Raw genomic sequence first — 72,089 nt, forward strand, 5'->3', positions numbered from 1 at the left:
GTTAATAATTACAGATATGGATGTGACTATAAGCGAGATCGATGGAATGGAAAGGGCAAAACCATGATGTTCAATCTTATGACCAGGGTCCAAGGCATAATTCAAATCTAAGCTTTAAAAATAAATCATTACAAGGGTAAAGCTCGTATGAATAACATTCCTAGAATTCCGAAATGATACCATCGTGACCTACTCGACGTCACGAACATCCCCAAATTTTTAAAATAATTTTTGAACAGCTCACACACCCCTACGTGTCGGCAATGGCACGGCCAGACACGCCCCCACGGACAGGCCAGTGCTTTCAGCTCGCCTGACGCCGTCAGGAATATTTGACGGAATATTCCGTTAAATGCTAACAAAAGTTAACAGCGTTACTTGACGCCATCAGGAATATTCCATCAACTTTGACGGAATATTCCATCTCTTTCTCCGGTTTTCTGGAAAATTTTCAAACTCACTATTCTCTTTCATTTCTTAACCATTTTTGACATACTTTTTATGGATTTGAAGCTAATGAAGTGTAGAATTGCGTTATACTTGTTTGAAGTCTAAAAAGTGGACGAAAGTCGCTGGAAAACGCCTTGAAAGTTCCGGCCAAAAGTGAGCTCCTCGAAACTCGGTTGTTTCGACGTCCAAGCTTCTTCAAAAATATCCTAGAGTCCTCGGGGAGTTGTGGGAAGGTTTCCTTTACCTCCAAAACTCCTTAACTTAGCCTGAAATCCGATGAACTCAGATCAATGAGTTCGGACCTCACGAGTTCAACGTTGAAAACTCGTCCATTCTGAATTTCAAGAACATGGTTATGATAGTGAGACTGAGATGAGTACAATGGAGTGGTTTTTGGGTTCAATCTGTGAGCTTTGAAGCTCGTTTGAGGGGTTTGCAGAGAAAGAGAGTATACGGGAGAAGAGAGAGAGAGAGAGAGAGACAGAGAGAGAAGGAAGAGAATTATTTTCTTTTGCCTTTTCTGATTGGTTGCTGCAAAGAGGGAGTGGATGGAATTGGTGGAGTGCACGGGATGGCGTAAATAGAAGGCTAGGGATATAGTTTAGATTTCGTACAGAAAAGGGTATTGAAAATCTATCTGAAATAGTGTTTTCACATTGATAAAAATTTACGTATACTCGTAACAACGTGTACAATTAAAATGCGATAGCGAGAAATAAAATAAAAGCAATATGAATACGTCCACGTCACTTGCCAATAAGGGCACAATAGTCAATACACATACTCGGAGAGAAATTACATAGGAAAATTAGAGACGGGTCGTCACATAGAGAATAACAGGGTTGGGCATGTCAATGAAGCACTTGCCGAATGCCTTCTTGTTGTACCGTAGCTCACACCAACAGTAAGCTCATCTCTCTTAGTCTCTTGATGTTAATGGAGGAAATCACCAGAAGCCTGCATCCACGACGGAGTTTTCACAGCGGTCTCCTCTCTAACTTCACCCTCGTCTCCAGCCTCTAAGGTAAGATTACATTTTTGTTCATGTCAGCAGTCGTTTCCCATCAATTTTTTTTAATGTAATTTGGAAGATCTCATATGGGTTATTTCAAAATCTTATCGCTTAGCTGTTTCTCTCCGTTGATTTTTAAATAATGTAATTTTGATGGGTTTCATTTGATATGGTTCATGTAATTTAGAAATCTTTCTGAATGGGTTTGTGGTGTGATTTGAGCTTTAGTAAGTAGGGGATGCATTGTGGTGGTGGCATTCATATTCCAGTTTATAATTTATTTAAAGTTTCGTTTAGAGAGCAATTTTCAGTAAATATGAAGTTGAATCTTAGTGGCGGAGCTAGGATTTCGTATTTGGAGGGGCCTCGATTGAAATATAAAACTTTTGCTTTGAACTCATAACCTATACAAAACCATCATATTGATTAATATATTGTTTAACCTGACAGATGGTAATTGTGTTAAATTTGAGATGTAATAATCTCATCATTTACATATGAAACTGAGCAATTGTTCACTCCATTTGTTCTCGTTTGACTCTGTAAATTGATTCTTCGCAATATCATTTTTAGAATAAATTCTTCAGAGTATTATATATGAAAACATTCTCTCTTAGAGATTAAATAGAAAGAACATAATATTGAATTAGAGATTCACAAAGTATGAATATGGTCAGTAAGTACCTAATTGAGATGTGAGAATTAAAGAAAGGATACTATATTTTAGCTGGAAGTGAATAGTTTGGGACTACAAAATATTAAAAAGGGGAGGCGACAAATCTGAAATGAAAAATGAGGAACTGAATAGTTTGGATACATGAAAAAATCTATTTCTACATAAATATCATTAAAAATTAATATCAGAAGAAGAAATATATATAAACATTACACATTTCGCGTTTTTAGACGCAAGTATACTAATTAAGTTTATATCCTCTATTTTTTCGACCAATTTTTTTCAATTACCTATAATTTATTTTATTTTTTTTTAACAATTTTATTAAATTTGAATTGTAAATAAAATTTGGGGGCCCCTCCGAAGTGGGGGCCCTAAGTAGATGCCTACTTCGGCTACCCTAAGAGCCGGCTTGGCAAAAAGTTCATGGAAAATCTCACTCCGTAGTGAAATGGGGCTCCAGAGTTCTCTGACTTCAACCTTTTGATTCAGATAGTCAATTGGGTTCAATAGTTAGATACTATCGTTAATTTTGCTGGGATGTCATTATGTAGTATCCCACATCGGCGGGGTGAGGGTTGGTCCCTGACCTTATATGTACATGCCCCTCTCTTCCTAGCATGACACGTTTTGGGTAGTGAGGTTCTCTTGCCCAGGAACAAATCTGTGAAGGCGTGGTCCAAAATGGACAGTATTGTACTATGGCGGAGTCGGGATGTGACGCATTAAGTGAGCACCTAGATAGTGAGATAATTGGTCAAAAGAGTGAGAATCTGGACAATAATTGTGTAGAACTGTTTCGGAGTGCAATAATTAAATATGCACTGAAGTTAGGCTTGGCAATTCCTGACACGACCCGATAACCCGACACGACACGACACGAAATTAACAAGTGTTCGGGTCGATACGATAACAAATCGGGTGTTATCGAGTAACCCGATAAGCACCTGTTAAGATAATGGATTGGTTCGGGTATACATGTAGGTAACACGATACACGATAAGCAGAATATTAATTTTATAATTTTATAACCCTAAAAAAAAACTATAATAATTATATATATTAATTTAACAATTTTATACCCCTAAAAAGTTTAAAACTATAATAATTATATATATATATATATATTAAATTAACTATAATAATTATATATACTATAATAATTATAACCCCAAAATATTAACTAAAATAATTATAATTGACACACGCCGATCCTAGAATCAAGGCGTGCTGGCCGTCACGTGAGCGTGACGTAACCAAAAGTGCAATGCGGAAGCAAAAGATATGAGAAATACGAAGGAATAAAAACCAACTACTAGCAATAATATCCAACTAGCATGCTAGAGTGAGTTTAAGAGTAAAACACACAAATTCAGAGCATAAATACTAGGTGTAGTCAAGTAGGACCATAACTAAGTTACAACACCCGCAGGTGAGTCCTACATTTATGTAGTCTGTCAGTACGCTATGGGAATCCTCGTAGGCCACCAACGCTGCTATCTAGAACCTGGAGGGGCGCAAAACAAAATTGAGTGGGTCAGTAAAACCAAAGTTTTCCAAAACATTTCATTTAAAACATTTATAACCCCTCACTGTAAAACCTGTATACTTTCCCAGAAAATAACATAATAGCATAATATTTGTTCAACTCTCTCAAAACATCAATCTTTATCAAAATCTAGCAAGTATGCCATGGTATAATGCCAAAAACAGAATATGGATGCATCAATATAACAGGTGACATAATGAATCAACCGGAGACCCTGCAGTTGGTCCTGTACGGTTAATTCTATAGCTCAATATCCAACTCAGCCGGAGTCACCACGGTGACCTGTACGGCACTACTCTGCACATAAATCGGAACTACCTAAGGTAGTCTGTACGACAAGAAAGGTGTAAGAATACGCTCTAGTGCTTCTCTCATCAATCATATGCGCGCATAATCTAAGGTCACCTACCAGTCGGAACCACCTCTAGTGATCTGTACGACTAGCATGTCGGAACCCTCTCATGGTCTGTATGATATGCACCTACTTGGATCCAAGGTGAGCTTGCAGTGCGGTGAATACTATAAGCACTAACACCAGGGGTGCAGGTTATGAGCTCCCAACATAATTCACATTATCAACAATTCACATGATTAACATAAAACTCACCTGATACTCACATGTGCGTCCACAACACCAATTCACATATATATGCATCAATTATTAATTCATATAATTCATAATATGCATGCATGGCATTTGAAAAACATACTTTCATTTAAATTCAATTTCTAGGAAAATCAATAGTATATAGGTAAATACAGAAAATAACTGCCCACTCACTGATAAGTCGAAGGGTCGTAGCCCCCGTGACGTCCCTGGATGCGCTCGTCCTCGGGATAGGTATCACCTATATGCGAAACAACTAAAACAACGTTATTTAAAGCACATAACCGACAATTCGTAATAACTTCTCATACGGTGCTCAATTTGGGTATATGAATATACCACAGTGACCTACTCAACGTCACGAACGTTGGCACATTTCTCAACCATTTTTCACGCATTTTATATCAAAATGAAGCCCTAAGCATGTAGATTCACGTTACACTACTTTAAGGCTCTAAAAACTACGAAATCTCATCGGAAAAATTCCAAGAAAATCGGGCAACTTCGAACTCAACGATCCCGACGTCCAAAACCTTCAAACTAAGTACTCCGAGCTTCCTTAGGACCTCACTAAGCTCACTATAAGCTTAGAATTCCCTGAAAATCAACACATCACGAATGCATGAACAGTACTCAAATCGGACCTTGGGTTTTCAACGTGATTTCTAAGGTTTCCCGTTCTAAAACTAGTACCATTCAACTTAGGAGGTTGAAAGGATGAAGAATCTTACCTTTTTGGCGTCGATCCGTGAAGGTTCGAGGGTTTGGTGCTTTGTCCGTACAATTTCGAGAGGGAGAGAGAGAGACTGAAACAGAGAGGAGAGAGAGAGAGCACGAGGGAATGGAGAGGGTTGTCCCGTGTATGTGTTGTGTGGTCCACCCAGTCAGCTGCCATCTCAGGTGACATAAACTTAGTCTGATTTATCCACCAACCTGCTGGGTCTCGTCCTAAAAACCAAGTAATGGTCTCCACCCATCTATTAGCAGGAAGGTTCCCTTGACTCTACATCACCTGGAAAGTCTTCTCAATATGGTCTAATCACTTTTCTGCCCCTTTATGACCCTCATTACCCATGAAACGGTCCAATTTCAGATTATACATAGTCTCCAGGGGTGTTCTCTGAGGAGGAGGAGGACGGATTGCATTCTGAAAGGCATGGGCCATCGCTTCCCCTAATTGAGCTATATCAGGGAAATTAGACTCAGAAGCACGGCGTGATTCCCTACGAGGCGGCATAGTTCTGACAGAAGACATCAAAAGATCATTAGAACATTAACAATTTATACAGGACTGCAACCTAGGCTCTGATACCAAACTGACACACCCCAATCCTAGAATCAATGCGTGCTGGCCGTCACGTGAGCGTGACGTAACCAAAAGTGCGATGCGGAAGCAAAAGATATGAGAAATATAAAGGAATAAAAACCAACTACTAGCAATAATATCAAACTAGCATGCTAAAGTGAGTTTAAGAGTAAAACACACAAATTCAGAGCATAAATACTAGGTGCAGTCAAGTAGGACCATAACTAAGTTACAACACCCGCAGGTGAGTCCTACATTTATGTAGTCTGTCAGTACGCCGTGAGAATCCTCGTAGGCCACCAACGCTGTTATCTAGAACCTGGAGGGGCGCAAAACAAAATTGAGTGGGTTAGTAAAACCAAAATTTTCCAAAACATTTCATTTAAAACATTTCTAACCCCTCACTGTAAAACCTGTATACTTTCCCAAAAAATAACATAATAGCATAATATTTGTTCCCAACAAGTATACCATGGTATAATGCCAAAAACAGAATATGGATGCATCAATATAACAGGTGACATAATGAATCAATTGGAGAACCTGCAGTTGGTCATGTACAGTTAATTCTATAGCTCAATATCCAACTTAGCCGGAGTCACCACGGTGACCTGTACGGCATTACTCCGCACATAAATCGGAACTACCTAAGGTAGTCTGTATGACAAGAAAGGTGTAAGAATACGCTCTAGTGCTTCTCTCATCAATCATCTGCGCGCATAATCTAAGGTCACCTACCAGTCGGAACCACCTCTAGTGATCTGTACGACTAGCATGTCGGAACCCTCTTATGGTCTGTACGACATTCACCTACTTGGATCCAAAGTGAGCGTGCGGTGCGGTGAATACTATAAGCACTAACACCAGGGGTGCAGGTTATGAGCTCTCAACATAATTCACATTATCAACAATTCACATGATTAACATAAAACTTACCTGATCTCATCTGTGCGTCCACGGCACCAATTCACATATATATGCATCAATTATTAATTCATATAATTCATAATATGCATGCATGGCATTTGAAAAACATACTTTCATTTAAATTCAATTTATGGGAAAATCAATAGTATATAGGTAAATACAGAAAATAACTGTCCACTCACTGGTAAGTCGAAGGGTCGTAGCTCCCGTGATGTCCCTGGATGCGCTCGTCCTCGGGATAGGTATCACCTATATGCAAAACAACTAAAACAACGTTATTTAAAGCACATAACCGACAATTCGTAATAACTTCTCATACGGTGCTCAATTTGGGTATATGAATATACCACAATAACCTACTCGACATCACGAACGTCGGCATATTTTTAAAATAATTTTTGGGCTTGTCACGCGACCCCCACGCGTTGGGACAGGCACGGGTCCACGCGCCCCCACGCGCATCTCCTACCTTGGGCTCGCTGGACTGGTTTTTCCGGTGGCCGGAAAACTGGAGATTTTTCAATCTCTTTGTTCTCCGTCATTTCTCAACCATTTTTCACGTATTTTATATCAAAATGAAGCCCTAAGCATGTAGATTCACGTTACACTACTTTAAGGCTCTAAAAACTACGAAACCTCACCCGATAAATTCTAAGAAAACCCGCCAACTTCGAACTCAACGATCCCGACGTCCAAAACCTTCAAACTAAGTACTCCGAGCTTCCTTAGGACCTCACTAAGCTCACTATAAGCTTAGAATTCCCTGAAAATCAACACATCACGAATGCATGAACAATACTCAAATTGGACCTCGGGTTTTCAACGTGATTTCTGAGGTTTCCCGTTCTAAAACTAGTACCATTCAACTCAGGAGGTCGAAAGGATGAAAAATCTTACCTTTTTGGCGTCGATCCGTGAAGGTTCGAGGGTTTGGTGATTTGTCCGTACAATTTCGAGAGGGAGAGAGAGAGACTGAAATGGAGAGGAGAGAGAGAGAGCACGAGGGAAGGGAGAGGGTTGTCCCGTGTATGTGTTGTGTGGTCCACCCAAAAACAAGTCACAACTTCATTCCCTAACCACACAAATTTACAACCCAAATTTTAATCCAACTTAAATAATTTTCCAAAAGTTTATGGAATATGTGTATTTAGTCCAAATAATATGTCACACACACACATACCTTAGCACCTGTCAAGGGTAATTCCGTCATTTCACGTCCTCGATAAATACAATCCCGGGACGAGCTGTGACAATAATAATTATATATACTATAATAATTATACCCCCAAAATATTAACTATAATAATTGTATATATATATATATATTAAGTTTTACATTAAATTGTATACCCCTAAAAACTATAATAATTATACGTATAAAATAAATAGATTTAAATCTACATAATATATATATACACACACCATTGAACTTGATGGGATACACGAAACTAATTTCAACGATCCAACCATTAAACTTGTTTGTATATGCTTCGAGATCGCATCAGCAAAAAATCGCAAAAAACAAACATTCAGAGATCAAGTAACGGGACAAAACTTTTCGACGGTTATAAAACAAAAAATCACAATTTAACGGTTATTTTGACTCCGATTTTGATGATTTTTTACAGCAACACTCGTTGACCCTATATGAATACAATGAATGAATTCGATTTTCAATTTAAAATATTTACACTAATGGATACCACAAAATCTTATGTTATACTTAATGAAAGTATAAATAAACTCTAAGTGTTAGTGAATTTATCGTTTTGATGAGATACGAATTCTATGAAACTAATTGCAACGATCCAATCGTCAAACTTGTTTGTATATGCTTCGAGACCGCATACGCCAAAAATCACAAACAAAAAAACTTTTAGAGATCAAGTAATGAGACAAAACATTTCGACGGTTATAAAACAAAAAATCACGATTTAACGGTTATTTTAACTCTGATTTTGATGATTTTTTACAACTACACTCCTTGACCCTATACGAATACAATGAATGAATTTGATCGTCAATTTAAAATATTTACAAAAGTGGATACCACAAAATCTTATGTTATACTTAATGAAAGTATAAATAAACTTAAGTGTTAGTGAATCTATCGTTTTGATGAGATACGAATTCTATGAAACTAATTTTAACAATCGAACCGTCAAACTTGTTTGTATATGCTTCGAGATTGCATATGCCAAAAATCACAAAAACCAAACATTCAGAGATCAAGTAATGAGACAAAACTTTTTGATGGTTATAAAACAAAAAATCACGATTTAACGGTTATTTTAACTCCGATTTTGATGAGTTTTTACAACTACACTCCTTAACCCTATACGAATACCAATGAATGAATTTGATCGTCAATTTAAAATATTTACACAAATGGATACCACAAAATCTTATATTATACTTAATGAAAGTACAAATAAACTCTAAGTATTAGTGAATCTATCGTTTTGATGGAATATGAATTCTATGAAACTAATTTTAACGATCCAACCGTCAAACTTGTTTGTATATGCTTTGAGATCGCATACGCCAAAAATCACAAAAAACAAACATTCAGAGATCAAGAAATGAGACAAAACTTTTCGACGGTTATAAAACAAAAAATCACGATTTAACGGTTATTTTAACTCCGATTTTGATGATTTTTTACAACTACACTCCTTGACCTTATACGAATACAATAAATGAATTTGTTCATCAATTTAAAATATTTAAACAAGTGGATTCCACAAAATTTTATGTTATACTTGATGAAAGTATAAATAAACTCTAAGTGTTAGTGAATCTATCGTTTTGATGGGATACGAATTCTATGAAACTAATTTTAACGATCCAACCGTCAAACTTGTTTGTATATGCTTCGAGATCGCATATGCCAAAAATCACAAAAAACAAACATTCAAAGATCAAGTAATGAGACAAAAGTTTTTGACGGTTATAAAACAAAAAATCACGATTTAACAGTTGTTTTAACTCCGATTTTGATGTTTTTTTACAACTACACTCCTTGAACCTATACGAATATAATGAATGAATTTGATCGTCAATTTAAAATATTTACACAAGTGGATACCACAAAATCTTATGTGATACTTAATGAAAGTATAAATAAACTCTAAGTGTTAGTGAATCTATCGTTTCTATGAAACTAATTTTAACGATCCAACCGTCAAACTTGTTTGTATATGCTTCGAGATCGCATATCCCAAAAATCACAAAAAACAAACATTCAGAGATCAAGTATTGAGACAAAAAATTTCGACGGTTATAAAACAAAAAATCACGATTTAACGGTTATTTTAACTCCGATTTTGATGATTTTTTACAAATACACTCCTTGACCCTATACGAATACAATGAATGAATTTGATCGTCAATTTAAAATATTTACACAAGTGGATACCACAAAATCTTATGTTATACTTAATGAAAGTATAAATAAACTCTAAACCCTAAGTGTTAGTGAATCTATCGTTTTGATGGGATATGAATTCTATGAAACTAATTTTAACGAGCCAACCGTCAAACTTGTTTGTATATGCTTCGAGATCGCATATGCCAAAAATCACAAAAAACAAACATTCAGAGATCAAGTAATGAGACAAAACTTTTCGACGGTTATGAAACAAAAAATCACGATTTAACCGTTATTTAAACTCTGATTTTGATGATTTTTTTACAACTACACTCCTTGACCCTATACAAATACAATGAATGAATTTGATCATCAATTTAAAATATTTACACAAGTAGATACCACAAAATCTTATGTTATACTTAATGAAAGTATAAATAAACTCTAAGTGTTAGTGAATATATCGTTTTGATGGGATACGAATTCTATGAAACTAATTTTAACGGTCCAACCGTCAAACTTGTTTTTTATTAGGCGCTTATTTTCGAGTGTAGATGTAGTACTTAAATGACAAATATGTTTTAATGTTTTAAAGTAATTTTTATGTGGTAATGTGTGGTATGTGCAAATTTAAGAAAAAAAAATATTTTTCTTAACGGGTCATAACAGGTCATAACAGGTCATAACGGGTCGGGTCACTTTACTCATTGGGTAAAGTGACCCGACCTGTTAAGGACCCGTTAAGATAATAGGTGTGACACGACACGACCCGTTAAGATAACAGGGTTACACGAAAACGACACGAACACAACAGACACGACCTGTTTGCCAGGCCTAACTGAAGTACACAGATCTTCGTTTTATGGCAGCAAAACTAACTTGGAGTTATGTTGGAGATTGCTTGTTTAAGCTTTATTTATGAGTTTCCTACCATTCTAGTAGCTTCCATAGTTGTTTGAATAGGTCGCCTTTTGGTATGATGGTTGTTTATACAATACCGTATTTAGATCTCGTATAAATACTCGGGGGATTCAAATGTAATTATGTAACAAATGAATGGGCAAATATGTAATAAGTGCGGAACCCTTATTCTATAAAAGGACTCCTCACTCTCCTCATTAGAGGAGGTCAAGTTTTAGGCCATGGGAAGAGAGCACTGAAAATAGGCTAGAGAGCACACTGCCTCTAGCCTTCTTGTGTATTCACCATTCAGAGTGAAACAATATCAACATCAGTGTGGACATAGCCCAACCATTGGGGTGAACCACGATACATCTTGTGTTCTTTACTTTCTTGCAGATTCACGGTTGGATTTACGTTGTTCCAAGACCCCTCCGGTTTTGTGCATCAACATTTGGCACCGTATGTGGGAATCGACATGAAAAGTTATGTCGGTTCTCTCTCAATTTTTCACCTCCGTCGTGAATCTGGAAAAACCCATGAACCCAAAGCTTTCCCTGAAAACCCACGGAGCCACCTCCCCTCTCAGTCAGTAGCACACGGAAACTAAAAAAAAAAAGAAGAAAGAACGAGAAAAATAGAAAGTGCAGTAGAGTTGGGTAGTGAGAAAGTCCATATTCTATGTCTTCTTTTTTCTGGGAAAACAGACGAGCATCATCTCCGCTTCTCCCTGCGGCTATCTCCTCAACCGCGTTGCTCAGTACGCGACCGCCGCCGCCGCCGAGCCTCAGACAGTTTCAGCGTCTTCGAAGAGTAAAATTTAAAGGAAAAAGGTAGAACAAAGGCCTCTCTGTAAAACGAAAACAAAAATGGTGCTCTCGCGGCCTCAACACCTAGTGATCTCCCGCACACCATCTCTCCTGAGAGCTCGCCTTTTCTTCTCGTCCACTAGATCACTCGCTCGAACTTTCAGTTTGCAAAATTCTACTGCGCTTGGTGTAATATGTTGTTAAGATCGAGCTCTCTCTCTCTCTCAATCACTCTACATCTGTCTGTTTTCTCCAACCTCAACAATTTGCAGCACCTCGACATCTCTAGCTACAGAATTTTTGGAAGTCTAAAGCCCATCTCTGTTTTGCACGGATTGAAGTATTTGGATGTTTCGGACAACAAAATCAATGGTTCTTTCCCTTCGGATCGAGAAATGGGCTATTTCCAAACCGGTTCAGTTAGTCCTGTTCAAGATCGAGAAATCAGGACCGTTCTCTTTCAAGACCGAGTCGGGGATGTCGTGGGTCGTTGATGTTAAAGACCTGACGTCGACTCTGATGGTGATGTTCGATAAGCCGTTGCTGAACTTGACGATTAAGGACTTGATTGCTGCAACATCGCACTTCGGCAAGGACTCCCAGCTCGCCGAGGGGAAGTGTGGGCCCGTCTACACCGCCGTGCTGCTCGGCGACATCCACATGGCTATAAAGGTGCTGGAGAATGCCAGGGACGTCTGATAGGATTAAAAGCACACCATAAAGTAGCACACAAATGTCCTATTGATTTTCCTTATTAATAATAAGATTTGTCAGTTGTAGCATATGAAAATAAGGGTCTTTCCCGCAGAAGATTGTTTTATCTAACTACTTAAAATGTCACAAAAACTGGTTGCTGTCCCTACCGACCAGCCACCGAAAAATAATTATTAGACCGACTTACACTTATCTAAATTCTACGAAATTTTATATGCAGATACTAGACACAAAGAGCTACACTCACACAAATTTTTGGGATTTTTGGAGTTGATTTTCTATTTAAATTAAATCGAACAAAAACAGGACAGAAACAAATTTGAAATAGTTCATAAATTAAGAAAAACGAGTTAGGGGAATTGCTATCCACCACCAAATAATCATGCAAACATGTTATGTTTCATTCAAATTCCTTTTATTTCCGGATGAAGATGCTCAAGTTGGCTCAATGTTAGAACTCAACCTATTACTCTTTCTTACGTAGTATGTTAAGAGAATGGCATTTTCAACTTAACTTAGTCCCTAGCATGCAATCTAGAATGGCGTGTTCATAGATTTAACAGGTAGAAATCATTAAGAACGAAAAGAGTTTGAGTCATCACAAGGCATCGTAAGTACTGGCGTTGTCTTACTTATCCTAGAAATTGGTTCACATGTTAATTGCAATTAACAAGTACTACTCTAGAATATATGTAGGTCCTCATTCGACAAGGGCAGGCACACACATATTCATAGCATTAGAATCCTAGATATGCTTACTACGTATGCATCCATAGAAAACAAATAAAGAATTTATCAATGAGACAAGTAGTGAACCAATTTTCATCAATTCATAAAAGTAATTCAACGAAATGTCATAACAAAATTGCAATCATATTCGGGGCTTCAAAACAGCCCCTAACTACTAAAAATTTAGTTACACACAATCCTTAAGTTAAAACAAAAGATAGACATGAGTTTGAGAAGATAGAACCGAAAGAAATCGACCGAGGCCTCCTCCCCTTTTCTTCCTTCCCCAATGCTGGTTTTAAACCAATTCTTGCTGCATCATTTTCTTCTTCTTAACTCACCCACTAATAGCATTTTAATGATGACAATAAGTGAGAGGAAATGGTAAAACATTGTAACTCTTTGGGTAGCCCTTATGCCAATTACTCCCTCTTAATCCTCATCTTTAATTCCATTCCCTTTTATATTTGAATAAGTGTCAGCTGACTTGTTCTTGGCTGCATCAGTTTTGGCTGCTAGCTTTATTGGATTTATTGCCTTCAATGCAGTTACAAACTGCTCAGCGTCTTGGAAACCTTTCAGTGTTAAAATGGCCATAACTTCTTCTAGAAAAATGATATTAACAATCTGCGAAATGTTCCAGAAAATAGACATCCGTAGCTTTCCAAGAATATAAGGCTCATTCTCTAATTCATTTTGAGCTGTTCGCAACTTGCTTCCAAAGTCAGCTGATCTGCACAGGCAGTTTTGACGAATTTGTTACTAAAAATCCTACTTGTGCTATTTTTCTTTTATTTGCTTGACAAATCCCACAAAACACAAAAATAAAGTAAATAGCTCAAAAATATAAGGAACTAACTAAGAAAAGACAAGTGAATTTGATGTAAAATATATATAAATATGAGCTTATCAACGTCGATTACGACGACGCGGTGCAAGTGTTTGAAAATCTTTCGAGATTGAAACATCCCAACCTGCTGCCTCTCTCCGGTTACTGCATTGCAGGAGTAGAGAAAAAGAAAAAGAAAAAAAAAGATGTGAGAATAATGGAGAAAAGCCGAGACAGGAAGTAGAAAGAAAGCATGGCTGCCCACCCACTCCATTGTCTAAAAAGAGGGCGCGTTGTCGACCACCCATTCCATTGTCTAAAAAGAGGGCGCACTGTCGACCACCCACATGCAAACGCAGGGAATAAAGGGAAGCTTTCCTCCGTGAGAGCACATGAGGGACACTGCAAAAGCAACTGCCAGCTGCACATGCTATCCCACTATCCAACCATCTGCCATCCCCACCTTCTGCAGAAGCTTTTTTTAATGATGTAATTTACTTTTCTTATCTTTCGGAGACATCTATATAACCTCACCGGAGGGCAATCATAAATAAAGAAAGAAGGCAGCACGACAAAAAAAAAAACAAAAACAAAAAAAGGGCAAGCCTAATGTAATGGGTTGGAATGTTATGTGGAGGGCGAATGCCCATATGCCCAAAAGAGCCAGGCCTTATGGCTTCAAACGCCAACCTCCATCCCTCCACTTAAGGTTCACCCTCTATTATCACCAACCAAGTGATCAAAAGTACGTCCAGTACTCCAAAATTATTCGGCTGCTTGCCGTTATTATCACCAACTAGGTGATCAAAAGTACGTCCAGTACTCTAAAATCATTCGGCAGCCTGCCGTTATTATCACCAACCAGGTGATCAAAAGTACATCCAGTACTCCAAAATTATTCGGTAGCCTGCCGCTATTATCACCAACTAGGTGATCAAAAGTACGTCCAGTACTCCAAAAAATCATACATGAGCATTACTCATGTCAATCATACATAAACATTCATGAGCATCCTTCTTCACAACATCATGAGCATCACTCATGTCAATCAGCTTCGAAAGCTTCATTTACAGAGCTCTAGCTTCGAAAGCTTCTTTACAGAGCTCTAGCTTCAAAAGCTTCATTTACAAAAGCTCCAGCTTCGAAAGCTTCATTTACAAAGCTCCACTTTCAAAGATTCACCTACAAAGCCTTAGTGCATGGTATACAAAGCTCGCCTCCGAACAACCGCCACTTCGGCCCATATATGGATTAAATTTGAAGTCTCCAGCCAACATACTCCATTGATTGAAGACTTGAGGGACTACACTATGTACCATATATTTGGCTTCCGCAACTGGGCCTCATGAAAAATACTTGGGGGACTTAGCCCATCAATTATGTATTGAGGAGCGAACCCTTATTCTATAAAAGGGACTCCCTTACTTTCATTAGAGAGCGCCCATTATTCATGTATTGAGGAGCGAACCCTTATTTTGTAAAAGGAGCTCCCTCACCTTCATTAGAGAGAGACTCTTAGTTTATCACTTATATATTGAGAAGCGAACCCTTATTCTATAAAAGGGACTCCCTTACCATTATTAGAAAGCATCGCCACCTGCTGAGCAACCGCCTCGCCGCGAGCATCACTCTTAACCCATCACTTATGTATTGAGGAGTGAGCCCTTATTCTATAAAAGGGACTCCCTCACCATCATTATAGAGCATCGCCGCTTGCTGAGCAACCGCCTCGTCGCGAACATCAACTCTAGCTCATCATTTATGTATTGAAGAGCAAGCCCTTATTCTAAAAAGAGACTCCCTCATCTTTAATGCCACAAGCTGAGCCAACCAAGGCAACATAAGCCACAAGCCGAGTAGCTTTGCAACATGTGCTACTTCTAGTTAATCATCAATTCACATTGAGCACCGTCTCATATCAAGTATTCAGTTCTAGACGACATCTAGTTACTTCGGCCCACACATGGACTGAATTTCAAGTCTCCGACCAAAAGACTCTCTTGACTGAAGACTTGGGGGACTACTGTTTATACCATACTTAAAGCCTCCGTATTTAGATCTCGTATAAATACTCGAGGGACTCAAATGTAATTATGTAACAAATGAAGGGGCAAATATGTCATAAGTGAGGATCTCTTATTCTATAAAAGGGCTCCGCACTCTCCTTATTAGAGGAGGTCAAGTTTTAGGCCATGGGAAGAGAGCATTGAAAATAGGCTAGAGAGCACACTGCCTCTAGCCTTCTTGTATATTCACCATTCAGAGTGAAACAATATCAACATCAGTGTGGACGTAGCCCAAACATTGGGGTGAACCACGATACATCTTATGTTCTTTACTTTCTTGCAGATTTACGGTCGGATTTACGTTGGTTCAAAACCCCTCCGGTTTTCTGCATCAACGAGGAATTTGAAAAATCTTATAAGCAAAAACCTTGATTTGAGTTGGGTAATTAGGGTATTTAGAATGGGAATGAAACTCTGTAATTAAATGTGGATTATGAGAAGACAGAAGAAGATGAGGCAATGAGTGAGGTTCGACGGATTGGGGAAAGAGGTGTTGGGTTAAGGATTGAAGGGGTGGGCCTACTTTTTTTATTTTTGTTATTTGTTTGAATTTTTATTTTTTGTTTTTTTATGATTTTTTCTTTAATAATTATCAGTAAGGTGGACACGGTTTGGTTTGGTGTGGTTTTGAGTGAAACCGAAACTAAAACACAACTTTTTACGGTACGGTTCGGCGCGGTTTTGAAGTCAAAACCAAAATGAAACCAAACTGTTTGGTTTGGTTTGATGCGGTTTCAAACGGTTTTGGTTTTGTTTTTTAGAAAAAAAAATCTACAATTTAAAATTTATACTTATCTACACATACACCCACATGAGAATTCTTTTCTTTACTCTAGCTAGCTAATTGCACATGATAAATTGTTGCACATGTGATAAACTCTGTGAGCAGGAAAAAGTACCCAAATGAAGTGGTGCAGTTTATTACTTGATTAGAGATTCGGTCTTTGTATTTCTCCTTTTGTGACTACTTTTATTTGATGCTCATTGTTCCTTTTGAGTTTTCATTTGCATTTCTGATTAGTATATTATATAGGCTGTCATTCTGAACTTGAAAATTGGAGTTCTAAGGGATATAACTGTGACAAAGCTTTCATCTTTTCTTGTAAAGAAACATTGAGATGCCAAGCTTGATGAGGGATATAACTTGGAAAAAAATAATCATTATTATGACATGTACATTCTAAATGTATGGACTCTAACAAACAACTAATTAAAACATGACATATAACTTGAGGTGCGGTTTCGGTTTCGGTGCGGTTTTCAAAAGCCAAAACCAAAACCAAACCGTTTCCTACAATGCAGTTTAGTTTCAAAACCGCAAAATCAAATCGTTCGGTGCGGTCCGATTTCGTTCGTGTTTCCGTTTCGGTTTTCGGTTTCCAATGCCCACCCCTAATTATCAGCATAAATGTGGGTCTCAATCTTGCCAAATCAATATTTAACGGTCAAACAAACGGATTGACTAGCAGATGTATGAAATAAATAATAAGTAAATGTATAAGATTGAAATGTTTTAAACATGTTGTATGAGGTTGCAATGCTTAGGGGGTAAACAGTAATTTACCCAAATAAAAACTTGAGGCTCCAGTGCGTTTTCGACTCCAGCGTCTCCTCTCCTGCTTCCTGTGCTCCTGCCTCCACTTCTCCCTCAGTCGGTCAGTCCCTCTCCATCTTTGAGCTTCCTTGGACGGCTGGAATTTTCCATCTCCATCTGCAAGACTCTAATTTTTTCTTCTTCTTTCCTTTTCTTTTACTCTTGTTCGTATCATAATTCAATTTATATGATTGTTTGCAAATTCTAATTTAGGGATTTAGGAGTTGGGGTTTTTTTGAATCGATAGGTGTGCTTTATTTGTAATTTGTAAAGAATCTGATTTTTAATTCCATGATAACTGATGGGATTGTTATCTAATTGATGTATCATGTTTGAATTCTATCGGCAGCTCAGTAAGCTTTTTCCCGAATTCTAATTGATTATCAGACTAAGCTTGCAGATTTGGGGTTTTCAGGTCAGTAAGCTCTCTATTCAAAAGTATTGTGATAGTCAATTACTAGTAGTAATCGAAATCAAAATCCCAAGCCAAGAAAAGAGCAACTCAACAGTCTTCTCCGTGTGTACTCAGTTCATGTTTATTTGTTTTCTTGTTTTTGTCTATAAGTTTGTATGCGTTTTGAGGGGTATAGCTCATTGTGTTGACTAGTTGTATGTTCTTTTGCTGGTCATTGAAATTTACTCATACTGTCGAATTTTGTTCTTGTATAATTGGGCAAGTATGTTGGCTTAAAAGTTAGCCCTATGAAGTTTTAAATCCTGGTTCTGTGTTCATGTTATATGTAGTTATAAGTGGAGATGGGGTTGCTAGTATGGAATGTCTTGATGAGACATAAAATTCTTTGTGTGGATTTAAATTTGCTGATAAGGATATGATATACTTGCATTTTTCGCAAGTAGTAAAGATGGTTAGCTCTTTTAAGAAAATATCTTATTAAACTGATGCGCAAAACAATTCTGATTTACATCATAGCTATCCTTCTTCTTTTCAGGCGGTCGGTCCTCAAGCTTTAGATCCTAACTCATCTGAATCAAGTTTTAAATGCAATTTGAGGATATTGTGTTACTTTTGGAAATAGAGTAGTCATCTGTTTGTTAAAGGAACCACCGTTGAGATTTGATGAATGGTGCTTCAGCATCTAGTAGCTTAAGAGCAGCTTTCTCATACTGTGTGCAGCAAGTCCGTAGTTATGATTATCATAACTATCTTTGCCTCCTCGAACTCCCGCCTCACATGCGGAAGGTTGCATTTGCAGTCCGTGCCTTAAATGTTGAAACAGCTCGTGCTATGGATGTTGCTTCTGATCCCAGGGTTGGTCTTATGCGCCTTGTCTGGTGGCAAGAAGCCATAGATAAGATCTATGCTAACAAGTTAATTGAGCACCCAACAGCTCAAGCCCTGTTGTCAGTGGTACACGAGTACAAAATTAGCAAGGGATGGCTAAAACGGTCTGTAGAAGCTCGGATCAATGATGCAAGAAAGGAGGTTGGTGACACCCCAGAGAAAATTGAAGACTTGGAGAAATATGCTGAAGATACAGTATCGACTATTCTTTACGTGACACTTCAAGCTGGTGGTGTCAACTCCACTGCAGCTGATCATGCAGCATCGCATATTGGTAAAGCAAATGGGCTTCTTTTGCTGATTAAGTCACTGCCATACCATGGTAGCCGCAACAGACATTTTTCTTACATACCAATCAAAGTGGCAGCCAAGCATGGATTGTTGGTTAAGCATGGAGGTCAATCGGAGATTCATTTGGACTCTCGTGAGGGCTTATGTGAAGCTGTTTTTGAGATGGCATCAGTAGCTAATGTCCATTTGCAGAAGGCTCGTGACTTAGCTGGTACAGTACCTGTAGAGGCTCGCCCGGTGCTGCTGCCGGCGGTGCCTGCCCAGGTTCTTTTGGACTCACTGAGACAAGTGAATTTTGATGTGTTTGATCCAAAGTTGGCAAGAGGGATTCATGGCATTCCTCCTTTGTGGTATCAGTTGAAATTAAAGTGGCATTCGTGGAGGGGAAAATACTGAAAGAAATTGCATTTCGCGTACGAGAGTTCTGCTACGGATTATATTCCTTCTCAAGAAGAAACTAGTATACTCATGAGTCCTTGCTAACCAACCTTTCAAGGTACTTTTGACTCTACGTTGTGCTAGTAAATGGGAACGCACTGTGATATTTTTTTTCTTAAATTGTTGATTTTGTTTTTTATTCTTCGAAATCCTATCATTTTTACTCGGTTAAAATTGCTGGTTGATTTTTTATTTTTTTATTTAATTTTATACAAGCTATGGTTGGGGAGGTGGGAATTTCAACAAAAGGACCAAATATCAACGTTGTAGGTGAAAACGAAGAAACAAACAATCTCAAATTAAGAATACAAGAGATTAACGTGGTTCGGCGTAAGGTATGTGTTCACGGGTGAAAGATGGTGAGAAATTTCACTAGACAAACGAATCACCACCCAAATTCTATAAATTACAAACCCTAAATCAAACGAGTAGAGAACCCAAAACAAATTGAGAAGAGTCTCCTGTATTGCTCTTTAATTCACAAACTCACAAATTGATTCTTACCAAAATACTAAACAAAAGGGCCATGAATTTGCCAGAGTCTCAAGACTTTAAATGGTGACCTCCACCAAAAATCCAGTTAGAGAAAACTCTCTAAATCAATGGTCAATGGTGACGGCACACAAAATAAACCAATCCTAAGGTTCTACTAATGGTGCATAGGACTTAGATTACAATGAGAATCTTAATCCTAATTAGAAGTAAATCAAAATCCCAATAAAATAGGTAATTAACAAAATCCCTCTACCAAAGAAGGGATCCAACCAAGAAGTCAAATTCAAACTCAAATAGGGTACCAAAACGAAATAGGTAACACAAACCTTTATACATCATCATAGTTTTGAGCCGTAAATTACAACAGTGAAAACCACAGTTAGGACTTCATGTGCAGGGGTAACTTCTCTTACAATCCACTTTCAAATTGTTTGTTCACTTTTACTCTTAGCAAAACTCATAAACTTAGAAGTTTAAATTTCTATCTTTGTACTTTTCCTTTTGTCCTCATAGTTTGAATATTTTTCGTAGTTTTTCTTTGGGTAAATCTTAGTTTACTACTATCAAGTTTTATGGTTTTTAACATTTGGTACATAAAATTTTTTTCGTCCCAGAGTTATACCTAAAATGTTAATTTTGGGACAGTCTCATATATCTGTTAGTCAAACTATTAACTCTGCTGTTAACTGATGATGTGGCATGCACGTAGACAATGATTGGGCGCCACGTGTCAATATAAGGCCCACATAAATATTAAAAAAGTAAAAAAGTAAAAAAGTAAAAATAAAAAAAATAAAATCTGGGCTCCCGATCCCTCCCTTAGACCATCTCCAACCCTTGGGCTAAAAGCCAAATTTTTTAGCCCGGAAAATTTGGCTTTTAGCCTAGAAACATATTTTCTGCTCCAACCCTTATGCCCTAAAATTTTAGCCCGGAATTATTAAAGAATGAACTTAGGCTAATTTTTTTCTTAAATCAATTTAAAAAAAAAATATGTAGATTATTGTAAATTAATTTTATGAACATTTTAATCTAAAAAAATTTAAATTCCGATAAACATTTGGCATTTAGCCCGGGGGAAAAGCTGGGGGGTATTTGGCCCAGAAATAACATTTGGCATTTAGCCTAAAATTTTAACATGGGTTGGAGAGTGTGGGGGGGTAATTTAGCTTTTAGCCCAGGTTTGGAGATGGTCTTATTCTCCCTCCCTTCTCTTCCCTGCACCCATCGTCCCTGCAAACCCACCCATTCCCTCCCATTCTTAGCTCGAGAGACCACACAACAAACAAGCCCACCTCTCCAATTCTTAGCTCGGCTTTCCCTCTCTAGGATTTGAGAGAGACAGAGAGAGAGATTATGAAGCTCTCGGTTTTGCACCAGAGCTGCCTCACCCGACGGAGCAACACCTTTAGGGGATCGCGCGCCGTTGGTCTCCACATCAAACGGCAAGTTGTCGGCGACGATGTTTTGGCTACTACTCCACGGCCTTATCAGCCTCTTCCTCGGCTTCTGCTTCTCTCGCCTCGTCTTCTTCTTCCTCTTCTCCACCTCATTTTCGAAACTCTATCCGGCGCCGTTTCGAACGGTCGCTGATCTCACCGTCAGTAACCTAGAGCTCCCCGCGAACCCGATCGTGAATTAGGTTTAATTGCGTGCAAGCTTCCTTTAGGGATTATTGTGTAAAATTTCATTGAAAAATGTCCACTGTGAGAAATTAGAAGGAATTATGGTTAGATCTGGTTGTTGGTCTAATACGAATATTGATTTGGGCTAATTGTTTGATTTGAACAGGAAGTCAGCTTAAAACAAACGAAAAAGCCATGTTAATCTAGGTAATTACTTCAACTAATTGGTTATGATTGCGTCAGGTTAATTCATAAAATCATTTATTAAGTCTTTCGATTTTACTTATGATGAGTTTGGAATAGATACTTTCTTTCTTATTTGTTTGATTGGAATGTGATTGGAAGTGGGCAGATGGGTGGAAGAGGAGTGGGTAGATGGGTGGGTGTGCGGGGAGGGTGAGTGTAGAGGAGAGAAGGGAGGGATAAGGAGTGGAATGGGTGGGTTTGCAGGGAGGATGTGATATGATCTGTAAGTAGTGATTAGCTTAATCACTATTAAGGGTTTAATTCTTGGGATTATTAGGCTTATTCCTGTTTTAATGTAGTTTGTTATAATTGTCCAGCTGGCATGATAAGTTGTAACTTGTATAAGAGCACTAGCTCTCAGTATTGTGAAGAGATCAGAATTTACAACAAAGAAATTAAATACAAAAATATTTGGAGCTCTGCTCCTTCATCTCTCATTCCCTCTACTTCCATAGCTTTCTTGTGCTACTTGCAGGTTGATTAAGGGAATTGAGAATTGGATCGTATCAATGGTATCATCCTGCTCGACTCCTGGTTTCCCTCCTGTGCACGACCACCCGACCCGTCTTTCTACCATGGATGCACGCCTCTCAGCTGCACTCGACTTTCTTGTAGCTTCGATGCGTGCTGACCTCCGTGCAATTCGGGATTCTGACTTCGCTTTCTGCAAGGCTGTGGAGTCTGCCGTCGCACCAATCCGCTGTCACCTTGCTCTGTTACGCCATGACTTGGCTCTAGGTGCTGGGGAAGGTTCCGGTCCAGCCTCGATGTCTTTCGATGATGTTGAAATTCCTGATCTCGGTCACCAGAAATTCCACGACTTGGGATACAAGACAGAGAAGGCAGCCCACATCGAATTCCCTCGAAAATCCAAGTCCATTCCATTCCTTCGTTACTTTTATCATCTCCGTTGTTGCAAGCAATGGCAAATTCGCTCGTCCAACCGTCACACTTAAATGATTTTGTATCAGCCACAGTTCCATGGTGGAATGTTGAGAAAACCAGGCCCATTGTGATGGTGACCACAACGCCGCTGCTATTTTCGATTTCAGCAATCTTTAGCACTAAATCAGCCCACGCTCACAGTCACAAACCCGTTTTGAGCACCACGGAAGCTACAATAGTGGCGCATGTTCTGGGTTTCCCTTTCAAGAACGTAGGAGCTACTAAATCTGTAGGTCTCTCTCATACAAACACCATGAAACGTCGCCATGAGGTATTGCGATCTTTGATTTACAATTTGTCACACGGGAAGGTCAAATGGCATTGGATTTTGAATAGTCTACTTGCATGTTATACTGATGGAAATGTGGGCATGAATGATGTTTATTTGAATAAGATTCATAGGTGGGTCGGCCTGTATGAGGTTGGCAAGTTTGTGATGGTTTTTAATGCAGAGAAAGTGCTTGATGAAATAGCTAAGAGACAAAGCGAGGACGCTGCAGGAAACCTCTTCGATCGAATGACCCCTCTTTTTCATAACATGGTTATATGCTCTCAATTCTGCATAAATATAGGTGAATTTTGGAATGGATGGGATCCGGGAGGGGGATTAGCTAAAATTCTAGGCGTGATGCTCTGTTCCAAGAACCACGAGAACCATGGTGACAAGTACCCTCAGTTTTTTAAAACACAGCTACACTTCATTAATCATCCAATGCATTTTACTTGTTTACTACAAGTGATGCAATATGAGAAATCTACTGCTACATGTGAAAGTGTTTTTAATATTTCGGGTGATCGCAACTCCTTTATTGATGCCGGCAATGCGGGGAAACTGGATAAGGTGCTTAATGTGGTAGATTCAATGCTGGATGATGATGGGGTTGAATTCTTTACCAATCCAAATAAGAAGACTATGTTGTTTCTTAATTTAACTGATCTGAAGGTCTTAGTCACTGACAACATCCAAGAGTACGTCAAGTCTGGAAAACATGTGTTGCTGGAATTCTATGCTCCTTGGTGTGGACATTGCAAGAAGTTTCCAATTTTGCATGAAGTTGTTGTCTCAGATGAAAAGGATTCTGATGTCGTTATTGCAAAATTACGAGCCACGGTAAATGGTGTGCCAAGTGACTTCGATGTCAAATATTTCTAGCAGCCTCAACACCTGCAGGACCAGATGCTTGCTCACTTGTGTCTGAAGTTTCGAAAAGATTGGGAAGAATTGCAGCAACTAGAACCCCTTGATTCCCTTCCTAAAACCATCTGCTCGAGTATTTCACATTATCTGTTTTACTCGCTTATAAATGTGGTCTACTTAATTCATGGGGTTTCGAATGACTTGCTTTTTCCGTTGGTCTCTGAGATGAAAGCTATAGGAATTACTTCTTTTGCAAAAGCACCAATGGAATTTCTTAGTCCTGTTGAACTTCAACTAAGAATGGCGTGTATTCTTTTTTATTCATGGGTTGCACTTTTTATGATGGATTAGGCTATCCATGATAGAATCAACGGCATAATCACCTCCATGAATGCACAGATCCCTTACTTCAAGAAAATCTTTTCCATGATTACCAACCATCTAACAAGTTTTTTGAATTTAAAGATTGAGGCCAATCTCCCTTTGAAGAAGGATGGAACAACAACTGCTTCAATCTTAATTCTCTTGTTGGATGGAATGCATTTCAAGAAGTACTTGGAATTCCTTCAGAATTTGGAAGAAATTATAGAGGCATTGGATGGACTAAAGGTTGCGGGAGTTGACCTTGGAGTTGAGATCCCACTTGAACAGATTCCAACTGTCCCAGAGGAAATAACCGATGTATACAGGCAGCTTAACAAGCTAGTTACTGTAGCTTATCAGTTTCTCGAATTAGTGATAGAATACCCAACTCCAACCCTTGGTAAGGTTGCAGATGTTTCTGAAGCTGTTCGACAATATGTATTCAATATTGTCAGAAGTATTTCCCTTGTTGAATCCTTATTTGATGCCTTCAGCCAACAATGGTTTAGTGTGAAGCTTATATATGCATTCTGTTGCTTGTTAATTCTTATCCTTGGAATTGTTGGGATGCACTATGTGGTCAATTTGGTGGGAGGCTCAAAAGAACCTATAAAATCGAGGGCTGCCATTGAGTCCATTGCTTTAGTGTTGGCATATTTCACTAACAAAAGAATTATTACTTTATTGCTTTACTATGGTGGAAGAATTGGTTACGGAAAAGAAAAACGTGAAAGGCTGCTGGGCAAATGGGAAGTTGTGGATGTCAATTATTGTTGCAGGTGTGCTTTATATTTGGTGGACTCCGAAAAGATATATGGCAAACATCACTATAATACTAAGAACTTTCATATGGAAGGCTCGAGCACGGTGTCTTCTAGGAAGCCTGTGATCTTTGCTGACGAGACCTGTGCCACCCAGACTGCTGCACTGGGAAATGCTAATTTTGCACCTGTCTTTGTTCAAGGATTTTTGACTTCTGTGCGCAATCGGTATCAACTGCTTATATGGGCTGTAGTGCATACTGCTGATGAGGGTTTGGAGTCCATAACTGACACAGAGACTGAATTACAGCTGAAGGAGTTAGCTGAGTGTGCCTTTTATGGTACAAATTCTAATCAGCCAGTTCAAATCATGAAAGTGATGGTTCTGCGATTGACTTGCTTGTCAATTTTGTTGGACTCTGGAGACACACGATTTTGTCAAATTCGAAGTGCAGCAACAGTCACTACCCCATTGGACCATTGCAGAAATAAAACAAGTTGTTCTTTCTTTAACCTTAACTCCGCCTATGTAATTTTACATTGCCGGTCCCAAGCCCGGATAAAGGAGGAGGGGGAGGGCGTCAGGTAGTCGACAGCCGGCACTCCATGATCACGTCGAATCCTTATGAAAATGAATCCAGAACAAAATCGCGCTAAAGCTAGGGCGTCACCCGTAAGTGGCGCGCTGTGTGGCCCGAGCACAGTGATAAGTGAGCAAGGGTCGCTGTATCTCCATCGGCACCCGGATGCAGTGTTAAATGAGCAAGGGGGCCGTAGAAACTTCTTTTCGAACGACTCCACTCAAAGTTGTTTGGGAGCATATGCTCCTATCAACTTTACACGGGACACACAAAAGAAGTACTTTGATCCTATTAGACGGGGGAGGGTGAAGAAGCTAGGACAGAAGGGTAGAGTTCAAGAGAGCAAAATGCGTTTAGGAACGTGGAATATAGGAACCTTAACGGGAAAATCTATGGAAGTAGTGGAAGTTATGGTGAGGAGAAGGATAAATATTATGTGCCTACAAGAAACTAAGTGGGTTGGTAGTAAGGCAAAGGATCTAGAAAACTCAGGGTTTAAACTTTGGTATTCGGGCACAAATAGAACGAGAAACGGTGTTGGCATCATCGTGGACAAGACCTTGACACAAGATGTTGTAGATGTCAAGAGGGTAGGAGATAGAATCATGGCAATCAAGATTGTAATAGGACAAGAACTTATCAATGTGATTAGTGCGTACGCACCTCAAGTAGGGTTGGATACGAGTTCGAAGGAGAAATTTTGGGAAGACCTTGGAGACTTGGTGCAAGGAATTGCTCAGACGGAGAAGTTATTTATAGGAGGAGATCTAAATGGACACGTGGGCAAGGAGACAGGCAACTATGGAGGTTTTCATGGTGGCCATGGTTTTGGGGAGAGAAACGAGGATGGGGAAGCTATCTTGGATTTTGCAATGGCATATGATCTCTTCTTAGCCAACACCTTCTTTAAGAAGAGAGAAGAACATGTGATCACCTACAAGAGTGGGTCGTCAAAAACACAAATAGATTTTCTTCTAATGAGGAAAGGGGATCGTATAACTTGTAAGGATTGCAAAGTTATACCAGGAGAGAGCGTGGCTAATCAACATCGCTTGTTGGTGATGGATGTACATATCAAAAGAGGGAGACAAAAGAACAAGACTTGGAAGTGCCCAAGGACTAGATGGTGGAATCTAAAAGAAGAAAAACAAGCCATATTCAAAGAGAAGGTAATCACCCAATGTGTGTGGGATAGAGAGGGGGAAGCTAGCCAAATGTGGGATTCCATGGCTAGTTGTATCCGAAAAGTAGCAAAAGAGGTAATAGGAGAGTCCAAGGGCTTTGCCCCACACCAAAAGGAATCTTGGTGGTGGAATGAGGAGGTACAAACAAAGGTGAAGGCTAAGAAGGAATGTTGTAAAGCCTTATACAAGGAGAGGACCGATGAAAATGGTGAAAGGTATAGAAAAGCGAAGCAAGAGGCGAAGAAAGCGGTCAGAGAAGCTAAGTTAGCGGCTTACGACGATATGTATAAACGACTAGATACCAAAGAAGGAGAGTTGGATATCTATAAACTAGCTAGAGCAAGGGAAAAGAAGACAAGGGACCTAAACCAAGTGAGGTGCATCAAGGATGAGGATGGAAAGGTTCTTGCTACAGAGAACGCGGTTAAAGACAGATGGAGAGGTTATTTTCATAATCTTTTCAATGAAGGACATGAAAGGAGTGCTTCTTTAGGGGAGTTGAGTAACTCAGAAGAGTGTAGAAACTACTCTTTTTATCGTCGAATCCGGAAGGAAGAAGTGGTTGTAGCTTTGAAAAAGATGAAGCATAGAAAAGCAATAGGCCCAGACGATATACCAATCGAAGTGTGGAAAGTTTTGGGAGAGACAGGTATAACATGGCTCACTGACCTTTTCAATAGGATTTTGAAAACGAAGAAGATGCCAAATGAGTGGCGAACGAGCACTTTGGTGCCTATCTACAAGAATAAGGGCGACGTACAAAATTGCATGAACTATAGGGGTATTAAGTTAATGAGTCATACGATGAAGCTCTGGGAGAGAGTCATTGAGTATAGATTGAGGCAAGAGACACGGGTTTCGGACAACCAATTCGGGTTCATGCCAGGGCGCTCAACCATGGAGGCAATCTATCTCTTACGAAGATTGATGGAAAGATATAGAGATGGGAAAAAGGATTTACACATGGTCTTTATAGATTTGGAAAAAGCGTATGATAGGGTCCCAAGAGACATTCTTTGGAGGATCTTAGAGAAGAAAGGAGTACGAGTAGCATATATCCAAGCTATAAAGGATATGTATGAAGGAGCAAAGACTGCCGTAAGAACTCATGAAGGACAAACCGAAAGCTTTCCCATAACTGTAGGATTACATCAAGGCTCATCCTTAAGTCCTTACCTTTTTGCGTTGGTAATGGATGAGTTAACAGGACATATTCAAGATGATATTCCTTGGTGTATGCTTTTCGCAGACGATATAGTGTTGATAGATGAAACTCAGGAAGGGGTAAATGCAAAGCTTAACCTTTGGAGAGAAGTGTTGGAATCTAAAGGTCTTCGCCTAAGCCGATCAAAGACAGAATATATGGAGTGCAAGTTCAGTGCAGATGGAGGCCAAAACGAGTTAGGGGTGAGGATCGGAGATCAAGAAATACCAAAGAGCGACCGTTTTCGTTACCTAGGATCTATCTTGCAAAAGAACGGAGAATTAGATGGAGATCTCAACCATAGAATACAAGCTGGATGGATGAAGTGGAAGAGTGCATCTGGCGTGTTGTGTGACCGCCGTATGCCACTGAAGCTCAAGGGAAAATTTTATAGGACGGCAATAAGGCCGGCGATGCTGTATGGCACAGAATGTTGGGCGGTGAAGCATCAACACGTACACAAAATGGGTGTAGCGGAGATGAGGATGCTTCGTTGGATGTGTGGGCACACGAGAAAGGATAAGATTAGGAATGAGGATATCCGGGGTAAAGTAGGAGTAGCCGAAATTGAAGGAAAGATGAGAGAAAATCGGTTACGGTGGTTTGGACATGTGCAAAGAAGGCATACTGATGCTCCGATTAGAAGATGCGACTATGGGACAGAGGTTCAGGGCCGAAGGGGTAGAGGAAGACCTAGGAAAACTTTGGAAGAGACTTTAAGAAAAGACTTAGAGTACTTGGATCTAACGAAGGACATGACACAGGACCGAGCACAATGGCGTTCTAAGATTCATATAGCCGATCCCACTCAGTGACTTGGATTTTCCAAGTCTCCAACCGAGAAGTTTTCCTCACTCGAAAAATTAAGGGAACACTACCCCAACCTACATGCTCCACTCAGAAAGCTTCAACATACAAGCTTCAACAAAAGAAAATTCAAAGAACTTAGCGAAGAAGGCTTTGGTGTATTTAACACAATACGTTGAAATGAAGGAAAACTTATTTATTGATATCCCCGATAAGCTACAAATATGTACATATACATGAGTCAAAATAAACAAACAAGATGGAGCCTTCACAAAGGTTGCTTAGGAGAAGTCTCAGCAGTCGGTAGAGCCCCAGAAAGAGAAGGCATCGGAGGGGGATCATTCGGAGCCTCAGTACTGGACAGAACCCTAGAAGGAGGAGGCATCAGAGGTTGATCATTTGGAGCTTCATTACGCGGTACAGCCCCAGAAGACGAAGGCAATAAATGCCTTTGGAACAAACCCACAAATCTCTGATGATCAAGTAAAACCTGACCATCAGTTTCCTTCATCTGGTCAAGCTTCCTCTTCATGTTTGTAGCATAGTCATGTGCGAGCCGGTGCAACTGTTTATTCTCATGCTTGAGCCCTCTAATCTCCTGTTTGAGACTCATCACTTCGGCCGCCAATGATTCAACTTGGCGGGTTCGAGCAAATAGGCGTTGGGCCATATTAGACACAGAACCTGCACACTGAACACTGAGAGCCAGTGAATCCTTAACAGCTAACTCATCAGACCGTTTGGAAAGTAGTCTGTTATCTTTGGGAGTGAGAAGGTTCCTGGCCACCACCGCAGCGGTCATATCATTCTTCATCACGGAATCCCCAACGGTAAGAGGACCAGTAGGGGAGACGAAGGATGGGCGCCATATGTTGTCTGGAGAAGGCGGGGCTGCCTCTTCAACAAGGTTCAAGTCAAAACGACGGTCGGAGGGGCCAGACATTTTCAAAGGTATTGAAGAGAGAAGAGGTCGGACAAATCAAGATCTTAGAAGTGCAAGAATGGAGCTTCTACTGGTGGAGATTCAAGTGTGCTTTGGAACTTAATGCCAGCCCCTATAAAAAGCTGCACTCGACGGAGCTTCAGACATCGAAGAGGCGCCTGCTCAGAAATCGAAGAGGCGTTTGTTTTCTCAAAAGCTGGGCTGCTTAGAGACCACGAGGGTTGATCTCATAAATCGAAGAGGTGTTTGCTTTCTCAAAAGTTGGGCTGCTCAAAGACCACGAAAGCCGATCTCAGAAATCGAAGAGGCGCTCGCTTCCTCAAAAGCTGGGCTCCTCAGAGACCACGAGGGCCGATCTCAGAAATCGAAGAGGCACCTACTTTTCCAGCCTTGTTAGCATCTGTCACACGCACACTCAGCTTTGCGGAAATTATGGGCATTCTGTCGAAGACTTCTGGGGAAGTAGAAAACACATGAATCTTACTGTCCAATCACCCACTTCCCACACGCAGCAATAGCTCATGGGTACCACAGATAACTTTGCCAAAGTCCTCTGCCAAAGTTGAGCACATGAAGCTTGCAGCTCCCACTACATCGCTCTGACCAAGAAGGGTAAAAGAATAGCAAAGAAACAGCACTAACAAAGTTTAGACCCATAAATTTTGAAGGTCTAGCTACCATATTATTACCCACAAGGGTAAAGGAACAATACCACTGTTGGATAATTGGAAAGTCCCTGTGTGTCAACCTCTGTGCCTCGTGGCAAGGTAGACTAGCAAACATGCCCAACCTTTACTCACATTCGAGAAAACACTCCCAATAAGATTGCTTGCTCCAAAATCGAAGAGGCACCGTCCTCCGAATCTCGAGAGCCAGACTCCCAACATGACTACTTTCTCAAAAATCGAAGAGAGGGTAAAGGAACAGTACCATTGCTGGATAATTGGAAAGTCCCTGTGTGTCAACCTCTGTGCTTCGTGGCAAGGTAGACTAGCAAACATGCCCAACCTTTACTCACATTCGAGAAAACACTCCCAACAAGATTGCTTGCTCCAAAATCGAAGAGGCACCGCCCTCCGAATCTCGAGAGCCAGACTCCCAACATGATTACTTTCTCAAAAATCGAAGAGACACTACTCCACGAATCTCGAGAGCCAGACCCCCAGCATGATTGCTTTCTCAAAAATCGAAGAGGCATCGTTCTCCGAATCAATCGAAGAGGCGCTCGCTTTCTTAAAAGCTGGGCTGCTCAGAGACCACGAGGGCCGATCTCAGAAATCGAAGAGGCACCTTCTTTTCTAGCCTTGTCAGCACCTGTCACACGCACACTCAACTTTGCGGAAATTATGGGCATTCTGTCGAAGACTTCTGGTGAAGTAGAAAGCACATGAATCTTACTGTTCAATCACCCACTTCCCACACGCAACAATAGCTCATGGGTACCACAGATAACTTTGTCAAAGTCTCTGCCAAAGTTGAGCACGTGAAGCTTGCAGCTCCCACAACATCGCTCTGACCAAGAAAGGTAAAAGAATAGCAAAGAAACAGCACTAACAAAGTTTAGACACATAAATTTTGAAGGTCTAGCTACCATATTATTACCCACAAGGGTAAAGGAACAGTACCACTGCTGGATAATTGGAAAGTCCCTGTGTGTCAACCTCCGTGCTTCGTGGCAAGGTAGACTAGCAAACATGCCCAACCTTTACTCACATCCGAGAAAACACTCCCAACAAGATTGCTTACTCCAAAATCGAAGAGGCACCGCCTTCCGAATCTCGAGAGCCAGACTCCCAACATGATTACTTTCTCAAAAATCGAAGAGACACAGCTCCCCGAATCTCGAGAGCCAGACCCCCACCATGATTGCTTTCTCAAAAATCGAAGAAGCATCGTTCTCCGAATCTCGAGAGCCAGATACCACATACCACTTTTTCAAAGTGCTCTGACAGAGTTAAAACATGTGAAGCTGGCAGCTCCCACTACCGTGCTATGACCAAGCAGGGTAAAGGAATAGCATTACTAGTTGTTAGGGAGACTCCTATATATGTCGACCTCCATCCCCAACGGACAGGCAGACCTGCAAAAATGCTCAACCCTTCCTCATATCTGAGAGGGCACTCCCAACGAAGCCTTTCGAAATATTCAGCTTTCTTTCCCCCCGATAATACCTCTGCAAACAAGCTATACTAGAGCAAGAATATCTCATATCATCAGGGTTAAAAGCAAGAGTATCCCATATCATGCTTTTTCCCTGTCTTTTCCTTTGGCCTTGTTTTTACCTGCAAGACAAGGAGAAAGAGAGCAATCAGTCAGCACTTGAAATCAAGCTCCCAGCCAGGAACTGACAGCCTGGAACCCCTTACCTGATTACTTACCTGGCATTGCTCTCAAGTATTCATCTTCAACATCTTATGTTGCCAGGGAAGATACCGCATCTGCTTGAGGAACAGATAGGGCAAGTGCGAAGGATACAAGGAAGCATGTGGAGACAAGCGTAACAGCACACGTGCCGATCCATCCATTACTCTGTCAAAAGCAAAAGTATCCCATATCAGCAGGGTCGAACGTACTCTAGATTTGATTGACTTGTTTTGACCCTCAAATTCTTCAGTCGGCCTTATACTCTGAAGGAAACCAGAAAACCCTCCAGCTCAGTTCAAGAATAAGCCTGTGGAAAGTTACTTCTTCAAAAGCAAAAGTATCCCATATCATCTCTTCTCATTTTTCTTCTCTTTATCCTTCATGCTGCTGCAAGATGGGGAGAAGGTGAACAATCAGCCGGAGCTCTGATTGCTTACCTTGTCTGTCACCTCTTTCAGCAAATCCCCTAGCTCGGCGACTTGGGGGACTCCTACTACATGGTTTGTATCGCGCTTGACCAAGCCTGAAACTACAAGTAAGCTTCAAGTGAAATTGATACATTACCTTGTGCATCTCCACCAGTTAAAGATACCACCCCTGGATGGAGGAAGAGTACTTCCAGAGAAGCTGCCACATCTACCTATGAGACAGATAAGGCAAGTCAAGATGATACCACACTCCGATACTTAGAAGTTTCGTGATTACGAGATCATTCTCCCACAATATTTCCTAATGTCATTTGTACTCTAATGTCATTTGTACTAAATCATTCACTTGTACTCACTAAAGGAGAGCTTGAACCTATGTACTTGTGTAAACCCTTCACAATTAATGAGAACTCTTCTATTCCGTGGACGTAGCCAATCTGGGTGAACCACGTACATCTTGTGTTTGCTTTCCTATCTCTATCCATTTATATACTTATCCACACTAATGACCGGAGCAATTTAGCGAAGATCACAAAAAGCGACCGTTTTCGCTACCTAGGATCTATCTTACAAGAGAACGGAGAATTAGACGGAGATCTCAACCATAGAATACGAGCTGGATGGATGAAGTGTAAGAGTGCATCCAGCATGTTGTGTGACCGTCGTAGGCCACTGAAGCTCAAGGGAAAATTTTATAAGACGGCAATAAGGCCAGCGATGTTGTATGGCACAGAATGTTGGGCGGTGAAACATCAACACGTACACAAAATGGGTGTAGCAGAGATGAGGATGCTTCGTGGGATGTGTGGGCACACGAGAAAGGATAAGATTGAGAATGAGGATATCCGAGGTAAAGTAGGAGTAGCCGAAATTGAAGGAAAGATGAGAGAAAATCGGTTCCGGTGATTTGGACATGTGCAAAGAAGGCCGACTGACGCTCCGGTTCGAAGATGTGACTACGGGACAGAGGTTCAGGGCCGAAGGGGTAGAGGAAGACCTAGGAAAACTTTGGAAGAGACTCTAAGAAAAGGCTTAGAGTACTTGGATCGAACGGAGGACATGACACAAAACCGAGCGCAATGGCGTTCTAGGATTCATATAGCCGACCCCACTTAGTGGGAAAAGGTTTTGTTGTTGTTGTTGTTGTTGTTGTTGTTCTTTCTTTAACCTTGAGGACAAGGTTGTTCTTTAAGGGGGGGATAATGATATGATCTGTAAGTAGTGATTAGCTTAATCACTATTAAGGGTTTAATTCTTGGGATTATTAGGCTTATTCCTGTTTTAATGTAGTTTGTTATAATTGTCCAGCTGGCATGATAAGTTGTAACTTGTATAAGAGCACTAGCTCTCAGTATTGTGAGGAGATCAGAATTTACAACAAAGAAATTAAATACAAAAATATTTGGAGCTTTGCTCTTTCATCTCTCCTTCCCTCTTCTTCCATAGCTTTCTTGTGCTACTTGCAGGTTGATTAAGGGAATTGGATCGTATCAGGATGGGTGCATGGAAAAGAAGGGAGGGAGAAGGAGGGAAGGGACGGGTTGATGGCAAAATCTGGGTGTGGGTGGGAGGATGGGAATAGGGGGATTTGGGGAAGACAATATGGGTTTTGCATTTTTTTATTTATTTTTTATTTTTTAAAACTTTTCTTTAAATAATTATTTTTTTGAATTTTGAATTTTCACGTAGCCCCTTTAATAACATGTGGGGTTCAGTTATTGTGACAGCCGGTCCCTGATTTTAAGAGTTTTTAAAGTTTTAATAAAGGATTTTTCAAAAATGCATTTTGAGGCACACGCATTAGTTGAGGTTAATCGCCGTGTCGTGCCATCTAAGATTTGTTTTCTTGGCATATCCTCGTAGTACTTGTCTCTACGGAAGCGTGAGCGCAGACGGTCCGTTATTTGGAGTTATAACGAAAAAGATTTTAAAGTTTGAAGTTTGGGCATTTTATGAATTTTATTATTAAAATTTGGATGGCTTGGATGTAAGGAAATAAAAAAATAAAATAAAATAAAAAGATGTTGAAAGGTTTTTGTGTGTGTATGTATGTGAAGAAAAGAAGAGGAGAAACAGAAAGGAGAAGAGAAGGGCAAGCTACCCAATCCGAACAGGAGAGGGAGGAGTTGGGCCAACCAGAAAGAAGAGAAGGTGGAGGACCAATCAGAGGGAGAAGAAAGGAGGGAAAGGAGGGAGAGTGGTGAACGGGGGGAAAAGGAGGAAACAGGTCATCCTTGACCCGTGCCTTCAAACCGGCGGTTTCTCGCCGTTCTCGTTCAATTTTCCAACGAATTGGATCAAGGTGCCACTCCCAATCAACACCTAGGCCTTCTCTCTTCATGTTTCACCCCAAAAATCATGAAATTTGATGGTGGTTTGGTGAAAACGCACCCGTGGGTGCCGCGACTTTCTTGTTCAAATTCTTCAAATTTTGAAATGTTTTCTTTCAATTACTAACACCATTAGCATTCCCTTAGGACCTAGAACAAAGCCCAAGCATTGATTTGGACGGTGGAGTTGATTTGAAGGTCGAATTGAAAACACCCAATTCTAGGGTTCTTCACGGTTTTGGAAACATTGGAGCTCTTCCAGGCCAAATTGGCCTTGGCTTTAGGTATAAAGTTTACTCTACTCGTTGAGATCTTCAAATCTGCAAATTTTGGTAATTGTTGGAAATAGTTGGATTTTCCGGCGAACCGGGGCGGCGGACCGCCACACGCGGCGGCCCGTGCGGCGGCGCATGGCCAATGGCCCGCCAATGTCATTCTTAGCATTTGTTTAAGGTTCTAGGTTCAGTTTTGATAATTGATGGACGTAAATTGAGTAATTGAACCTAAGTTCGTCTCGATTCGTGGTTAGGTGAAAATGTGAATTGACGATCCGACCGTTGGATTGTCACCAAACTTTGATACATTGTAATACATAATATTTGAGGATTATAGGAACTTACGGATCAGGAATTCGATTTACGGATCTTTCGGAATTGGAGTTGTAAGTTCATAAAATAGAATGTTAACCGTCACTTGGTTTTGGAAATTGGCGGAGATCCGACCGTTGGATGGTAATGAAATTTTAGGATGTTGTCCTAGAAGTATATTGTGGACCTCTGGAAGTTATGGATTTGAAATCTGAGTTGTAGATCTTCCGGATCGAACTACGTAGTGACGTGTTTTATATACGTTATATATTCTATCGATATGAATTCTGAGGTTGGATTTGATTATTGTTCTAGGCGCCGATCGTCATGACACCTTGATATGTGGTGCTAGGGAGTTGTTGGGTGAACTCCAGGTGAGTGGGCAGTTTTGTTTTCAGTATATACCTATAGACTATTAATTTTCCTAGAAATTGAATTTATATGAAAGTATGTTTTCAAACGCCATGCATGCATATTATGAATTATATGAATTGATATTGATGCATATATATATATGAATTGGTGCTGTGGACGCACATGTGAGTATCAGGTGAGTGTTATGTTAATCATGTGAATCATCGATAATGTGAATTGTGTTGAGAACTCATAACCTGCACCCCGGTGTTAGTGCTTATATTATTCACCGCACCGCACGCTCACCTTGGATTCAAGTAGGTGCATGTCATACAGACCATGAGAGGGTTCCGACATGCTAGTCGTACAGACCACTAGAGGTGGTTTCGACTAGTAGGTGACCTTAGATTACGCGCGCAGATGATTGATGAGAGAAGCACTAGAGCGTATCATTACACCATCCTTGTCGTACAGACTACTTCAGGTAGTTCCGACTTATGTGCAGAGTAGTGCCGTACAGGCCACCGTGGTGACTTCGGCTAGGTTGGATGTTGAGCTATGGAATCAACCGTACAGGACCAACTGTAGGGTCTCCGGTTGATTCATTATGTCACCTGTTATTTTGATGCATCCGCGTTTTGTTATTGACATTTATGGCATGGCATATTCCTGGATTTGTGATAGATTGGTGATTTGTGACGTATGAGGTTTTATATACTATTATGTTATTTTCTGGGAAAGTATACAGGTTTTACAGTGAGGGGTTAGAAATGTTTTAAATGAAATGTTTTCGAAAAACTTTGTTTTACTGACCCACTCAATTTTGTTTTACGCCCCTCCAGGTTCCAGATAGCAGAGCTTTGGTGGCCACGAGGAATCCAACGGTGTTCTGACAGAATTCACAAAAGTAGGACTCACCCTCGGGTGTTTCATCTTAGTAATTGTTTTTTTTTAAAAGCTTCCGAATTGTGTAAATGGTTACGTCACTCTCACGTGATGGCCAGCATGCCCTCCTTCGGGATGGGGTGCGTCAGTTATTATCCATATAAACGTCACATCATCAGTTAACAACAGAGTTAACAATTTGACTAACGGATGTATGAGATTGTCCCAAAATTAACACTTTAGATATGATTCTGGAATTAAAAAAACTTCATGTACCAAATGTTGAAAACCACGAAACTTGAGGGTAGTAAATTGATATTTACCCTTTTTTATTTGTCATCATTGTAATAAAATACTAAAACTAAAAAGCTTCAATCCATCCTGTTATGTGCAAATCAAATCATGACCCTACAAGAGCTCGAATAAAAGTTTATTAAATGCACAAGCTAGATTAATCATTGAAAACAAATATTGTCTGCCTAATATATTATATTTTTTTAATTTGTTGATCAAAAGATTTATATTTAAATCAACAGGTGGGAGGAAGAAATTGGTATCGACTTAAGACTTTTGACTGTTAATTAAAAAATGATAACACTAGATCGTAGTGTTAAGTGACATCTAATACATAATTTTAAGATTAATAATGACATTATTGATAGATTTCAATCTTTGGTAGGAAAAGATATATTCCTATATGCTTCATGATTATTCATGTTTCGGTTTCATACAACTCGAAAGAAAAGTAAAAGAATGCATGACTTCATATAATTTGTTAATTAATCATCTCGCAAGTTGCATTTGGATTGAAACCCAAAACTATTAGTTTAGATTTAACCTAGCCCATGTATCTTTCTTTATAATAAGGTGGGGGAATACATGCTTCAATAGAAAATGATATCCAACAACAACAACAACAACAAAGCCTTTTCCCACTAAGTGGGGTCGGCTATATGAATCCTAGAACGCCATTGCGCTCGGTTTTGTGTCATGTCCTCCGTTAGATCCAAGTACTCTAAGTCTTTTCTTAGGGTCTCTTCCAAAGTTTTCCTAGGTCTTCCTCTACCCCTTCGGCCCTGAACCTCTATCCCGTAGTCACATCTTCGAACCGGAGCGTCAGTATGCCTTCTTTGCAGATGTCCAAACTCATTTGTGTACGTGTTGATGCTTCACCACCCAACATTCTGTGCCAACAACATCGCCTGCCTTATTGCCGTCCTATAAAATTTTCCCTTGAGCTTCAGTGGCCTACATCGGTCACACAACACGCCGGATGCACTCTTCCACTTCATCCATCCAGCTTGTATTCTATGGTTGAGATCTCTATCTAATTCTCCGTTCTTTTGCAAGATAGATCCTAGGTAGTGAAAACGGTCGCTCTTTGGTATTTCCTGATCTCTGATCCTCACCCTTAACTCATTTTGGCCTCTATTTGCACTGAACTTGCACTCCATATATTCTGTCTTTGATCAGCTTAGGCGAAGACCTTTAGATTCCAACACTTCTCTCCAAAGGTTAAGCTTCGCATTTACCCCTCCTGAGTTTCATCTATCAACACTATATCGTTTGCGAAAAGCATACACCAAGGAATATCATCTTGAATATGTCCTGTTAACTCATCCATTACCAACGCAAAAAGGTAAGGACTTAAGGATTGTTGATGCACAAAATCAGTGAGGACTTTTGTACAACAGAAAGTATTAAGTGTGTGATCTTCGCTAGATTGCTCTGGTCATTAGTGTGGATAAGTATGTAAATGGATAGAGACAGGAAAGCAAACACAAGATGTACGTGGTTCACCCAGATTGGCTACGTCCACGGAGTATAGGAGTTCTCATTAATTGTGAAGGGTTTACACAAGTACATAGGTTCAAGCTCTCCTTTAGTGAGTACAAGTGAATGATTTAGTACAAATGGTATTAGGAAATATTGTGGGAGAATGATCTTGTAATCATGAAACTTCTAAGTACCGAAGTGTGGTATCGTCTTCACTTGCCTTATCTGTCTCATAGGTAGATGTGGCATCTTCTTTGGAAGTACTCTTCCTCCATCCAGGGGTGGTATCTTTAACTGGTGGAGATGCACAAGGTAATGTATCAATTTCACTTGAAGCTTACTTGTAGTTTTAGGCTTGGTCAAACGCGATACAAACCATGTAGTAGGAGTCCCCCAAGTCGCCGAGCTAGGGGATCTGCTGAAAGAGGTGACAGACAACGTAAGCAATCAGAGCTCCAAGCAATCAGTCCCAGATCAAAAGTTTGATTTCGAGTTCCAGCTGATTGTTCTCATTCTCCCAATCTTGCAGGCGGCATGAAGGATAAAGAGAAGAAAAAGGAGAATAGATGATATGAGATACTTTTGCTTTTGAAGAAGTAACTTTCCACAGGCTTATTCTTGAACTAGGCCAGAGGGTTTTTTGGTTTCCTCCAGAGTATAAGGCCGACTGAAGAATTTGAGGGTCAAAACAAGTCCATCAAATCTAGAGTACGTTCGACCCTGCTGATATGGGATACTTTTGCTGTTGACAAAGTAGTGGATGTATCGGCACGTGTTCTGTTACGCTTGTCTCCACATGCTTCATTGTATCCTTCTCACTTTCCCTATCTGTTCCTCAGGCAGATGTGGTATCTTCTCTGGAAGCATAAGATGTTGAAGATGAGTACTTGAGAGCAATGCCAGGTAAGTAATTAGGTAAGGGGTTCCAGGCAGTCAGTTCCTGACTGGAAGCTTGATTCCAAGTGTTGACTGATTGCTCTCTTTCTCCTTGTCTTGCAGGTAAGAACAAGGCTAAAGGAAAAGACAGGGAAAAAGCATGATATGGGATACTCTTGCTTTTAACCTTGATGATATGAGATATTCTTGCTCTGGTGTAGCTTGTTTGCAGAGGTATTATCGGGGGGAAAGAAAGCTGAGTATTTCGAGAGGCTTCGTTGGGAGTGCCCTCTCAGATATGAGGAAGGGTTGAGCATTTTTGCAGGTCTACCTGTCCATTGAGGATGAAGGTCGACATATATAGGAGTCTCCCTAACAACAAGTAGTAATGTTATTCCTTTACCCTGCTTGGTCATAGCACGGTAGTGGGAGCTGCCAGCTTCACGTGTGTCAGAGCACTTTGAAAAAGTGGTCTGTGGTATCTGGAAAGCTGATGTTGTGTGTAAAGATTACAGACAAGCTTTATCCAAGGAGATCTGGCTCTCGAAGTTGAGAAAGCGGTGCCTCTTCGGTTTTCGAACAAGCAATCCTGTCGGGGATCTGGCTCTTAAGATTCGGAGAACGGTGCCTCTTCGATTTTTGAGAAAGCAATCCTGCTGGGAGTCTGGCTCTCGAGATTCGGAGAGCGGCGTCTCTTCGATTTTTGAGAAAGTAATCATGTTGGGAGTCTGGCTCTCGAGATTTGGAGGGCGGTGCCTCTTCGATTTTGGAGCAAGCAATCTTGTTGGGAGTGTTTTCTCGAATGTGAGTAAAGGTTGGGCATGTTTGCTAGTCTACCTTGCCACGGAGCACATAGGTTGACACACAGGGACTTTCCAATTATCCAGCAGTGGTGCTATTCCTTTACCCTTGTGGGTAATAATATGGTAGCTAGACCTTCAAAATTTATGTGTCTAAACTTTGTTAGTGCTGTTTCTTTGCTATTCTTTTACCCTTCTTGGTCATAGCGATGTAGTGGGAGCTGTAAGCTTCACGTGTCTAAACTTTGTCAGAGATCTTTGGCAAAGTTATCTGTGGTACCCATGAGCTGATGGTGCGTGTGGAAAGTGGATGATTGAACAGTAAGATTCACGTGCTTTCTACTTCATCAGAAATCTTCAACAGAATGCCCGTAATTTCAGCAAAGTTGAGTGTGCTGACAAGGCTGAAAAAAGCAGGTTCCTCTTCGATTTCTGAGATCGGCCCTCATGGTCTCTGAGTAGCCCAACTTTTGAGAAAGCAAGTGCCTCTTCGATTTCTGAGATAGACCTTCATGGTCTTTGAGCAGCCCAGCTTTTGAGAAAACAAACGCCTCTTCGATTTTCTGAGATTGGCCTTTGTGGTCTTTGAGCAGCCCAGCTTTTGAGAAAGCAAACGCCTCTTCGATTTCTGGGCAGGCGCCTCTTCGATTTTTGAAGCTCCGTCGAGTGCAGATTTTTATAGAGGCTTGCATTAAGTTCCAAAGCACACTTGAATCTCTAACAGTAGAAGCTCCATTGTTTCACTTCTAAGATCTTGATTTGTCCGACCTCTTCTTTCTTCAACACCTTTGAAAATGTCTGGCCCTTCCGACCGTCGTTTTGACTTGAACCTTGTTGAAGAGGCAGCCACGCTTTCTCCAGACAACATATGGCGCCCATTCTTCTTATCCCCTACGGGTCCTCTTACCGTTGGGGATTCCGTGATGATGAATGATATGACCGCTGCTGTGGTGGCCAAGAACCTTCTCATTCCCAAAGATAACATACTACTTTCTAAACGGTCTGATGAGTTGGCTGTTAAGGATTCTCTGGTTCTGAGTGTTCAGTGTGCAGGTTCTGTGTCTAATATGGCCCAATGCCTATTTGCTCGAACCCGCCAAGTTGAATCATTGGCGGCTGAAGTGATGAGTCTCAAACAGGAGATTAGAGGGCTCAAGCATGAGAATAAACAGTTGCACCGACTCGCACATGACTATGCTACAAACATGAAGAGGAAGCTTGACCAGATGAAGGAATCCGATGGTCAGGTTTTACTTGATCATCAGTGGTTTGTGGGTTTGTTCCAAAGGCATTTATTGCCTTCATCTTCTAGGGCTGTACCGCATAATGAAGCTCCAAATGATCAACCTCTGATGCCTCCTCCTTCTAGGGTTCTGTCCAGTACTGAGGCTCCGAATGATCCCCCTCCGGTGCCTTCTCTTTCTGGGGCTCTACCGACTGCTGAGACTTCTCCTAAGCAACCTTTGTAACTTATCGGAGATATCAATAAATAAGCTTTGCTTCATTTCAACGTATTGTGTTAACTACACCAAAGCCTTCTTCACTGAGTGGGGTCGGCTATATGAATCTTAGAACGCCATTGTGCTCGGTCCTGTGTCATGTCCTCCGTTAGATCCAAGTACTTTAAGTCTTTTCTTAGAGTCTTTTCCAAAGTTTTCCTAGGTCTTCCTCTACCCCTTCGGCCCTGAACCTCTGTCCCATAGTTGCATATTCTAACCGGAGCGTCAGTAGGCCTTCTTTGCACATGTCCAAACCACCGTAACCGATTTTCTCTCAGCTTTCCTACAATTTCGGCTACTCCTACTTTACCTCGGATATCCTCATTCCTAATCTTATCCTTTCTCGTGTGCCCACATATCCAACGAAGCATCCTCATCTCTGCTACACCCATTTTGTGTACATGTTAATGCTTCACCGCCCAACATTCTGTGCCATACAGCATCGCCGGCCTTATTGCTGTCCTATAAAATTTTTCCTTGAGCTTTAGTGGCATACGGCGGTCACACAACACGCCAGATGCACTCTTCCACTTCATCCATCCAGTTTGTATTCTATGGTTGAGATCTCCATCTAATTCTCCGTTCTTTTGCAAGATAGATCTTAAGTAGTGAAAACGATCGCTCTTTGGTATTTCCTGATCTCCGATCCTCACCCCTAACTCATTTTGGCCTCCATTTGCACTGAACTTGCACTCCATATATTCTGTCTTTGATCGGCTTAGGTGAAGACCTTTAGATTCCAACACTTCTCTCCAAAGGTTAAGCTTCGTATTTACTCCTTCCTGAGTTTCATCTATCAACACTATATCGTCTGCGAAAAGCATACTCCAAGGAATATCATCTTGAATATGTCCTATTAACTCATCCATTACCAACGCAAAAAGGTAAGGACTTAAGGATGAGCCTTGATGTAATCCTACAGTTATGGGGAAGCTTTCGGTTTGTCCTTCATGAGTTCTTACGGCAGTCTTTGCTCCTTCATACATATCCTTTATAGCTTGGATATATGCTACTCGTACTCCTTTCTTCTTTAAAATCCTCCAAATAATGTCTCTTGGGACCCTATCATACACTTTTTCTAAATCTATAAAGACCATGTGTAAATCCTTTTTTCCCATTTCTATATCTTTCCATCAATCTTCGTAAGAGATAGATTGCCTTCATGGTTGAGCGCCCTGGCATGAACCTAAATTGGTTGTCCGAAACATGTGTCTCTTGCCTCAATCTATGCTCAATGACTCTCTCCCAGAGCTTCATTGTATGACTCATTAGCTTAATACCCCTATAGTTCATGCAATTTTGTACGTCGCCCTTATTCTTGTAGATAGGCACCAAAATGCTCTTTCGCCACTCATTTGGCATCTTCTTCGTTTTCAAAATCCTATTGAAAAGGTCAGTGAGCCATGCTATACCTGTCTCTCCCAAGACTTTCCACATTTCGATCGGTATATCGTCTAGGCCCACTGCTTTTCTATGCTTCATCTTCTTTAAAGCTACAACCACTTCTTCCTTTCTGATTCGACGATAAAAGGAGTAGTTTCTACACTCTTCTAAGTTACTCAACTCCCCTAAAGAAGTACTCCTTTCATGTCCTTCATTGAAAAGATTATGAAAATAACCTCTCCATCTGTCTTTGACCGTGTTCTCTGTAGCAAGAACCTTTCCATCCTCATCCTTAATGCACCTCACTTGGTTTAGGTTCCTTGTCTTCTTTTCCCTTGCTCTATCTAGTTTATAGATATCCAACTCTCCTTCTTTGGTATCTAGTCGTTTATACATATCGTCATAAGCTGCTAACTTAGCTTCTATCACAGCTTTCTTCGCCTCTTGCTTCGCTCTTCTATACCTTTCACCATTTTCATCGGTCCTGTCCTTGTATAAGGCTTTACAACATTCCTTCTTAGCCTTCACCTTTGTTTGTACCTCCTCATTCCACCACCAAGATTACTTTTAGTGTGGAGCAAAGCCCTTGGACTCTCCTAATACCTCTTTTGCTACTTTTCGGATACAACTAGCCATGGAATCCCACCTTTGGCTAGCTTCCCCCTCTCTATCCCACACACACTGGGTGATTACTTTCTCTTTGAACATGGCTTGTTTTTCTCCTTTTAGATTCCACCATCTAGTCCTTGGGCACTTCCAAGTCTTGTTCTTTTTTCTCACTCTTTTGATATGTACATCTATCACCAACAAGTGATGTTGATTAGCCAAGCTCTCTCCCGGTATAACTTTGCAATCCTTACAAGTTATACGATCCCCTTTCCTCATTAGAAGAAAATCTATTTGTGTTTTTGACGACCCACTCTTGTAGGTGATCACATGTTCTTCTCTCTTCTTAAAGAATGTGTTGGCTAAGAAGAGATCATATGCCATTGCAAAATCCAAGATAGCTTCCCCATCCTCATTTCTTTCCCTAAAACCATGGCCACCATGAAAACCTCCATAGTTGCCTATCTCCCTGCCCACGTGTCCATTTAAATCTCCTCCTATAAATAACTTCTCCGTCTGGGCAATTCCTTGCACTAAGTCTCCAAGGTCTTCCCAAAATTTCTCCTTCGAACTCGTATCCAACCTTACTTGAGGTGCGTACGTACTAATCACATTGATGAGTTCTTGTCCTATTACAATCTTGATTGCCATGATTCTATCTCCTACCCTCTTGACATCTACAACATCTTGTGTCAAGGTCTTGTCCACGATGATGTCAACACCGTTTCTCATTCTATTTGTGCCCGAATACCAAAGTTTAAACCCTGAGTTTTCTAGATCCTTTGCCTTAAGACCAACCCACGTAGTTTCTTGTAGGCACATAATAGTTATCCTTCTCCTCACCATAACTTCCACTACTTCCATAGATTTTCCCGTTAAGGTTCCTATATTCCACGTTCCTAAACGCATTCTACTCTCTTGAACTCTACCCTTCTGTCCTAGCTTCTTCACCCTTCTCCATCCAATAGGATCAAAGTACTTCTTTTGTGTGTCCTGTGTAAAGTTGATAGGAGCATATACTCCCAAACAACTTTGAGTGGAGTCGTTCGAAAAGAAGTTTCTATGGCCCCCTTGCTCATTTAACACTGCATCCGGGTGCCAATGGAGATACAGCGACCCTTGCTCACTTATCACTGTGCTCGGGCCACACAGCGCGCCACTTACGGGTGACGCCCTAGCTTTAGCGCGGTTTCTTTCTGGATTCATTTTCATAAGGATTCGACGTAACCGAGGAGTGCCGGCTGTCGACTACCTGACGCCCTCCCCCTCCTCCTTTACCCGGGCTTGGGACCGACAATGTAAGATAAACTTACACAGGCGGAGTTAATAGAAAATGATATCCCACCAACAAATATGAGAAATAAATAATTGAGATTTTTGAAGAATACACGTGCATCATGCCTGACACACCCCGATTCGGGATGTTCACTAGGATTTCGAATTGAGTTGTGTTGGTCGACACCTGAAAGGTGACGAAGCCATAAGGTGTGATGATATGGAAAAATATGAATAAATTTAAACCTACGAGTGCCTAAGAACCAGAGTGCGCTAGTGAGAGGGAATGAACCCACTTTACACGTGACGTTAGAGCATAAGTAAGTATAGTAGAGTGGGTTGAGAATCATACCATCGAAAGAAATCTCTAATATTATGATTTGCCACGAATCCTCGTCGATAAGAAAACTCAACTAATAAACATGGAGGGTGAAAACAAAACAAGGGTGAGTAGCCCTGGAAATAAAATTTTAATAGAAACCTTCTAAAATGTTATAACCCCTCGCTACAACACCTGTATAGTTTCCAGAAAATCATACCACGTATCCATGTGAAATCAAAAGTATATCAACAATAATTCCATAAATATACCACGACACAACATCTCATTAGCAATATAAATAATCATGTACTCAATAATCTATATTAGCACGCAAGTCGGAATCACCTAATGTGACCTATACGACTACACCCATAACTCATCAATCAATGCTTGCACATAAATCGGAGTCACCTATAGTGACCTGTACAACTTACCCATATCTTATTAATCAATGCTAGCACATAAGTCGGAATTACCTATAGTGACCTGTACGACTTACCCATATCTCATCAATCAATGCTAGCATAAAAGTCGGAGTCACCTATAATGACCTGTACAACTTACCCATATCTTATTAATCAATGCTAGCACATAAGTCGGAATTACCTATAGTGACCTGTACGACTTACCCATATCTCATCAATCAATGCTAGCACAAAAGTCGAAGTCACCTATAGTGACTTGTACGACTTACCCATATCTCATTAATCAATGCTAGCACATAAGTCGGAGCCACCTATAGTGACCTGTACGACTTACCCATATCTCATCAATCAATGCTAGCACATAAGTCGGAGTCACTTATATAGCTCATCTACCAATTCCTGCCCATGAGTCGGAACCACCTAAAGTGGTTTGTACAACATGCTAGGTGTAAATAAATACGCTCAAATGCTACGATCATGTGAAGGTTGGGCGAAGTATCACAAGTCACCTACGAGTCGGAACCATCTAATGTGGTCTATAAGATAGGCTAGCACCTACCTTGGATCCAGGGTGAGCGTATGGTGTGGGAGGTGAATGATCACATGAAGGCTAGGCCCTGCCTCGGGCGGAGCACTAACACCAGGGTGCATGACAAAGAGCTATAAATGCATCTTAACACAATCATTCTCACTATCGTTAATAAACTCACCTGAAGCTTACCTGGCGTCCGCATCGTCATTTGGCATAACGACTTTGACGTCCTAACATTCTTAATCAGAACTACACCCAGTGATAGACCAAAATAAAATCAAGGTTAATCTCTACATTGTTAACCATCATAACTTATTTCTTTAAAGAAATCAAGTACCATGTTAAATTCGGATTGTTTTATGGCTGCATCTAACTGTCTTGTTAGACTACCTACGTACCCTCAAACGGGATCAAGCCGTTCGTAGTTCAACTTAGTACGTCAAAGCATTCATAGTCATTATATGTAGGTAATATGTAGATAGATATGCCATAATGCAATCTAACACTCAACCATATCATAGTATCTTAGACTATATATATATGACATGGTATACATATGCATAAATCAAATTAAAAGCGTTTGCAGAATTATCAATCATACATATATATATACGATAAAAGGAAAAGACCCACTCACCTGAGGTCCACGCTATGACTCCCTAGCACGAATATCGAGACGTCACGAAGCATTGTCGCCTAGAACAATTATCAAACCACGTCTTAAAGTTCTTACCGATAGAATACATAATTTATATAAAACACATCCCTATGTAATTCAATTCGGAAGATCTGCATCACGGATTTCCGATCCGTTACTTCCAAAGATCCACATTGTGTTCCTAGAACAACGTCCAAATGTTTCATTACGATCCAACGATCGGATCTCCGCCAATTGCCAAAATCAAGTGGCGGTCAACATTTTATTTTATGAACTTGCAAATCCAATTCGGGAAGATCCGTACGTCAGATTCCTGATCTGTAAGTTTCTATGGTTCTCAAATATTATGTACTATAATGTATTCAAATTTGGTGACGATCCAACGGTCGGATCGTCAATTCATACAATGACCTATTAACATATCGTAGAGAATTTAAGTTCCAACCATCAATCTATGTCATACAATTACTAAGGCTGAACTCAAGGCATCTAATTTAGCCTAAAAATGACAACGATGGCCCCCTGGCCACGCACCGCCGTGGGTGGCAGTTGACCGTCCCGACTCCCCAGAAAATCCAATTATTTTCAAAAATTACCAAAATTTACAGAAATGAAGATCTCAATGACTAGAGTAACTTTCATACCTATGACCAAGGCCAATTTGGCCGGGAAAAGCCCCAATTTTGCTAACACCCGTCAGAATTCTAAAATGGGTGCATTGAAATTCATCGTCGTCGGCGCTCCGCTATCCCTATAGCTAACTGGGCTTCGTTCCAGGGCTCAAGAGAGGTCTAAAGGTGGTGGAGATCAATGGGATTCGTTTCAGAAATGGTGGATCGCTGCCACAAAACTCACGTGCTACCGTCGATGTTCACTATAAAATCAAGACAATTTGCATTGTTTCGTGAAAGTACCATGAAGAAGAAGAGTCGTGTTGATGGTTGCAGGGTGTGGGGTGTCCTAATTCACCGGAGGAACGGTGCAAAACCATCAGAAAATCACACAGGAAGGCCGGGTTTTGAAACGGGTCGCGCGGGTTGAAGGGGAACCCGGCCAGTTCCTCTCCTTCTCTACTTCCTCCTTTACCCTTCTTCCCTTCTCTGATTTGTCCCTCACTTCTCTCTTCTTTCTAATTGGCCAGCAACCCTCTCCTCCGATTGGGCAGCATCCCCCTTCCTTCTCTTCCGTTTCTCTTTCTCCCTGAATCTTTTTTTTTTCATTACTCTCAAATGACCTTATATAATAATATAGTTTGAATGCAAAGATATAAAGAAGATATAAAATAGTAATATACCCACCTTGGTTCGCTATAGAAATATTTTGTATGTCTCACTAAACGTTGGTCCACGAAAGTCAATACCCTCGCCTCTAAGGCCATTTTCGTAAAATCAAGCTTTTAAAATTTGTAAAAACATATAATTAGGGATGGGTCATCACAATGCCTTGAGAGATGACTATACGTCCATTAAGTGCTCGACACAATGCCTCACTTGAAACGTTTTTTGTTTTTTGTTTTTTTTTTTTTTTTTTGCGTTTTATGTATGTTGTTTTCGTTAAGAGAAGTCTGAATCTTTTACACAAAAAACCCCTTAAGATTAGAATCTTGAATTCGTCACTTCTTTCATCAACTTTAATAGGCTTGACAATTCCTGACACGACTCGATAACCCAACACGACACGACATGACACGAAATTAACAAGTGTTCGGGTCGACACGATAATGAATTGGGTAACCCGATAAATACATGTTAAGATAATAGGTTGGTTCGGGTATACATGTGGGTAACACGTTATACGATAAGCAAAATATTAATTTTATAATTTTATAACCCTTAAAAAATACTATAATAATTATAAATATTAATTTAACAATTTTATACCCCTAAAAACTATAATAATTATATATATGCATATTAAATTAAATATTAAAAATTGGTGACCGTTGGATTGGCTTAAATATACATACCATTCAATTTCTTAGTGTTATACGTACAAAATAAATAAATTTAAATCTACTTAATAAATATATATATATATATATATACCATTGAACTTGATGGGATACAAATTTTACGAAACTAATTTCAACGATCTAACATCAAACTTGTTTGTATATGCTTCGAGCTCGCATCAGCAAAAAATTGCAAAAAACAAACATTTAGAGATCAAGGAACGGGACAAAACTTTTCGACGGTTATCAACGAAAAATCACGATTTAACGGTTATTTTAAATCCGATTTTGATGATTTTTTATAGCTGCACTCCTTGACCCTATATGAATACAATGAATGAACTCGATCTTCAATTTAAAATATTTACACTAGTGGATACCACAAAATCTTATGTTATACTTAATGAAAGTATGAATAAACTCTCAAGTGTTAGTGAATCTATTGTTTTGATGGGATATGCATTCTACGAAACTAGTTTCAACGATCCAACCGTCAACCATGTTTGTATATACTTTGAGACAGCATACGCCAAAAAGTACAAAAATCAAACATTCAGAGATCAAGTAACGGGACAAAACTTTTCGACGGTTATCAACAAAAAATCATGATTTAACGGTTGTTTTAACTCCGATTTTGATGATTTTTGACAGCTACACTCCTTGATCCTATATGAATACAATGAATGAATTCGATCTTCAATTTAATATATTTACACTAGTGGATACCACAAAATCTTATGTTATACTTAATGAAAGTATGAATAAACTCTTCAGTGTTAGTGAATCTATTGTTTTGATGGGATACGCATTCTACGAAACTAGTTTCAACGATCGAACTGTCAACCATGTTTGTATATACTTTGAGACCGCATATGCCAAAAATTACAAAAAATAAACATTCAAAGATCAAGTAACGGGACAAAACTTTTCGACGGTTATTAACAAAATATCACGATTTAACGGTTATTTTAACTTCGATTTTGATGATTTTTAACAGCTACACTCCTTGATCCTATATGAATACAAAGAATGAATTCGATCTTCAATTTAAAATATTTACACTAGTGGATACTACAAAATCTTATGTTATACTTAATGAAAGTATAAATAAACGCTAAGTGTTAGTGAATCTATCGTTTTGATGGGATACACATTCTACAAAACTAATTTCAAAGATCCAAATGTCAAACTTGTTTGTATATGCTTCAAGATCGCATACGCCAAAAATCGCAAAAAATAAACATTCAGAGATCAAATAACGGGACAAAACATTTTGACGGTTATCAACGAAAAATCACGATTTAACGATTATTTTAACTTTGATTTTGATGATTTTTTACAGCTACACTCCTTGACCCTATATGAATAGAATAAATGAATTCAATCTTCAATTTAAAATATTTACACTAGTGGATACCACAAAATCTTTGTTGGAAATGTGCCCTAAAACCAATCATATGATGATACTTTACGGACATTTCACATGTCAAACTAATATAGTTTAATTTAAAGGGCAAAGATTATTGTTTGAAGCCATCTCATATAAATGTTATACGCTTAAACGATAAGTCCAAGGAATATGTAATTGGGAGAATGCAATCTAAAGAAGTTATATTCATGAGACCATTCTCTTCCGTATACATATCCTAAACGTTCCTGATCATAGGATTGCCAATTGTGCATTGACAGTCCGTTAAGATCAGTACGTGTTATGTCTTCTCTCAGGGAGAGTGACTGGTCTCGAGTCATTGGTGTGACTGACACCAAGACAAGCATGTAGGTGCTCAATAGAGAATAAGTCCACTGAACACGATCAACAAGGAATTCTCATACTCATGTCACATGAGAACTCATGGTTGGGATAATGCAAAGTAGTCATTTGACCTGAGGCATCATAGTTGTCTTGTGGTTAGGTCATTGATCTTTGACTATGTCAAAGTCACTCCGTCAGAGGGTGTCCACGGCATAGTTGGGGTTAAGCCACTTAGCCATGGAGGCAAGTGAATGGGCAACAAGGGATCTCTAACCTTCAAGCTGTTTGAAGGAGAATACTCTATGATATGATTAAGAATCTCTGGCCAGAGTATGAATAAGATTTAGGAAGTCGTTCCAAATCACATTCAAGGTAATCATATAAGTAAGAGAATCATATTGGATAGTAGACATGAATAAACTATTAAACCAAACAATGTGGTCAAGAGTATTGTATTAGGGAAAGACCGTATTGCATTGTAATCCTAAACTAAATAACTTCTCCACCTCTTCTGATTAGCTTAGGTAATCATGACATACTGCTAGGTGTCACTCATGGTTTGTGGAGCCCTAAACGTGTATAATCACTAAAAGGAGAATTGAAAGTAAGTTTCAATTCACAATCGATTTGAAAGAGTTCTAATCGCCCACTGCCTCGCTAAAAAGATCTAAAAGGAACCTAATGGATCGTACACCGTGTAAGGTAGAGATTGAAGAAACAACGGAGATGAGAAAGGACAATTAAATGGTTTAATTGTTTATGGCAAGAATTAATTAATATGTTAATTAATCAAACGAATAAGTTCGTTTTAAACCTTGAGTTAGTTTTGGGCCTTAAAGCCCAAATTGGGCTTTGAATCGTCAAGCCCATTAGCTTAAGTTGTATGACAACTTAACAAACAAAATTCAAGAAGCCCAAAACAGCCTAAAGGCTTGGGAAAACCGGCCATATAGAGAGGGGTAGTGAACTTGGCTTAATTGCAAGTTTGCCACTCCATTGTGAGGTGGTATAAAGGCAACTTTATAGCCATTTCATCCTTAGGGTTTCTTTTAGAGAAAAGATGAGAACACAAGCTCCATTTTTCTCTCTAAGAGGCCGGCCACCCTAAAGGATTTTAGCTAGCAATCTTACTTCCTCTAGGTCACTCATCTCTTCTTCAAGTCCTACCTTGGTGTGGAGACTTAGAGGTTCTCAACTTTGGGAACTTGGAGAATCCTTTCAACCATCCTTATCCAAGAAATCCATGGAGCTAAGAAGCAAGAATGAAGGCCCTCTCCTTGGGTGATTAGCCTTTGCTTATGCAAAGAGGAATCAACAAAGGTATAAAGTTTCTCAACTCACTTTATTTTGAGTTGAGTCTTGGTTCACCCTTCTACTAGGCTTTGAATTTCATGGGTAATGTCTTGTTTTTGAGTGCATACAAGCATGATTCCGCCTTTATTTGTTAATTGCATGCCATAGATGTTGCTCAAATGAACATGTTTTTCACAAAATTTTCTTCAAGTGGTATAAAGAGCCTAGGTCTAGTAGTTGGTGAATCCTTTTGGGTTTTGTAGTTCATAGTCTTTGATTTGAATGTTGTAATTATTTCAAGCTTTATTCTTGCTTCTTTGAATGTAAATTTTGTTAGAAAATTTGCCATCTCAAATGTTGTAGATGTAGTTCATATGAGCATGAATTTTGGAGCTAAAATTTGGTGCCATATTTTTGGGGAAATTCGGCCAAATCCAAAGGGTGGATTTTTGGGTTCATGTTTGTCTTGTTAAAATTGTTTTAAAGTGACATTAGGAACCCCTAAGTACCCTAGTATGGTAATATGTTTTTTCCCTTAAGTTTGAGAGTTTTTGGGGTGTCTTTGGGTGAAAAATGTTCATGGAGCTCTTATGGGTTTTCATGGATGTTCTTCATTGTTCTTGTTATGTTCTAACCAAGAACAAAAAGGTTTGATGTTTTGATTCAAAGTGTTTGATGTTTTTCATAAAGTTTTGTTTATGGTGGTTGGTGTGACTTTATTGTAATAAATGGTATGACATGATTTGTTATTTTTCAATCAACACCATACCAATCACTTACACATTTTCCTTGTTTCAAGGAACCATGTTTTATGGAAATCACTTTTTCAAACCTACCCATCACCTTTCACTTTTGTTGAAAAATTCAAAAGTTTTATGACACCATCTCTCATCCAAAATAGGCCACCCTATTAAATAGGGTACTTTTGGGGCTTTTATGCAATTACATAAAGTTTTGATACTTTTGTGTATTTGAACTTTGATCCGAAAGTTTACGTTTTTACGTAAAGGCCCAAAATCACTAAAGGACAAATTGTTTTGCTCCTTTAATGAAGTTTTTGTATTTGATGAAATTTTTGGGTTCTAGTTGTAATTACATGAAGTAGTGGACTTTTGTGTTCTTACAAAGTGACCTCAAAAGTTTGTGTTTTGCAACATAGCCCAAAAAGTTGAGGTTATTGCATTCGGCCCAAATTAGTTGAGAACAAAATAGTTTTGTATCTTTAAATGAGAATTGGATTTTCATTTCATTTAGCTCCATTTAAATCAATTCTATGGAAACAAAAACCAAATGAAAATGTTGCATTCAAGTTTAATTAGTTAAAGCGTTCATTAATTAAAGAAAGGGTGATTATGAACCTAAGCCTATGATAATTAAGCTATGTGAAAGGCCCGTCTCAAACTTGTTTGAACCATGGGAATGTGTAGATTAGATTTTGGTTGTAATTTGATATGATCAAATGTTGTAAAAGAGCATAAGCTCTTCTTTACTTTAAAGTACTCCTTTCTTGTTTTATTTGATATGCATGAAATTGGAGTAGTTGGGTCCAACGCCCAATAGGAAAAACATGCCTTAATGTGATTAAACGCGTAACTAAAATCAATCACCATCCCTAGACCGAGATTCAACACTAGGCTCATTTTGGATCGAATCAAAGGTTCATAGTCATCCTAAGGCCCTAAGGCAACTATATAGTCCATCAATGAATGCAAACCTTATGTTAGTAGTACCATATACTCTTACTTTAAAAACCGTTTTACAAGCATAGTGGGGGTATCATGTACAACTAAATCAATCACATGGACCAATAGTTGTAATAGGACCAAATTGTTTTAATAAGATTAAAATGCATGCTTATATGTGATGAGACCTAAAACCCTCAACCAAACCATTATTAAGTTGATAAGTGTGAGAGTGCTTTGAACACTCTTTCGTGGCCTTCCACCGTGGTAGGCTCTGATCGTTTGTGACTCGTACACTGACTTCACCCTATCATGGGGGAGTACAAAGTGCGTGCTTACAGTCAGGAGGAGTTCTATATGCATACATGATGTTGTGAAGGTAGGCAACGAGAATGATCAACATCATATCATTGTGAGGTTGTTCTTGAACCCCTACTCGAACTTGCATGGTGGGAATGACTTAACTAAGTGCAATGGAGCCAACATCATATCATTGTGAGGCTTCATTCTCTATAGGCCAAATAAGATGGGTACTTGCAAGAGATGCAAATGAGTAAGCGTACTCTCTCATTATTATTGATGTTAGCCAACATCATATCATTGTGAGGTGGGCTTGGTAATGATGAGTCTCCCATACCCTACTAAGACTTTCCTCCAAAACTCTCGAATTCCGATGAGGGATATGGAATTTGCCAAAAATAGTGGGTGATGCTATTTGATTTAAAGACCCGAATCAAAAGGCTTAAAATCAATCAATTTATATTCGTTATGTATTTATTTACCAATATATTTGCAAACGCTATCCAAAACTTGACAAAGAAAAAGCCGAAAGCTTTAGTTTCCGGACTTGGTACTACAATCCCATAGATTGTCTATAATGGCTTGTATATGTACCTAAGTAGTCTCATCCTCGCAATCTTCCTATTGATATTGTATCATTGGAAGAACATGTTAGATAAGTCTATCATAAAGAGGACAACACTTTTAATGTCATAATTCTTCAATTACAAATTGTTGTATGAAGAAGTAAGAGTTGCTTTGAACAACCCTTAGTTAACGCAAACATTAGTGCTCGTTTCTTTGTTACATGAACAAGGAACTTGAGAAGTAAGCACAAGGGCATGGACACTTTATGTGCTATGATTCTTCACTTACAAATTGTTGTATGAAGAAATGAGAGTTGCCTTGAACAACTCTTGAAAGTTTGTAATTGTGTTTAGAACATAATGGTTGGTTGACAAAAATAGTCCATCAACATGGACTTATGATGATTTTGAATCATTGAGTGTTGAAGTGTTAAACCACTTCTAGAGGGGGAAACTAGGCAAGGACTTCACTTTTGTGTCCCTATCCAAATGGTTCACTAAGTTTATTGTAAACTATATAGTGAACAAATAACCACACGCTCTCCAAATTGTTTGATGTATATAACACAATTGAAATAAGTTTCAAGAGAGATAGTGGGAGTTTAGGGACCATGACTATTGTAGTCAAAGGAGAAGTCAAATGAAGAAGGTGAAATAACTCCAAGGGAACAAACTTTCTTTATGAAAGGATGGACATTGGAAGGGATATTTGCAAGAAATGTCTTGCAAGTGTCAAGAACACATCTTTCGAAGGTGTTGTAAATTGTTCTTAAATAGTTCAAAACAGTTGGTTCTTCTACTTGAATGCTTGATTCCGTATTAGTAACTATGTTTTACAATCGTTGTAAAAGTGTGGCTAATAAGAAGTAGAAGATTAATGAGAGAAGAGAAAGTACTTCACATTTGGAACGTGAATCAAATGTAGATCTCTGCGAAAGCAGGTAGTACTTGCTTCCTCATATGAACTACCAAAGAAAATGAAAAACAAAGATTGTCTTTACATTCCAATTGAATAAAGGAACTTAATTCCGTATGAGAAATGGATAAATGTTTTGTTTGACAAAACATTGTTCTTTATTAATGAATGATTAGATTATTGTAATCTAATTGATTATCTCTATAGTAGAGATGATATGGTAGTGTTAACTGTTTAGAATATAACGATGCTTAAAACCCAAAAGGTTGCAAGGTAGTGACTAATCCCAACTGAGTTGTGATACCTCTAAAACATAAATTACGAGTTGGTCATAGATGGATGCTTTGGATCGTTAGATCCGGATCCAATGCCTTCTTGTTAAAATTGTATAGAGGCAAAATGTTTGAATCTTTATTCTTTTGGAAAGGAAGAAAGAATCACAAAGTTGTTGAAAGAAGCACAAAGTTGTTGAAAGAATCACAAAGTTGTTGAGGTTAATTCACTTAGATATTAGTGGCACTTGTCCACAACATAATACTACTCATGTTGTATGACATTCACCAAAGATCGCTCTCGGTTGGACTATCGTTTATTTTAAATAAACACAAATCCGAATACTTTGCAAAAGGTTTCAAAGAATTCAAGAATGTAAGTTGATGAGTAAGACGTCTAAAGTATTTACCTCCTTAGATTTGATCCAAGGAAAGGTAACACTTTGGAACAGTTTCCTTGAAAGATATCAAGGAAAGAAGCATCATTAGATAATGGATTTCTCCATTAGGAGAAGAATGAACTTGAATAAGATTTAGTTTGTTGGATGTTATCAATTACCCATATATAGGATATATACTTCTAAGACAATATGATTGTCAATTAGAAGATCTTCCAAAATTTTCATGACTCCTTAGGATGTAGTTGGAAAGAAAGATAAGTCTTAATCGTGTTAAGATTTGGGGTTGTGTGCTAATAAGCAATATTTGTTTGAGAATTATCTTGTGGATATCCTTAAATTAAACTTTGGATATCACTTCTATAAACCAACTAACAAATGTTGTTTTGTTTGGTAGTTCATTGTAATCCTACAATATGAGTTGCCTAAGTGCAAATGAACGAGAGATAGAACTCAAAGAATGGGTTCTTTGAGAGACAAGATGATAATCAACAAATATAACAACCTAGTTCCTACATCACAAGCTCCAAGGTAGTCGAGAAGGATATATAAACTATCTCAGTTGAATGGTTTGAACTTTATGACTATGTCATAGAGTTACACCTCTTAATTCGAAAGAAATAAGAATGAAAATCCTTATGACTACATTGAGTGTATATACGACATATACTCAAGGAAATGGTAAAGTACCATTTGACCCGAAATAATGAAACCTTCATAGCTAATTGGTAGCTTAAAGTGACTACAATCAAAGAGAATGGTTGACTTGGAAGAAACCATCTTTGACATAGTCTTGGTTTCAATTAATTCAAAGATTGCTAGCTACAACTAAATGTTGATTCAATGTTTGGACATAATATGGGTTTCCGAAACCATTATTAAGATAGTCTTGATAATATATGTCTAAAACTATGAATCACAAGACATGTAAGTTGTAGAGATCCATCCATCATGAATCTTAGCAAGCTAGTGGGAGCTATAAGCGTCTTATGAGAGAAAGATCAAATCGTTTGATTTCTCATAAAGATGTAAATGAATCTTTTGTTTACTAGGTTTACAAAAGATTAGTGGGAGTTAATCATGTTCCTAAATTTGAATATATATATATATATATGTACATATATGATATATTAATTTTGGAAATGAAAAGAATACTTCTTCGTTAAAGTTATGACTTTAAACATTCTATAACAATAGAATGTATATGGGAGACATAGTCTGTAAAAATGGGATGGAAATCTATAATGATAGATTTCAGGATATAATTGGATTATATCAAGCCCTAATGATAGACAAAAGATGCTAGGAAGTTTCTCATATGATGATAAACTTCAATCAGAAGGACAACTCTAGTGAGACTAGGAAGTTGCTCTTCTCAAAGGGAACGTACCCTTTTGACTCCTAAAGAAACATAATGCATAAATAGAATCCTTTATGCATACGCAGAAAGGTGACTTACGTATTTCATATTGTATGAAAAACATTGATATGAGTTGTACCAAGATCGGTACAAGACGATATCAATGCAAGCCCAGGATCAGAACCATGGCAACTGTCAAGTGAATCCTTAAGTATTTGAGAAATAATAAAGGATGGATTCCTCAAGAATGAGGAAGAATTAGAGTAACGTAATGGAAGAGTAAATGTATTAGATTATGAATCTAATCGATCATTGGATGTTTATTCATTATGAATGAAGAGATAATCAGATATCTCTTTATTATGACTAAAGAGATATTTGGATGGAAACATTAAAAGTAATGACTTTAGTGTGTTCCATTGTGAATGCAAAAATATTGCCATATAGAAGCTTACAACAATGTTTTTTGGATGAGAAAGTTCATTCATGAACTCTCTATTCGGTTCCAACCAGAAAGTGTCTCTAGTGTACCGACACTATGACACTAATGGGGCGATAGCTCAAGCCAAGGAATCAAGGTCTCATCATGATCCGAAGTCAAATGAGAGACTAAACCACATGATTAAGAATCATGTATAATGGTGACGTCGTTATTCTCAAGGTTGCTTCTATGGATAACATATAGATATCCATTGTCTAGGCCTACTACTCAACCATTTTTGAAATGACTACAGAAGAGGTATCATCATTGATGACCAAGCTGATTGGCTCTAGTGCAAGTAGGAGATTGTTGGAAATGTGCCCTAAAACCAATCATAGGATGATACTTTACGGACATTTCACATGTCAAACTAATATAGTTTAATTTAAAGGGCAAAGATTATTGTTTGAAGCCATCTCATATAAATGTTATACGCTTAAACGATAAGTCCAAGGAATATGTAATTAGGAGAATGCGATCTAAAGAAGTTAGATTCATGAGACCATTCTCTTCCGCATACGTATCCTAAACGTTCCTGATCATAGGAGTGCCAATTGGGCATTGACAGTCCGTTAAGATCAGTACGTGTTATGTCTTCTCTTAGGGAGAGTGACTGGTCTCGAGTCATTGGTGTGACTGACACCAAGACAAGCATGTAGGTGCTCAATAGAGAATAAGTCTACTGAACACGATCATCAAGGAGTTCTCATACTCATATCACATGAGAACTCAGGGTTGGGATAATGCAAAGTAGTCCTTTGACCTGAGGCATCATAGTTGTCTTGTGGTTAGGTCCTTGATCTTTGACTATGTCAAAGTCACTCCGTCAAAGGGTGTCCACGGCATAGTTGGGGTTAAGCCACTTAGCCATGGAGGCAAGTGAATGCGCAACAAGGGATCTTTAACCTTTAAGTTGTTTGAGGGAGAATACTCTATGATATGATTAAGAATCTCTGGCCAGAAGTATGAATAAGATTTAGTAAGTCGTTCCAAATCACATTCAAGGTAATCATATAAGTAAAAGAATCACATTGGATAGTAGACATGAATAAACTATTAAATCAAACAATGTGGTCAAGAGTATTGTATTAGAGAAATACCGTATTGCATTGTAATCCTAAACTAAATAGGTTCTCCACCTCTTTTGATTAGTTTGGGTAACCATGACATACTGCTAGGTGTCACTCATGGTTTGTGAAGCCCTAAACGTGTATAATCACTAAAGGGAGAATTGAAAGTAAGTTTCAATTCACAATCGATTTGAAAGAGTTCTAATCGCCCACTGCCTCGCTAAAAGGATCTAAAAGGAACCTAATGGATCGTACACCATGTAAGGTAGAGATTGAAGAAACAACGGAGATGAGTACGGATAATTAAATGGTTTAATTGTTTATGGCAAGAATTAATTAATGTGTTAATTAATTAAACGAATACGTTCGTTTTAAACCTTGAGTTTGTTTTGGGCCTTAAAGCCCAAATTGGGCTTCGAATCGTCAAACCCATTAGCTTAAGTTGTATGACAACTTAACAAACAAAATTCAAGAAGCCCAAAACAGCCCAAAGAATTGGGAAAACCGGCCATAAAGAGAGGGGTAGTGAACTTGGCTTAATTGCAAGTTTGCCACTCCATTGTGAGGTGGTATAAAGGCAACTTTATAGCCATTTCATCCTTAGGGTTTCTTTTAGAGAAAAGATGAGAACACAAGCTCCATTTTTCTCTCTAAGAGGCCGGCCACCCTAGAGGGTTTTAGCTAGCAATCTTACTTCCTCTAGGTCACTCATCTCTTCTTCAAGTCCTACCTTGGTGTGGAGACTTAGAGGTTCTCAACTTTGGGAACTTGGAGAATCCTTTCAACCATCCTCATCCAAGAAATCCATGGAGCTAAAAAGCAAGAATGAAGGCCCTCTCCTTGGGTGATTAGCCTTTGCTTATGCAAAGAGGAATCAACAAAGGTATAAAGTTTCTCAACTCACTTTGTTTTGAGTTGAGTCTTGGTTCACCCTTCTACTAGGCTTTGAATTTCATGGGTAATGTTTTGTTTTTGAGTGCATACAAGCATGATTCCACCTTTAATTGTTAATTGCATGCCATAGATGTTGCTCAAATGAACATGTTTTTCACAAAATTTTCTTCAATCTTATGTTATACTTAATGGAAGTATAAATAAACTTTTAAATGTTAGTGAATCTATCGTTTTGATGGGATACGCATTCTACGAAACTAATTTCAACGATCCAACCGTCAAACTTGTTTGTATATACTTCGAGATCTCATGCGCCAAAAATTGCAAAAAAAAAAAAAACATTTAGAGATCAAGTAACAGGACAAAACTTTTCGACAATTATCAACGAAAAATCACGATTTAGCGGTTATTTTAACTCTGATTTTGATGGATTTGTACAGCTACACTCCTTGACCATATATGAATACAATGAATGATTCAATCTTCAAATTAAAATATTTACACTAGTTATACTTAATGAAAGTATAAATAAACTCTATGTGTTAGTGAATCTATCGTTTTGATGGGATACGCATTCTACAAAACTAATTTCAACTATCCAACCGTCAAGCTTGTTTGTATATACTTCGAGATCTCATGCGCCAAAAACTGCAAAAAAAAAAAAAAAAACCATTTAGAGATCAAGTAACGGGACAAAACTTTTCGACGATTATCAACAAAAAATCACGATTTAGCGGTTATTTTAACTCTGATTTTGATGGATTTTTACAACTACACTCCTTGACCTTATATGAATACAATGAATGAATTCGATCTTCAATTTAAAATATTTACACTAGTTATACTTAATGAAAGTATAAATAAACTCTAAGTGTTAGTGAATCTATTATTTTGATGGGATACACATTCTACGAAACTAATTTCAACGATCCAACCATCAAACTTGTTTGTATATGCCTCAAGATAGCATACACCAAAACTCGCAAAAAAAAAAAAAACATTCAGAGATCAAGTAATGGGACAAAACTTTTCGACGGTTATCAACGAAAAATCACGGATTTAACGATTATTTTAACTCCGATTTTGATGATTTTTTATAGTTACACTCCTTGACCCTATATGAATACAATGAATGAATTCAATCTTCAATTTAAAATATTTACACTAGTGGATAACACAAAATCTTATGTCATGATGATCGATGAAAATTGAGTTCCATTGGCAAGGTTTAAACTTTTGAGAAAGGCTTCACAACCTTGAAAACAAAAACTCTTTCATTTTGCATATCCTTGCACATTTAATATTCTGTAATAGACTAGTAGTGTATGCATGATTGTTTATTTGGCTTTTATTTTCGAGTGTAGATGTAGTACTTAAATGACAAATGTGTTTTAATGTTTTGAAGTAATATTTATGTGGCAATGTGTGGTATGTCCAAATTTAAGGAAAAAAATTATTTTTCTTATCGGATCATAACGGGTCGGGTCACTTTACCCATTGGGTAAAGTGACCCGACCTGTTAAGGACCCGTTATGATAATGGGTGTGACATGACACGACCCGTTAATATAACAAGTGTTACACGAAAACGACACGAATATGACAGACACAACCCGTTCGCCAGGCTTAATCTTTAGCCACAAATCTTTATGTATTTAAACTTACTAATTCTCTTTTCGCATGCAACTTAAGAATTTGTCCCACAAACTTACCATATTACCCTCAAATACAAGATTAACAAACTTGAAATGGGCAATGGGCAACGATTATGACGGGCAGGTAGCCACAATTATGTACCCATAACTATTTATGCTCGTACCTGCATAACTGTTTATCCGTTGGGTAGTTGCCAAAACGGTTATACTCATACCTATAACCGTTTATAAACGGTCAACCATGCCCATAAATACGTACATGTTTAGCTGTTTTAACTCGTTTATCCCTTTTTTTACCCATTTACTCCATTTTTCACCCGTCTACATGTTTTTTTAACAACTTGAAAGTTAAAGAAATGTTGTAGCCTATTTTATTTGACAAAGGGAATAGCCCTGGCGGCAAGGGTAGAGAAATTGAGAGAGATGTGTTTGTACAATTGTAGGGGAATGTGTGTGGTATCCCTCCTACATAGTGCCTTTATTTATAGTAGTAAAAGGAGAGAAGAAATTCCATCACCCCCAAGGAATACAAGTTGGAATAGAAAAGGATAACTAGAATAAAATCTAATCTAAGATTTACACAATCACACTTAAACTAGGAAAGCTTACAACACTCCCCCTTGAGTGTGTACATACTCAAGGTAGATTTAGCATCATGCAGAAGTTGAGGAGATCGACTTGTCAACATTGATTCTAAGGAACAACGCTTATTCTCAATAAGGTAGGAACTTGCACAAGTAAATGAGTCTCACTGAAAAACCTTAAGGCTATGGCAAAAACCCGAGGTGGGACAAAATCCATAGTCTAAGGAAAAATGCGTGAGAAATGCAAAGTCAAAAGAACGTTTATAGGACGTCATCAGGGAAATGACCAGCCCAAGGTGGGTGCCTTGCTAAAACCTAGTTAGGTAGAAAAAAACCAGTGGGAAAAATGTTCGTAATTGTAGGGAGAAAGAGTACATTAAGATTAAGCAAGTACCTTCAGGATACCCCCCTGAGTTTGACACAGTTCCAAAGAGAAATATCAATGTTACAACTAAGAAAGTTTACGCATACCAATTCCATGAACAAACTTCTGAAACATTGTATTCGGCAGTGATTTGGTGAAGAGGTTGACCAGATTGTCTTGTGAAAGGATTTGCATGACTTCAATCTTTTGATACTCTTGTTGTTGATGTGAAAAGAAGAACTTCGATGTGCTTGATGTTGTCTCATTTGATATAACCTTTCTAGAGTTATTTGATGCATGTTGCGTTGTCTTCAAAGATCGTCGTCGGGACATCAACGACGGGATATAGATCGTAGGAGCTTCGAATATGGCCCACTGCTGTTCTCAACCAAAAGCATTCCCGAGTTGCTTCATGTAAGGCGAGAATTTTAACATGGTTAGACGAAGTGACAACTAAGGTCTGTTTAGTTGATCTCCAAGAGATTGCAGTGCCTTAAACGATAAAGAGATAACCTGTTTGAGAACGCGCCTTGTGCAGATTAGATAAGCATCATGCGTCGGCATAACCAACAGGGTGATAATCAACTCAAGAAGCAGGGTTTGCGGCATCACTCGAGGATCCATAGGGATAGAACAAGCCCAAATCTGTAGTACCCTTAAGGTAATGGAAGATGTCTTTCATACCAGTCTAGTGTCTACGTGTTGGTGCATTACTGTCTCTTGCCAAAAGATTAACATCAAGGGAGATGTCGGGTCTAGTGCATTGAGCTAAGTACAATAAAGTGCCTATCGCACTTAGATAAGGAACTTCAGGCTCCAAAATCTCTTTATCATCCTCCTTTGGATATAAGGGATTTTGTTCTGTATCTAGCGATCGAACGACCATAAGAGTACTTGAAGGTTTTGCTTTATCCTCATTAAAGTGGCGCAACACCTTCTGGGTGTAGTTCTATTGATGTACTAGGATTCCATCCGAACCTATCTTAAGATTGAGACAGTATCGAGTCTTACCTAGATCTTTCATTTTAAATTCTGACTTCAGGTAAGTGGCAGTTCTTGCGAGCTCTTAAAGAATTCCTATAAGGTTCATGTCATCGACATAAATTGCAACAATCGTAAATTCGGAATGTGACTTCTTAATGAACACACAAGGGCATAGTTCGTTGTTCAAATATCCCTGACTAGTCAAATACTTACTCAAACAGTTATACCACATTCTTCCAAATTGCTTCAAACTGTAGAGTGAACGCCTCAGCTGAATTGAGAGCGTGTTCCAGGGTTTGGAAATATTTGAACCAATCAATGTAAGTCATTCGGAAACTTTCATATAAATTTCCGTATCAAAATCCCCATAGAGATACACAGTTACTACGTCCATCAGCTGCATACTTAGTTTTTCTGAAACTACCAAACTAACAAGGTAGGGAAAAGTAATCACATCCATAATGGGTGAATAAGTTTCGTCATAGTTAATCTCGAGGTGTTGTGAGAAGCCTTGTGCAACAAGACAAGCTTTGTAACACACAATTTCGTTCTTCTCATTACGCTTTCGAACGAAAACCCATTTGTAGCCAATTGGCTTCACAAGTGGAGGAGTAGGAGCTATAGGTCTAAACACCTTACGTTTTGCAAGTGAATCGAGTTTGACTTGGATTGCTTGTTTCCAGTTTGAACAATCAATTCTATGTTGACATTCATCAACTAAACGTAGTTCAATTTCATTGCTCAACATGATCTTAGTAGCTACTGCATATGCTATTGCATCGTTGACAATCATCTCATTTCTACGCCACACATCATCTAAACTAGCATAATAGACTGAAATCTCACGATTCTAGGGAGAAGGATTCGTCTCTTCAAGGACGCTTCCATAATCTAGAATTTCCTCATGAGTTGCATAAAATGAGTAAGCGATTGTCGGATTCACAGTAGGCTCGTCGTGACCTTTTACCATGGATTTCCTCTTCCGGGGGTGTGAATCTTTAAACCAAGAAGTCTACTACGCTTTTGTATAGGGGCAGATGATTGGCTAGTCGCTAATGTACATGGATCACCAAGATTGGCGTCCCAGGCCTCAATGAGGGAAGTCCGTCGTACATTTGGTACATCCATCTTTGCAGGTGTATTCGCAGCTGCAATATGTGATCTTGTCACGCGTGCTAGATTGGTGAAAGCATTTGGCATGCTCTGAGCTATGCTCTAGAGATCTAATATGTGCTACATTTCAGTTTTAGACTATGCGTTGCGGGGATCTAAATGAGACAAAGTGGGGGTCGTCCACGATAATTCGCGTCTTTCTTCAGGAACATTGACTGTCTCATAGAAGTGACAATCCACGAAACGAGTGGTAAATAGATCACCTGTCAAAGGTTCTAAGCAACAAATAATCAAAGGAGAATCATATCCGACATAGATTCCCATCCTCCGCTGAGGCCCCATTTTTGTACGTAAGGGTGGCGAGATTGGCACATATATTGCATAACAAAAAATGCGTAGATGCGAAATGTTGGGTTTGTACTCAGTAACCAACTGAAGGGCACTAAATTGTTGTGTTGCAACAGGCCTCAGGTGGACCAACTTTGCTGCATGCAATATTACATGGCATCAAGCAGTGATCGAGAGCTTGGTACGTATGACCAACGATTGAGCAATCATTTGTAAGTGCTTAATGAAAGCCTCTACCAAGCTGTTCTGGGTGTGAACATGGGGTACGAGATGTTCAACTTCAACCCCAATCGACATGCAATAGTCATCAAAATTTTTAAATGTGAATTTTCCAGCATTATCCAATTGAATAGATTTGATCGGATAATCAGGGTGGTGAGCCCTAAGCTTGATAACATGAGCCAACAGTTTGGAAAATGTAGCATTCTTTGTGGACAACAAGTACACGTGTGACCAACGTGTGGAAGCGTTAACCAAAACCATAAAGTATCTAAATGGTTCGCAAGAAGGGTGAATCGGTCCACAAATGTCCCCCTAAATCAGTTGTAGAAAAATGGGAGGATTCGAATGAATCTTGTCATAAGAAGACTTAGTAATAAGTTTTCCCATATAACATGTTTGACATGAGATTCCTTGGATCGAACCTAAACTTCGGGTTAGTGGATGCTCGTGTGATGATTTGAGGATATGGTGCATCGCTATTAGTTCAGGATGTCCCAACCAATCATGCCAAAATATAATTTCATGTGCGGTCCTAGTAGTAAGGCCACTATATGGGGCGTATGGTCATAGTATACAGATCACTTGGAGATACGCTTCATCTTCTCTAGAGTACGCTTTTGGCCATATTCGTAGGAAGTTATGCACAGAAATTCAACTCCGTTTTCTACGTTGAAACATGGTAATTATTATCTCTAATGTCCTTGAAACTTAACAACGTTCTTCCGGAATGTGGAGAATAGAGTGACTCAGAAATGGTCAAGATTGTACCATTGGACAACATTAAAACTTAATACATTTTTTAGAACTTAATTCTCAGAGGTACATTCTAAAAACAAATATCAATTCAAAATAATTTCATTTATTCAAGGATGGTAATTAATTAAAACTTAATATCTAAAAACAAATCACCAACAAATAATCCAAACATAAAGGAAAATTGTTCAAAAATCAACCAAAAAACAAAGGGGGGTTCATCCACTAGGTGGAATTCGGCCCCATTGTGCAATTTTAACTATCTTCCTGATAGGAGCATATCTATGCGACTTAGGTAGCTTGTTCTTGTGCATTTAGGTTGTTATTTCTTAGTTAAATTAGTATTTTAAGTCATTTTCGTGTGTTTATAGGTCCAAAGGGTTAAAGAGGCAAAGAAGTGCATTTTGGAGCTTTTTGGAGCAGTTTTGAGCATGGAATAGATAGCTTATGAATGTGATAGGAGCATATTTATGCGACTTAGTTAGCTTGTTCTTGTGCATTTACGTTGTGTTTTCTTAGTTAAGTTAGTGTTTTAAGCCACTTTCATGTTTTTTAGGTTTTAAGGGCAAAGTATGCAAAGAAGTGTATTTTGGAGCCTTTTGGAGCAAAATTGAGCTTGGATTGGATATCACATGCTTGGAGCGAAAGGAATAGATGAAATTGAAGATTTGAATATGTGAGGAGTTCTAGTTGAAGATGGATTCCTAGAAGAATAAAGATTCCCACTCAAACAAGGATTCCTACTTGAAGTAGGAAAGTTAAGCCTAAGTTTCCTAATCTGGTTTAATCTTTCCTAAACCTACATGGCCTTAAGTTCCAGCAACATTGAAGGCTTCCTAAGCATTTTTGGACACAAAGTAGAGGTTATAGACACTTTTCCCTCCCTTGCCGTGCCTTTCCTTATGTTTTAGGGTTTCTAGAAGCCATATCCCTTCACACACATCCTTTGCCGCACCTATCCCCTTCTAAATCCTTTTTCCTTGCCTTGCAAGGCATTCTAGAAGCCCTATCTAATCTACCACACCTTTTAGCCCTTTTTCCCTTTAAATTCTGATTGTTTGGGACCTAATCCTTATTTTCTGCTAAGTCCAAGTCCTAACCTAATTTCTCTAGGGTTTTATGTGCCTATATATACTCATATTTCATTCTTTGCCGCAACACCACCTCCCATATTCACAATTCACGCCAGAAACCCTTTTTTTCTCTTTGTCGCAGCCATCCCTCACCATTCTCCATAGTTTTTGACCTAAAACACCTCTTGCCGCACCATACACCTATCCTAGCCTTAACCCCATCATTCTACACCATTCATAACCCTCAAAACCTGACCCAAAACCTTGTGCCGCAACAAAGAGGAAGGAGGGAAGTTCGTAGATGTGCTTGCTGTTCAGTTTGGATCACTGGAGCGTCTAAGTGTATTCTTTCTTTTGTTTTCAATGTCTAAATTTGTTTATCTTTGCTTTGTGAGTATGAGGAACTAAACCCCTCTTAGCTAGGAGGAATTTGAAACCATGTTCATGCTTGCAATATGATTTGACTACTTTCAGTTGTGATTCATAAGTTGTGAATTCAATTTACTTATCCGTTTGAATTAAAACTGATTTGTGTGTGTTGGTCAAGAGTGCACGCTTAATTTTCATGCATAAATCTGATGCTAGGATATAAGGGAGTTTCACCTAATCGTTATGAACTTATATCAACAAGTACTGAATGTTGCTTGTCACAACCGTGTTAAGTAAATTCTTGGCATAAGTTTCATGCAATTCATAGTTACAAGTGCTTTGTCAATGCTTATGATTTTCATAGAACTTAATGATTCTTGCTTGTATTTCTATTGTGCAATTCATGTAGGGAACTTGTGGGGAATGCTTTGGGTTGTTGTATGCAATCATCCAATTCAATGAAATTAGGAAAATCTGAGGGTTAATTAGTACAATTCACAGTTAATCTGAGGTGTTGAGAATTCGTAGTTTATTGAAAAGCAACTGGAAATAGTTTTGTTTGCAAGTGTGTCATGTGTGGAAAAGAACCTCCTAGCTAGCTTTCCATCCATTCAATTTACTCAAATTCGTCCAAAAATCTGTTTTAGTTTACAACTTGTTTGTTTTGCTGTCAAATTCGTCAAAAACCAAACCCCCTTTACTTTGTTGAGTCATATTAGTTAGAAACTTATTTAGTTTGTGTTTTTAAGTGTTTTGAACCAAGTTACAACCTATTTTCGTCCAATTTCACTCTTAGTGGCAGATTTGAGTCTTTTAGCTTCTTTTGTGCTGTTTTGAGTCTTTTGAGTTGTTTTGGTGTTTTAGAGTTTAGTTTTGCATTCTTTGAGTCTAGTTTAGTGTTTTTAACTTTGTTTTTATGTTTTTGAGTCAGTTTAGAGGTTATTAGCAAACCCTCATAATCCATGGTTCAGAACGATCCCTACTTACATTCTTTACTACAATTTATACAAGAGGGTTTAATTTGTGTGCTTATATAATTCGCATCAGAATGGAGCAAGGGAGATGGACAAAATTGAAGATCAAAGGAGGCTAGGAATGAATAATGAAAAGAAGAAAATGAAGAACAAAGAGTTCGGAATTGGAAGCCAAAGTGTCTAAAGTTGGAAGTTTCTATTCTTGGAGGTTTCCATTCTTGAAAGTTTCTATTCTTGGCTTGGAAGTTTCCTAATCCTTCCTCACTATGTTCCAGCCACAAAAGGATTCCAAAATATGTTAGGACATTTAATTACATATTCTAGAAGCCCTAAACCTTCCCTAAAATCACATTCCTTTTCCTACATAAATCTCTGTCACATATCCTTTCCTATTCTCTTTAATTTCTATACCTTTCTCACTTATTTTGGTGGATTCTTGACTTTTAATTCTCTTGGGACAAAATAGCTAAGTATCATTCACTTTCCCTAAGATCTTTGACGTGTCTTTGGCCCTATTTCTACCACTTAAAGCCGCACCTATACACAATCAGAAAGACATAAAAAAAACCATCCTTTGTCGCATCCATCATTCATCCTAAACACCACCATACCTTTTCCCATCCATTTCTCCATACAGATAACCCTTCAAACCATCACCAATACCTTGTGTCGTAGCAAAGAAAGGGAAGGAAAGTTCTTGGACGTGCTCGTTGTTCAATTTGGATCGCTGGAGCATTTAGGTGTTTTCTTTCTTTTGTTTTCAATGTATAAATCTGTTTACCTTTGTTTTGTGAACATGAGGAACTAAACCCTTTTTGCTAGAGGGAATTCAAAGGCATGAATATATTTGCACTATGAATTGATTACTTTCAGTTGTGATTTCATAAACCTTGAATGCAATTTACTTAACGACTTGATTGATAACTTATTCTTGTATGTTAAATTGAGGGTCGACACTTAGTTTGCATGCATGAATTTGATGCTAGAATATAAGGGAGTTTCACCTAATCGTTATGAACTTATATTCACAAGTAGTGGAGATTGCTAGTCACGATCGTGTTAAGTAAATTCTTGGCATAAGTATCATGCAATTCATAGTTACAAGTGCCTTGCCAATGCTTATGATTTTCATAGAACTTAATGATCTTTGTTCGTATCTCTATTATGCAATTCATGTAGGGAACTTGTGAGGAATAATTTGGGTTGTTGCATGCATTCATCCAATTCAATGAAACTAGGAAAATCTGAGGGTTAATTAGTGCAATTCACGGTTAATCTGGGGCATTGAGGTTTATGGTTTATCGAAAGAACAATTGAACATCAATTTGTATGCAAGTGTGTCATGTGTGGAGAAGGAACTCTAGCTAATCAATCATCCATATTTTCCCTAATTTCGTGCAGAATTCTCTAAGTCTTTAATTTACTTGTTCTACTTTTAATTTCGTCAAAACCAATTCCCCCTTTACTTTGTTGAGTCATTTTAGTTAGAAACTGTTTTAGTTTGTGTTTTTAAGTGTTTTAAGTCAAGTTAAAACTAATTTTCATCCAAATTCACTCTTAGTGTCTGTTTTGAGTCTATTAGCTTGTTTTGTGCTGTTTTGAGTCATTTGAGTTGTTTTAGTATATTAGAGTCTAGTTTTGCATTCATTGAGTCTAGTTTAGTGTTCCAAACTTAGTTTTATGTTTTCAAGTCGGTTTTAAGTGTTTTAGCAATCCCTCCTAATCCCCGGCAATGGCGCCAAAAATTTGATGTGAAATAAATAAGCACACAAATTAAACCCTTTTTTGACAATTGTAGTACATGTATAAGTAGGGATCGTTCTTCGTTCGAGCCGTTGATAAGCTCATATTTATATATATTTTACATAAAATTCACTTGTCTTTTCTTAGTTAGTTCCTTATATTTTTGAGCTATTTACTATGTTTTTGTGTTTTGTGTGATTTATCAAGCAAAGAAAAGAAAAGTAGCACAAGTGAATTATTAAGTAACAAATTCGTCAAAACTGCCTGTGCAGATTATCTGACTTTGGAAGCATGTTACAAACAGCTCAGAATTAATGACAGAATGACCCTTATATGCGTGGAAAGCTACGGATGTCTATTTTCTGGAGCAATTTACGGATTGTTAATCTCATTTTTCTAGAAGAAGTTATGGGCATTGTAACACTGAAAGGTCAGAAAAGGGCTAAGCAGATTTGGCTAATAAAAAGAGAAAGGCAACACATGGGCAAAGGAAACACACACACATGGGCATAAAATGGGTGGATTGTTGGCTGAAATAATGAAGAACATGTGTCTGCAAATGCAAAGGAAAAACACACACACATGGGCAAAGGAAACACACACACATGGGCAGAAAATGGGTGGATTGTTGGCTGAAATAATGAAGAACATGTGTCTGCAAATGCAAAGGAAAAACACACACACATGGGCAAAGGAAACACACACACATGGGTAGGAATTGTGTGTGTTTTGTGGTTGAAATGATGAAGCATGTGTGTGTAAATGTAAAGGAAAACATGGCAGAAAATGTGTGTGTTTGGTGGTTGAAATGATGAAGCATGTGTGTGTAAATGTAAAGGGGAAACATGACAACACACACCCACACAAGCTGCACATGCAAAGGAAATGGAGTGGTCCTCTCTCAAGCCTATAAATACCACCTCCCATATTCATCAACACAACAGATTTTCTCCTTGCTTTGGCCAAAACTTCCCACCACCATTCTCTCTAATTTCAGCCAAAAACCACCCCTAGCCACACCACCCATCAATCCTAAACCTTTCCATACCATTCCCCATCCATTCTACACCATAAAAACCACCCAAAACCGTCCAAAACCTCTAGTGCCGCTGCTTGCAAGAAAGGAAAGAGAAGGAACATCTTGTGCCGTGCCTATGCCCAAGCCTTGGGAGTGTTGGAGCGTTTCTAGGTGTTTTCTATCTTTGATTTCAATGTTTAAATTAAGTTATCTTTGTGTAATTGCGAGTATGAGGAACTAAACCCCCCTTGGCTAGGGGGGATTCAAAACCATGTTTATGCTTGCTATATGATTTGATTACTTCCAATTGCGTTTCATGAATTGTGAATTTAATTTACTTATCTCTATGAATTAAAACTAATTTGTGTATGTTGGTTGAGAGTGCACGCTTAATTTTCATGCATAAGTTTGATGCTAGGATATAAGGAAGTTTCACCTAATCGTTATGAACTTATATTCATAAGTAGTAAAGGTTGTTGATCACAATCGTGTTAAGTAAATTCTTGGCATAAGTTTCATGCAATTCATAGTAACGAGTGCCTCGTCAATGCTTATGTTTTTCATAGAACTTAATGATTCTTGCGTGTATCTCTATTATGCAATTCATGTAGGGAACTTGTAGGGAATGTTTTGGGTTGTCGTATGCAATCATCCAACCTAATAACTTGTGGAAAAACTGAAGGTTAATTAGTGCAATTCACGGTTAATTTGGGGCGTTGAGTATTCATGGTTTGTCGAAGAGCAATTGGAAATCATTTTGTATGCAAGTATAACATGTGTGGAGAAGAACCCCTTAGCTAGCCTTCTCATCCATTCAATTTGATCAATCTCGTTTTAAAACCTATTTTGTTTTACAAAGTTCTTGTTTTGTTTTCAAATTCGTCTAAAATCAATCCTCCTTTATTTTGTTGAGTCATATTAGTTAGAACTCAATTTAGTTTGTGTTTTTAAGTGTCTTGAGTCAAGTTATAACATATTTTCGTTCAAATTCT

The 72,089-nt window shown here is 38.8% G+C and overlaps 1 protein-coding gene across 11 annotated transcripts; it reads left to right on the forward strand.

The window, feature by feature from the left end:
• The first annotated feature begins 17,472 nt into the window (after nt 1–17,472).
• On the forward strand, nt 17,473–37,017 carry LOC103433083 (uncharacterized). 11 transcript variants are annotated; one of them, XR_011579659.1, is made up of 6 exons: nt 17,503–17,599; nt 17,888–17,953; nt 18,489–19,628; nt 21,857–21,897; nt 35,887–35,945; nt 36,768–37,017. XR_011579659.1 is itself a non-coding variant. In XM_008371306.4 (3 exons), the coding sequence occupies exon 3, from the start codon at nt 18,617–18,619 to the stop codon at nt 19,526–19,528; it is 912 nt and encodes a 303-aa protein (XP_008369528.1). In that variant the 5' UTR covers nt 17,490–17,599; nt 17,888–17,953; nt 18,489–18,616; the 3' UTR covers nt 19,529–19,744. The 11 variants fall into 11 exon arrangements, 3 of the variants coding, with proteins under 3 accessions (XP_008369529.1, XP_008369528.1, XP_017187069.1); XR_003772617.2 differs by lacking the exon at nt 35,887–35,945; XR_011579660.1 differs by lacking the exon at nt 21,857–21,897.
• The last annotated feature ends 35,072 nt before the right edge of the window (nt 37,018–72,089 follow it).

Source organism: Malus domestica, chromosome 04, assembly GCF_042453785.1.
Source record: "Malus domestica chromosome 04, GDT2T_hap1".
Lineage (NCBI taxonomy): Eukaryota > Viridiplantae > Streptophyta > Magnoliopsida > Rosales > Rosaceae > Malus > Malus domestica.

Excerpts from the sequence above, each read along its gene's own strand:
- LOC103433083 (XM_008371307.4), top strand. The coding sequence starts at position 18,617 with ATGAATGGTGCTTCAGCATCTAGTAGCTTAAGAGCAGCTTTCTCATAC.